The sequence below is a fragment of the Dendropsophus ebraccatus genome, chromosome 15 (assembly GCF_027789765.1).
Source record: "Dendropsophus ebraccatus isolate aDenEbr1 chromosome 15, aDenEbr1.pat, whole genome shotgun sequence".
NCBI lineage: Eukaryota > Metazoa > Chordata > Amphibia > Anura > Hylidae > Dendropsophus > Dendropsophus ebraccatus.
Genome location: NC_091468.1, coordinates 59,688,719 through 59,760,807, shown reverse-complemented (window position 1 = coordinate 59,760,807; position 72,089 = coordinate 59,688,719).

The window sequence follows — 72,089 nt, the reverse complement described above, 5'->3', positions numbered from 1 at the left end:
CATAGATTGTTAGATCCTTTTGTCAGAATTCTTACTCTTCAGCCAATCACTGTCCGCGACAGGCCATCGGCCGCTCAGCCACTCGCTGGCTGAGACAGGCAGCGGCCTACAATTGGCTTAGTGGTTGGTGGCGTGTCAGTGCAGAGAAGGCTGAGCTAGAGACACCGGGAAGGCCTCCGAGGACACCTGGGAATGTGGTAAGGTGAGTTTTTACTTTATAATTTTATACTAAACACAAGGGCTGCACAGACATCGCTAATGGTGTCCGTGCAGCCCTTGCTGCTTGATAGTCAGCCCGTCTAATTGCCCAGTAAATGAGCGCTGATCTAGGACCCTTACTCCTCTTCCTCTTGTATATCCACTTATTCCCTATAGATTGTAAGCTCCTATGGTCATGACTCTTACTTCTCGTCTACCTCTTGTATCTACCTTGCATTCCTACCTATATAAAGCCCCAGGATTTAACCTGAGACCACAGACTGGGTGTATGGCCACATAATGAATCCATTCCAGGGGTTAACATACGGAATCTGTTTCCTTCAGGATCGCAGTCTGTGATTGCTGACACGGAACGCTTAGACAGCGTGTGTTTCCGATTTGTAAAGGAGTATTGTTCGGCTCCTGAGTGGTGAATATGACAGAGATCTGGCTGTAGAGCAGATGTTTAGTAATTTAGCCATTATACATGAGTCACACAATGAAGAGCCATGAAACAGATGAGGTGGCCCTTCACAGACAGCGTTAACAGCAGGAGACTTGGTGAGAAGAGGAAATGTGATGACATTATGTGTAATTTACACAGATTATACACCAGGTGCATGCTCACAAGATTTCCTTCATATATTAGGGCAATAAAGACTAAATTTTAGTCAAGGCTAGGTTATATGGTATCCAAATTCCTCCAATCATCCTGCAAAACCATTCTGACCTTGGGCTAGGTGAGCAAGTAGAAAGAAATGGTGGACGTTCCGGCATATTCTGTGACTTATTTGGCCGCCCTTCTCAGCTTCCACTAGTCATTTAGTTCAGTACGGATGGTGAACAAAACCCCTGTTTGCTACTTTATTGCTGAAAAGGCACAGCCTCAATAAATGAGTTAGGTAACCAGGTGCACAGTATAGACGTTCAAAAAAACCACAAGACAGAAAAGAAAAAAGGTTCTTGTTGGCCAAACAATACTGGCACACCAAAAATATCAAATGCAAATCTTTATTGAAAATGCACTTTACAACAATATGAGATGATGAGTTCCACCTCAAAGATAAAAACACTTAAAAACTGAACTCCATGAGACTGTATGGTATAACAATACCAAAGACAGCATCCTCAAACAATAATAGCAATTCTCCCTATGTATAATATGTAGCTAGTCACACAGTCTCCATATTGTGCAGACAAAGCAACACGAACACAACATATAAAAGTGCTAGTGCATGAAGTACTAGTCCTGAAAAGAAATACCAATGATGCACTGTAGATAAAATACCAAAAACCTTTAAAGGAGAATTCGCACAAAACTGAAAAAAGGCAGCCAGACGGGGGTGGGGGAAAAAAAATAAGCAATGTAAATTTACTTATTCTCGTGTCCCATAGCGCTGCTCCAAGGTCCAGCTGACAGTCGTCACTGTCCTGCAGCTCTTCTAGCTGCAACGTCACGTACCCAGCTGAGTGATTGCCTGCTCAGCCAATCAGGGACTGGGAAGCTTGTACCCCCCCACCCCCTTCCTGCCGGTTTTTCAATGCAACAACAAGTAAACCATAGGGGAGATTTATCAGACGTGGTGTAAAGTGAAACTGGCTCAGTTACCCCTAGTAACCAATCAGATTCCACCTTTCATTCCTCACCGACACTTTGGAAAATGAAAGGTGGAATCTGATTGGTTGCTAGGGACAACTGAGCCAGTTTCACTATACACCATGTTTGATAAATCTCCCCTCATGTCCTATAAGGAAAATGGCTGGAAAAAAATACCAAAAAGTGATAGAATGATAGATAGGTAGAGAGTGGGATGCAGTCCAACCGAGCCTAATACATTCTGTTTGCATTCTGGACCTCCTCAGGGGTCATACCCCTGTTCTCCTCACAGGTTGAGTTTTCAGAGCTAAGACACGTACCTATGAGACATTTCTGACTTTTCTTACTAAAACACTGAAAACACTAAACACAACAATGTAACAAAAAGTATCTCAATTCCAATTTTGCCTAAGGCCCCGTTCCCACTGAGCAAAACTAGCGGAACATGTTCATTCTTCAGCGCAGACAGGGCAGGAGCTCGCACCTCCCATAGACTCCCATTATGAGTGGGATGCTAACGGCATTCCGCAGCGGACAATTCCGCCGTGGAATTCCGCTAGTTTTGCTCAGTGGGAACGGGGCCTAATTTTACAATGAAGAATTAGAAATATATAAAGAAACCTTACACTACAGACATCTGAAGCAGCCATCTTCTGCAAATTTGCCCAAATGAGGTGTATGGGGACCATTGGACTTTCTACCAACAGTAAATGTGTCTGGCTGCAGCAGGTGCCTCCCCCCTCTGCAGCAGAACAAAAGGATAGTTAAAGGAATTAACCCATTATGACAAATAGGTATAAACTAATACATTGTGACATTAAAGATATTTATGAAAACCTATTATTTAACCCCTTCATGACCGAGGTCATTGATGCCTGGATCTAATTAATGCAATTTTCCTCCACGCCTTCGAAGAGCCATAGCGTTTTTATTTTGCCACCTACAGGGCTGGTTGGGATGTCATATTTTGCACTATGACCTATAGTTTTTATTGGTATTATAATGGTCCAAAAGAAAATTTTTGATCCCTTTTTATAATTTTTTTTTCTGATATATATATTTAAAAAAAAAATAGCAAACCTGGTGTTTTTTTTTCCGTTTACATGTATTTATTTATTTTACATATTTTAATTTTATAATGGGCAAGGAGGTATTTTAAACTTTTATTGGGGGGGGGGGGTTATACATTTTTTTTAATGCTTAAATTTTACACATGCAATCATTAGATTGCATATACTGATCTACAGTATGCTATGCCATAGCATAGCATAGATCAGTACTATTGGCGATCTGTACATAGTGCTACCTAGTTTTAGTGCTTGGCTCTGCTGAGGAACAATGGAACTGACATTGATATGAGGTTTGTGAGGCTAGCTCTATGATGTGGCATTGTGACTGGCACTATTACGAAGTTACTTTGACTGGCATTGTTTTGGAGGTGTCGGTAGTTCAGTAATAGGAAGGAGGGAGTGGCATTGTAGTAAATGGGGCGCTGTGGCTGGCATTCTTACGGGTTTACTGAGGGCCATTAAGATTAACCCCCAAAAAGTTTGTACTTTATTTTTTTTTACCATATGGTGGAAGTCAGCTGTGATAGTCCAGCTTTGTGTAGTGTCATTAGATTCTCTGTATTAGTATTTTTATTACTTGAAGATTTAAAGGGAAACTATCAAGCAGGTTAGACAAATCTAACCTGCTGATAGCCTCCTAATACACAAGGAAGTTATTTCTCTTACTGTCCTCTGCGCTGTTCCAGGTTGTTAGCAGTATAATCCTCGGTCTGGAGCACCATTGGAGCACTGCCCCGCCCACTCTATTTTATGATCATTAGAAGAAGCATGCCGGCATGTCAATGGGGGCAGGGCAGTGCTCTTAATGGTGCTCCGGATCGAGGATTACACTGCTAACAACACGGGAACAGTGCCGAAGAGGAAGGTAAGAGACATACCTTCCTTCTCAACGTCCTGTGCACAATAGGGGGCTATCAGCAGGTTAGATTCCTCTAACCTGCTGATAGTTCCCCTTTAACACAAATTCTAAAAGATTCACAAACTTTATAGGATCACTGTGAGATGGGATATCCTTGGAACAAGGCAATCTCACATCCTCAACTTCCATGTCTGATAACCTTGACATAAATAAGTAACTTTCAATTGGCCAGCTGCCTGCAGGAAATCCTATTGACCTGCACAGAGTGGCAGGGATGTCTGCAGTGTCTATCCCTGTCTCGGATGTTTACCAGCATCTCCTGTGATGCTTCTTCACACAGGACGAGGAAGCGTTTTCCAAAATTTACATCACTACTTTTACCTTCTTTTGCATGTTTAACTTGAGTTGTTTGGAGGATCTCAGGACTTTCTCTCAGCAGCTTCTGTAAACCTCTGGAGAAATCTGGAGACTATTCCCTTCAGGCACGCATGAGGTTTCTTCACATGCAAAATAATAAGGCTTTACACATAGGTTTCTATTTGAAGTACTTCCCAAGGGAATTCAATTACTTCCTTATTGTTTCCTGATATTGTGCTCAATCACCTCCCCCCGGGTCTATCTGTCAGATATGCACCATGTGCCTTCACTCCATCCACAGCTTGTAATGGGCCTGGACTCCCTTCACTGTGCACACACCAGCAGCACGCATAAGAAGAGCACTAACCGTATAGTCTGGAGCTTATAACAGTGCGGATGCGTTATAAGAGGAGGAGCGGCTGATATCAGGTACACATATGAATGTAAATATACTGCCTGGAAAAATTCTACAATCTCTACAGTGAGAAAGTGGTCACCAAATTCATTTTACTTAGGAGCAAATGCAAAAATAAACCATACAACAAAAACAGTGTTTAATAGCTGACAGGGGCGTAGCTAGGATTCACGGGGCCCCATAGCAAAAATTTTTAAGGCCCCACCCCCATATTTTTCGCTTTATAGGACGCGCCTTTTGATAAGACGCACCCCTGATTTTAGGGGGGAAAATAGAAAAAAAATATTTTGCTTATTGTCACAGTTTGGAGATAGCAGCAGTGTAATTGGTGCCAATCCCCCCATATAGTGCCCCACATAGTAGCCAATGCCCCCATAATATAGTGCTCCCCATATAGTAGCCAATGCCCCCACATAGTGCCCCTACATAGTAGCCAATGCCCCCACATAGTAGCCAATGCCCCCATATAGTAGCCAATACCCCCACATAGTAGCCAATGCCCCCATATAGTGCCCCCCATATAGTAGCCAATGCCCCCATATAGTGCCCCCCATATAGTAGCCAATGCCCCCATATAGTAGCCAATGCCCCCATATAGTAGCCAATACCCCCACATAGTAGCCAATGCCCCCATATAGTGCCCCCCATATAGTAGCCAATGCCCCCATACAGTAGCCAATGCCGCCATATAGTAGCCAATGCCCCCATACAGTGCCCCCATAGAAGACAGTGCCCCCCATAGTAGCCAATGCCCCCATACAGTGCCCCCATAGAAGACAGTGCCCCCATAGTAGCTAATGCCCCCAGACAGTAGCCAATGCCCCATATAGTGCCCCCATAGTAGCCCCCCTGCGACCAGAAAAACAACAAACAGGCTACTCACCTGTCCGCCGGCCCCAGCAGCTCCTCTCCCGACACTCCGGTCTCCCGTCATCCTCATCTGCCGCTGCAGAACACTTCCGGGACACAGGCAGCGTCTCTGTACCCCGCTGCCTGTGCCGGAGGATGACGGGAGACCGGAGTGTCGGGAGAGGAGCTGCTGGGGCCGGCGGACAGGTGAGTAGGACAGTGATCCCCTCCGCCTGCCCAGCCCGCCCCCTCCATCGCCGCTTAGCCGATCAGGAGCCCAGGAAAGTGCTGCTCATTGCACTTTCCCGGGCTTCTGATCGGCTCAGCTGAGCGGCGATAGAAGGGGCGGGCGGGGCGGGCGGGGGATGGCTCAGGGCCGCTCACTATGCATATACATAGTGAGCGGCAATACAGGGGGCGGGGGCATGTTTTAACGCGGGGGCCCGGGCCCCCTGAACCCCCGGGCCCCATAGCGACGGCGTACCCTGCCCCCATGGTAGCTACGCCAGTGATAGCTGAACACCCTGGCTTCATGACACATAAAATAGATAAAAAGTTAATTATTTTATTAGCATTGAGGAAGAAATTCACAAGTTCATCTATACCCCTGACCTGGGACAGATCATAGAGTCCCACGGCTTCAGGTACCACCTCTACGCCAATGACACTCATATCTACCTTTCCGGACCAGTTGTCACCTCTTTGCTATCCAGAATGTCTTTTGGCCACATCTTCCTTCTTCTCCTCCCGCTTTCTAAAGCTCAACATGAACAAAACAGAACTAATCATCTTTCCCCCCATCTCGCTCCTTCCTGCCATCTAATCTGTCAATCACTATCAATGGCTCCACTCTGTCCCCTGTCCCCCAAGTCCGCTGCCTTGGGGTCACCTTTCACTCTGCCCTGTCTTTTAAAAAACACATTCAGGCCCTGACCACCTCCTGCCACCTTCACCTTAAAACATTTCCAGAATCCGATCTTTTCTCACCCCTGACTCAACAAAACTGCTGGTACATGCTCTTATTATCTCCCGCTTGGACTACTGCAACATCCTCATCTCTGGCCTTCCAGCTAAAATCCTTGCTCCCCTCCAGTCTATCTTCTACTCTGCTTCCAGACTGATCCACCTTTCCCCTTACTTTGCCTTTGCCTTTGCCTCTCCCCTCTGCCAATCCCTTTACTGGCTGCCCATTGCCCAACGTGTTCACTTTAAGTTGTTGACTTTGACGTACAAGGCCATCCACAACCTGTCCCCTCCATACATCTCTGACCTGATATGCCGCTACTGTCCCTCACGCAACCTTCGATCCTCCAGTGACCTCCTTTTATGCTCCCCCTTGTTGGTACCTCGCACAGCCACCTCCAAGACATTGCCCGAGCCTCCCCCATACTCTGAAACTCACTACCCTGACACATCCGTCTCTCATCCACCATCAAGTCCTTCAAAAGTAACTTGAAAACCCATCTCTTCAAACTAGGCTACAACCTACAATAATTCTGCATCACACTTGACTGGCTGCACTTTACCTCCTGTTTCTCTCCTAGTACCTTATAGATTGTAAGCCCTCGCAGGCAGGGTCCTCTTCCCCCCTGTACAAGTCTGCCATTTGCCTTCATGTAATGTGTTTTTGATCTTGTAATGTTCCTGTTTGTTACCCCTATTATTGTATAGCGCTCTTGAATTAAGCGTGCTTTATAAAAAATAAATAATAATAATAAAAAAAGTCTACCACAAGTCCAACACAAGTCTGCTACAAGTCCAACACAAGTCTACTAATAAAAGGGAAAACGCCTATAGACCTTACCAATCTATGGACTTAGCTCATTGATAGAAAACATGTAAAACCCAACAAAGAGTATGGCAGAAGATGGTAGTTGTTCGCAGCTGGCTGTGTGTAAACTATGGTGGAAAGTATAAAGTAAATGGAAAGATTATTAAGGGAGAACATACAGATAGAGTAAAAAAGACTTCAGTCTGGAGAGAAAGCTCACAACAATATGAAAGAAAGATGATGTCCCACAAAACATATGAGAAACTAATGGAGGAAAAAGAAATCAGTGACAAAAAGAAATTGCTGAATGTAATGGGATTTTAAATTAAAAAATAACATGTAAACCGAATAGAACAAGGATACAGAAGAATCCTGGAGGGTAAGACCCTGGACGTAGCCACGATAACCAGGATGGAGATCTCCTTTCCTTATATTTCAGGCAACATTTCGAGAACTAGCGTACTCTACTAATTAAGGACAAAGGGGGAGATTTATCAAAGGGTGTAAAATTTAGACTGGTGCAAACTTGCCACAGCAACCAATCACAGCTCCTCTTTTCTTTCACCAGACCTGCAAGCTGAGCTGTAATTGGCTGCTGTGGGCAGTTTGCACCAGTCTAAATTTTACACCCTTTGATAAATCTCCCCCAAAATGTATAATGTTTTATGCTGCATCTAAATAATTTCTACAAGATTTGGATCCTCCGTTTATGGCAATTTACACATAACATCTAAACCACACTACTGATACTTTCACCAGAGATTTCTCAGACATCCCAAGATGGGTTTTACACCTGGCTGCTGAGCACAGGGACCAGACTGTGGGACTGAAGTGTTATAAAATTCTCTTGAACTGAACGCTCTGTTCTCTGTGTAAACTATAATATTCACGTTTAATGCGTCTCACATTTATCACATTAGCAGCAATGGAACATTAAAAACAGACATTGCTACTACTAGAATGAGGTATAAATCTTTTTGTGGAAGTACATTGCATTACTTATTTTAAATTGATGTTTAGTTAACAAAACACAAGTCACATCCAGAGCTGCATTCAAAATTCTGCTGGCTTTCTGTTATCAAAGACCAGAACACTGGGAGACCTCAGATGACACGCCCAATAGTAATGTAATGTAATGACTATATTGCCCAAAAATTTGTTTTTGGTGTTGTTGCTCAGCTTGCATAACACTGGATATGCTATTTGAGCTGGTTATATACATTAGATAGTAGATGGGCATCTACCACATCTCATCCTGGATGTCTGCCAGAAGCCCAGGCACTTGAGCTAGGGTGCCCTATAAATACTTGCTCCCTAAGATCATTTATTGCCAGGGGGCCAGCACGCATCTGTACAGCGAGGACACTGGGAATTCTTCTTGTTTTTACGTTTTTTTTCCTGGCACAGGCCACAGGATATTTTTAGGTGCATTGTGCACTTTCCTGTTTGTTTTATAATAACAATCCTAAAATAATCACAGAAATTGTGTGAAATTTTCAGATATTTTAATGACACATTGGAGTATAAGCTGCGGAATGTGAGTTATATAGAGAATAGCTGCTCCTGAGGGAGATGAAGCCTCAGAATGAGCTTCTTACCTTGGAACCCCTGGAATACACTGTTTCCCGGTCCTATGAACCCTGCCAAGATCTACCCAAGTAACATGACAGCAGACACAGATATACACAGAATGGCCCCTTTTAGTAGAGCCTGCAATCATTTCACAATTGTCCATTCCCTGTATAGAAATCAGACCCGTGAACGTCAAGTGCAGCAAAAAAACAAAACAAAAAAACTGACTATTTTTCTGTTGATCTGTCTCAGGCTGCATTTACACGGAAAGCCTGTAACGGACTTCTCCTCCCGCCCAGACAGCATCTGTGATAAGATGCTGGGAGTGGGGGAACTGTACAGATATGCGCCACGCTGTAATGACAGCGCCGCTTAGCTTATTCATTACAGAGCGGCGCATATCTGTACAGTTCCCCCGCTCACAGCATCTTATCACGGATACTGTCCGTGCGAAACACGGAACGTGTGAAAGCAGCCTCAGTGTGAATCCACATTTGATGGGAAAATCCAGACATCTGCCTATAAAGGATGTCTGGTTATTAGACTTGAGCGAATCTCAAGCATGCTCGGGTCCATCTGAATCCGAGCGTGTGGCATTTGGTTACCAGTGCCTGCAGAAGTTGGAATGCTGCCCTTGGGAGCAGCCTATGGTTGTACCCATGTTTTCCAGGCATAAGGTCGTCTTAGAAGAAGCAATTTTTAACGATAAAGGACTAAAGATAAACAATTGCAAATGATAGTTTCTCGTTAACCTGAAATCGTTCACCATATTACACAGAATGATAGTTGTTTTTTTTTTAATAAAGTTTTATTTGGTTTTCCAAAGAAATAAAAAGGACATTTATGAAGTAATGCACAAAATCTCGTAAACACAGTAGTTACAGGAAAACAGCAATACAAAAACACAACCATGATAATACAGGATTGTTGCGGTCAAGAGTTTCCATCGCTTTCAGCAGATGGAAGGGGGAGATGGAAGTGGCAGGACAAATACGGGTCCAGCCTGCTGCTAAACACTGGTGTATATGCGGCCGTGTGTACAGAAAAGGAGGGCCAGGGTATATCATGTGCAAGTTACTCGTGGCCTCTTGACGAAGGCGGTAACCTTAGGGGCCCTAGGGTGTTAGCAATGTCCGCCTTACAGTACAACTCCGTTAGGCGGAATGGGCGAACTATGTTCGCAATTTCTTGAGTGTCGTAGTGTGCAATAAGGAATGTTCTCCATTTCTGGAAGAATTTCTTAGTGCCTCTCTTCTTATGTCTTTCAGCATCAATACGATCCACCCCAAAGAATTGTTTTAGTTGCGATATAACTAAGGGAAGGTCAGGAGGGGAGGCCAATTGAGAAATAGGCATCTAAGAGCCACTAATAGGATTACACTTACCAGTTGTGGAGGTGCACGCCCCTCATCCACCTCTTCGTGGGGGACGCAGCTGATGGAATAGTACAGTTTGAGGCGTCAAAGCCAGTCTAATTTTCCAATATCTCTGTATATAGGCAAGTACTTCCTGACAAAATTGTGCAGTATAAGTGCAGGACCATACGCCGTGCCATAGGTTGGTAAGAGGGATCTTACATTCAGGGCATGAAGTAATTCTGTCGGGGAAAGCAGGAGATGGGAGAATGTTAAAGCCATATAAGGCCCCATGGGCCAGCTTGAGAATGATAGTTGTTAGTTGCGATTGTTTACTGCATCTTAATTACTGCAAGATAATCGTCCCGTGTAATAGGGACCTTAGTGCTGCATCCAACCTCTTCAGCCACCAGTAATTAAGTGTCGCACGCTCAGATTCGAATGGACCCAGCATGCACAAGATTTGCTCATCTCTACTGGTCACTGGTACTAGACCAACCAGAGGCCAGGATCTCACTGCTAACCTTATGAGGGTTTTCTCATGTAGCAGTGCTAAGAGTATACAGAGAATGGTGGGATCAAAGAAAAACATCCAGCGAAAGGAGATTTTTTGGACAGAAAAAACTCATCACCAAAAGGGGTCAGAGAAGGATGTCAAGAATTGTTCAGATCAGCACAGTTAGAAAACTGCAGCCAAATACAATGGTCCGACTTATGTGCCCTAACCCACAAGTTGCCCCTCCTTAGCACAAATGAGCTATAACAGCAGGAGACCTGCTTCAGCGCTATTGTGTCTAAGAGAATTACAAAGGTGAGACTCCAGGGGCAAAAGAGCAAAGACATTATGTCACTGAGCAGTGGAAAACCAAGGCCTGGTCAGGTGCATCCAGATGTCTGTGGGAAAACATGGCCAGTCAGATGGATTCAGATCCTTGTTGAGAAACATGGCCTTGTTGGATGGATCCAGATCACTGTGGAGAAAAATGGTCGGTCACAGGCTCGGAATGGACCACCGGGGAACCGGGGGTTTCCCTGGTGGGCCCTGGAGCTACAGTGGGCCCCCCCCCCCCAGCAGTCGTGACTGTGCCTGGCAGTCTCCATGAATTAGTATCAGCATCGGAGCTGCCTGGCACGGCACAGCGCAGTGATTTCTTCCAGGGCAGTAAGTAACACGGGGGAGGAAGGCATGGTTATAGCGCATGGGTGCGCGGGGTTGTGGCGCAGTGTAAGCAGAGCCTGGAGGACAGAGCAGAGAACAGCACCTGGAGAGTCCCGGTAACAATCATGAGGAGGGAGGGGAGTTGTGTGACTGGAGATGCTGCTGCTGAACATGATGCAGTGCTGTTGTGGAATTAGAAGTGTCCCAGAAATGGGGGGTGGGGGGTTAGGGGTGCTGTCGGGATGCTGCTGCTGCTGGAGGAATTTGGAGTGGCCAGGTAATGACTCGGGGGTGGGGGGTTGCCTTCGGGATGTTTCTGCTGTGCTGCTGGAAATAAAGCGAGGCCATTTTTTCTGACATTTAAAGTGACTGTGTACCCACAATCCGACCCCCCCCCCCCCCCCAAACCTCTTGTACCTTTGGATAGCTGCTTTTAATCCAAGATCTGTCCTGCGGTCCGTTCGGCAGGTGATGCAGCTTTTGTCCTAAAAAAATACTTTCAAACTTGAAGCCCCGTGCCAAACGGGAGTATCTGTGCCCTAACTTTGCACAACCTCTCTGTCCCTCCTCCCCGCCCTCCTCATCATTAGGAATGCTCCAGGCAAATTGCCTCCTATTACTCACCTGTGTTAGCCCGGCACATGGGCTGGATCGCTAAGGACCTGTGCAATGTTCAGCATGGAGAAAATGTTTCAGTGGCATTCCTAATGATGAAGAGGGTGGGGAGGAGGGACGGAGGGGTGGTGCAAAGTTAGAACACAGATACTCCCGTTTGGCACGGGCTTCAAATTTAAAAGTTTTTTTTTTTAGGACATTAACTGCATCACCTGCCGAACAGACCCCAGGACAGATCTTGGATTAAAAGCAGCTATCCGAAGGTACAAGTGGTTTAGGGCACATACCGACTGTGGCTGCAGCAGGAGCTTTATACCGGGGAAAAATGACTTTTATTCCCCTGGCTCGTGACAGACATGGGCGAAAAAGTAGTCATCTGGGCGGCTCCTCGCCCGTGTCTAGTCACAACGTTCTGCCTGTCAGTGCACTCAGAGAGGATAAATGACAGGCAGAGAGGTCCGTTACTGTCCTATGCTGTGCAGCAGGGAACCATATCAGCACAATTGTGCTGATTGCTTACCTTTAGGCTTGCATACTGTATTATGTGCTAAAAGGTGCGTTCATGTCAGTGAGGCCTACAAATGATCAGGTACTATTTCCATGTACAGTTAATATTGGGTGGGTCCTTTAGGATCAATTTCCCTGGTGGGCCCTAGGTGGTCCAGTCCGACCCTGGTCGGTCTGGTGGATCCATATCTCTGTGGAGAAATATGGCTCGATTAGATGGATTCAGATTTGTATAGAGGAACATGGTTCGGTCAGTTGGCGCTGGATCTCTGTAGAGAACATGGACGGTCAGATGGACCCCACCTCTCAGGTGTGAGCAGTTTCAGCTGGTGGAGGAGGTTTAGTAATGGACGGAAATGTTTTCTGGGTGTTTGGACAGTAGGCTTATCTAAGCATAAGAGGACTGTAATCAGGAAAATACACCATCCACAAAGGTCATATAGTAATGGATTGGCTTTGCGAACATAACAGTGACTTTTCCTTGCTTCCTCAGCCTACACAGTCCACAGATCCATTACATATCTCTGGGATGATGTGAAACAGGCTTGTTCAGAGCATGTCAGAACCACCATCTACTATGCGGTGAGAACTGCAAGAAGCAATCCTGTCCACATAGCCTTGTGCGATTTATGCCACAATGAATTGCTGTGGCTTTGAAGGCCAAAGGAGGACCAATCTGTTATTAGATGTGGTAATATAATAAAGGTGCCAGTCAGTGTATACCTATATCACAAATGTTTTTTAATACATAAGCCCCAACCTAGAGATCCCCCTTTATAAAGACAAGTAGAAACTAGACTAAGGGCCCTATTACACGGAGCGCGATTCGGTCGATTTTCAAAACAATTAGCCGCTGAAACGATCATTGGCTGATCATTTCTATAGACCCAGACCTAAAATCATCTGGCGTCGGGCACACATCGCTACGTGTAATAGCAACGCACGGCCGATGGCTGGTGACTAGAGATGAGCGAACCGGCCGAGGTTCCGGTTTGTATGAACCTGAACCAGGGGCGTAGCTAAGATTCATGGGGCCCCATAGCAAAAAACTGTATGGGGCCCCATGAATCCTGTACGCCCCTCCCCCCTTCCCCCGACAAACACAGACAATGACGCACATATACACACACACAGAGGCACATTAACATATATACAGATACGCCACTGACATACACACATATATACGCTGTAATGTAATTACACTAGTGCTGATGTGTAAACCATGAGTAGACTGTACACAGGGAAATCATCTCAGTGTAATAAGAAATACTCAACCAGAAATAAAAGAAAGTGCAGCAGATATTAGTGGTGGGTTCTTTTATTAGAGCCCAGCATTAATAGAAGCTGCTGCAGAACATCTTTGGGGGCAAACCTGTCAATCACTTGAGACACAACTGACATACACAAACACACACATATACACTAGTGTTACAGACATTGCTGACATACACACACATATAGCCACAGATACATACACATACTGACATATAAATATATACACAGATACACATATACACACACTGACATATACATATACCCACAGATACATATATACACTCACTGACACACATACACAGCACTTACAGCTCCCAGGCTTCCCCCCTCCTCCTCCTGTAGTCCGGGCTGATTTTCACATAGAAGTATTGAGGACCTTTGGGTCATGTGACCCAAAGGTCCTTCATCCCTCTCCTGTGCCGTCTGGCAGGTCCTGCTCCTCTGTTCAGCCCGCTCACCCGGCACTACAGTGAGGGGGCTGAACAGTGCAGTGGCGGGTCCCTGTCTTCATAGTAGTTACGCCACTGACCTGAACTCTCAGCTTCTGAGCCATAGGCCATAGCTATAGCCATAGCCTGTATCCCAGTTTTCCAGGCGGTCCTCAGGCTGTATCCACCCTCTCCACCGAGCAGGCAGACTGCGGGAATCAGAAGCCGAGAGTTCAGGTTAATACCAACCCGAACCTCGGCCGGTTCGCTCATCTCTACTGATGACTGTGGAATAAAATAATAAAGTATCTACTTACCTTACCATGTTCCAGGGTATCCTCAGGCCTTCCTTGGTCTCTACAGCTGCGGCTTTAGCTTCTGTTCCAGTCTCTGCACTGGCAGGCCGCACAGCCAATCACTGGCTGAGACAGAAACGTGGTGAGTGATTGGCTGAGCGGCCTGTCAATGCAGAGATGGGAACAGAAGGCAGAGTTGCAGACACCGGGGAAGGCCTGAGGATACCCGGGAACGAGGTAAGGTAAGTAAATACTTTATTATTTTACACTAGGGGCAAGGGCTGCATGGACATCGCAAACAATGTCCGTGCAGCCCTTGCTGCCTGATAGTTGGCCCATGGAATAGCGCAGTAAACGAGGGCCAATCTAGCAGATCTAGCAGTTTACACTTTATGATCGGGACGTGAAATAGGATCCTTAAAGAGGTTGTTTGGCCAGGATCCCTTTTTTGGCAGTGCCTGGGGGGGAGGGGAGTGAAGACAACTGCATCTACAACTGCATTCCGCTGCTCTGGTCCCCAGTTTCTAGACACTTTTAGCGTTCTGAAATTTGACGTGGCAGGTCTTCCAGTCAGTGTGCCTCCATTATTAATACATGTATGCTGTTATCAATGGTGCCAAAGTGCCCCATGAATATGCTATAAAGTGCGCATGAATAGTGTCAGATTGTCCACAGGATAAGTATCAGAGACAATTAGTATTGTGAGAATGCCTCCAGAAAGGCTGCCCACATAAATGGGGTGAATCAAGAATTCCATATATGACATGCCAGAATTCCAGAATGGCCAGAATTCTCCCATATACAGTGGTGCTTTGGATTATGAGCATAATTTTTTCCGGGACCAGGCTGTTTATCCAAATCTACTCTTAAATCAAAGCAAAGTTTCCCATAAGAAATAACTTAAATTCAGACAATTGGTTCCACGCCCCCCAAATTTTTTTTTTTTATTCTGAATAACATGTAGAACAGATAAAACAAACAATGAGAAACAGCTAAATATGTCATATTATAGGTTACTGTACAGTATAGCAATCAGCATGTGGAGTATAATGTATAGTAAGTGCATAAACCTGAAAAACAGCAGCAGTTTGTACATACAGAATGGAGATGCAGATCCCCATAATTCAGTAGCGTAATACAACAGGCTAGAACAGAGAAGCCGGGCTGCTATCAGAGATCTGTGTGGTCACATGACAGCAATGGGGAAGGGATGTGTGTTCAGCATGGACCAATCAGGAAGTAAAAATCACAGAGTTGTGCAGGAGGACAATGACAGAAACTTTTCTATACAGCAGTGCGAGCGGCTGACCCCTCGCAAAAGTCTGTACTTATTGTACTATTTTGGTGATGAAAGTAGTACTAAAGTACGCCACTAGATGTCGCTGTATTATGTAAGTGTATTTGGAAGCCGCACAGCTGAAGGATGTAAAGGGTTGTTATTTCTTTGTTTGTCACCTGAATCTGTTGACCAGTAGGAGTCTTGTTTTCTTCTTTCCTATCATCTCGCTTCTTGTTTTCTTCTGTTGCACTCTTCACCCACTCACAGCGCACTTTACATGCTGGGAGGAAGTAAGTCACATGGGTGGAGGGGGAGCAAGAACTTTTTCGTGTTGGACATTGTGGAGGAAGGACACAAGCTAGATAGATCTCCACAGTGGTCCTATCTGGGCCCTGGCCCTCTTCCAGGTCCCCGTACCTCAGTTCAGTCTTAGTCAGAAACCCGTATGGGAAGGACGAAAGACAGTACACCGCTAACAACTTTCTTACAAGTCACGCTACACAGCACTATGCACTGTTAAACCCCTCTTAGGAGAGGACAAGCCAGAGACAACCTCAATCCACACCGAGGACAAGGAGAAGTCACAGAGCAGGACAGTATCCACAAAAGCCAAAGAGCTAGGAACTGATCTAGATATAGCAAAGTTGCAGCAAGCCTATGAACTCTTTCTCGCAGCACGGGTGTCAGCAGGGAACCATCAGCATTCCGCTCATCCCAGGTAACAAGGTCTGGGGCCTGTGTCACCCTCTAGGAAGGTTCAGCCGAGTCTAGTGGGCATAAGGTGGTGTGAAGACTAAGTGAAAGTCAATACAAGGGCACAGGTGTTCTTCTTTTTCTTCTAAGTATTCTACCTCATCCTCTACCTTTACCTCATCCCGGCATAGCACAGTACTACATGGGGTGGGACTCTCAAGGCATCCTCCTCTCTGCTACTTTGTTCCTACGTACTACTCAGCACTACTCAGTCAACACATCTGTCTCCTACATTGCACTCCTACTACAGATCAGATTGTTGTATTGTCAAGTATTTATTCGGAACTATTGTCAAGTGTGTTATCCAGTGCCTTATCCACAGAAACCTCATACTCTTGACTCTGTATTACCTACTGCACATTTGCAAATTAGTAAACCAGACTTTATTAGACTAAAGAGACACAGTGATTCCTCGCAAACCACCGACACATCACACACCGCAGCCTTGGGACACTTCCATCACACCTGTGTGCCCTCCAGGCACTGGCGTCATGAGTTAACACCTCAAGGTCCGGCTGTATCTCGGCAAACCACCTCCGGCGTGGAGCCACACCGGACCACCTAGCAAGTGACCGGCCAATCCTCCGACATAGTAACATCATCACCAGGGACTCACACCACAGGTGTAAGTGCAGGCACATTATAGCAGCAGTGTGTATAGCTGAGCGTGAGTGCAGGCACATTATAGCAGCAGTGTGTATAGCTGAGTGTGAGTGCAGGCACATTACAGCAAGAATGGAGAGGATAGGAAACACAAGAGCTGACAGAGACTGCAGGGAGCATGAATGAATGAGCAGGATGTATGTGGGCACAGTTTAGCAGCACACTCTGTCTGGGGAGAGAGAGGAGTTACAGCTATTAAGAGATTACCTCCACCGTCCTGACCCCTACTACAAGCCCCAGCCTGAAGTATATCTGCTATGATTTGGGAGGTGTTGGAGACTTCCTGGGTCAGAGTACAGTGCTGTAGACCCCGCTATGGAGACCATGCCCCTGCCCCACTCGCCCTCCCACCCAGTACAGGGAGCTCTTAAACCAAAGCAATGCTCTTACACCAAGTCACAATTTTGAAAACCTGTGAGCTCTTAAACCAAGTTACTCTTAAACCAAGGTACCACTGTATAGTAATTAGTGATGAGCGAATAGTGAAATATTTGTATATTCGATATTTGTACGAACATCTCCCGAATATTTGAATATTCGATCGAATATTCAATCCCATTAAAGTCTATGGGAACAAGTATTCGATTATAGAAAAACATCTATTCGACCACTTGGAGGTAAAAACCGGAAGCTGGGGGATTTGAACGCTTATCGAATATTTATCGAATATTCTGCAAACTATTCGATAATATTCGATAGATCGAATACCTTACTATTCGTTCGAATATCTGTTCGATCGAACAGTATTTGCTCATCACTAATAGTAATAGATGCTATATTGCAAAATTGTACCTTAATATTAAAACCTGTACAATTCGGGGGGCGTGACCAGCCATGGCCGTGTGAGGAAGCTTCTGCCTGAGCTCCTCCAGACCCAGACCCTAATCTGCCGGCATCGGCCACCTTAACCATGGGGAAAACGGCTAGAAAGAACAGGGGACACTCTTCTACCCGCACTGCATCCCCCCAGGGGGATATTGGGACATATTTCACCCGCCCGGAGCCATTGGGGCCTGCTAAGGGGACGGAGCTGCCAGACACAGAACATGGCCGCCGCCATGCTGACGAGGCGCCAGATCCCCCCACAGCGGCCCGCACCCGGTCATCTGTGGTCGCCACCGAGAGCCAACACCTACCGGTGGTCCCCTCAGGCATCGGCACCTCCTCACAGGATCCGGAGACGACTGCCGCGACCTCCTCCCGGCCGCACACCCGATCCGCCATGTGCTCCGGCGGCCATCTTGCTGTTATCCCGGATGGCGCGCAGCTCCTCCAGAATACGCCGGGAGAGCCACAGCAGCAGGAGAACACCAACCCGAGTGTCCGGCAGGTACCCCCTTCCCCCACAGCGGGTCCGCATTGTGCCCCCCTACTAGTGGCGCTGCCTCCGCAGCGCTCACAAGGCGACCCCCACACCGGGCCTCCTGCGGCCTTGCCTCTAAGTGCCGCCCCAGGCCTCAACCCCCAGGCACCACCGTGGGACTGTGCAGCCGAGAGCGGCCCCTGGTTCGCACCCCCAATCTCTGCTGGGAATCAGCTAGGGGGCCCCCTGCCTCTACTCCCACCTGCACAAGGAGGACTTTCCCCTGCTTCTTCCTCATCCCAATGGTCCTCGGGTTCCTCTTGGGGCAGCTCACCCCCGCATGCCTCGGCTGCTGTAACCCACACAGTTGCTCTCATACATGCCCCGGCTACTGCTGTTTCACCTACTGCACGGGTATTACCCCCTAGAAGGCTACCAGATATACCTCCCTCCCTTGAGGGTACCCCCCCTATCTTTAGGGTCTGCTCCCAACCTACACCCTCCGGAATTCCTGACTTGTCATTCCCACTGACTTCTGGTCGCCCCGCAGTAATGGATGAGGACAGGCCAGTGTCCCTATCGGATCTCAGAGCTCTCACCCAGTCTCTTCCTACTAAAACCGACATTTCCACTCTGGCCAAGCAGTTGCTAGATGAATGTAAACATGAATTTGCGCAATTTCGTGCTGAGCTCACATCGGTTTCATCCAAAGTAGATGTACTGGAAACTGCGCAAGAGACTACCTCCACTACCCTATCTGCTCTTCAATCCACTGTACAATTGCATTCCGACCAGCTATTTGTCCTGCAACAGCACATGGACGATATTGAGAATCGCAACAGGCGTAATAATCTCAGGATCCGTGGACTCCCGGAATCTGTACCTTCTTCTGACCTATTTACTGTACTATCCACCATCTTTAATGACCTCCTGGAGCAGCCGCCCAATACGCACATCGAGATAGACAGAGCACATAGGGCACTGCGGCCCCCTAGCCGTGACGACCAGAGGCCTAGAGACGTTATATGCCGCATTCATTTTTACTCCACTAAAGAGGAAATCCTTCTGAGAGCCCGACGCCGACGTAGCGTCACCTACAGAGGAGTGCATCTGCTTATCTTACAGGACCTTTCCCGGCACACTCTAGCCCAGAGGGCTGCTCTTCGCCCGGTATTGGACATCCTACGTGATCGCAATATCCCCTTTCGCTGGGGGTTCCCCTTTGCCCTCATTGTCCGCTGGAATAACCGGGTTCTTACCCTGCGGGCACCAGAGGACATCCCGGGTTTTCTACAAGACCTAAACATTACTGGCGTCGCCGTACCTGAATGGCCCTCACTGCTGTCCTCCTCCAGGAATGCCAAGAGGCCACTGTCACCTCGATCTTCCACATCTCCATCCGGGGGCCCCCGAGCCTCTAGACGGAACAGCCAACGTCAGACCTCGGCCTCCTCTCCGCACGCTCCTGTCCAGGATGGCCCCCGTGCCCATCTCCCCTGAGTCATGGACAGCATTTAGTGTTTAGTGGTTTATTGCCATCCCCGTTACTGTTAGATCAGTTTACATGTTTACTAGCCGATATATGCCTTGGAATTGTTTGCACTTCACCATCTGGGTCTGTGAGGGAGCCTTGGGTCTTTGCATCTACATGCTTAGCTGTCTCTTCCCCCTAATAGATGGGAAACCCAGCCTGGGCGGTTCCGGGTTTGGTAGTACTCAGTTTAGAGTTATTGAAGCTTACGCTGCAGTTTTGCTCTTACTGCTGTTGTTGTATCTGTGTGTGCCCTTGTCTGTCTATGTCCCCCCTGCCCTAATTTTCTCTATCTCATTTCATGTAGCAGTTCCGGTCACTCCCTGGAAGTTCTCGGCTGCGCCTGCCGGCGCCTTTTGTGAATGGCAAACTTACACATAGCATCCTACAACGCGAGGGGATTGAACACACCCCAGAAAAGATCGCAGGTTCTTCACCATTTCCACCGCCGACAGGTACACATCAGGCCACGCACCCTCCATTCGGGATAGACATTATACACAATGGTTCTTCGCTAACAACCCCGATTCCAGAACTAAAGGTGTGGCCATAGCTGTTCATAAGTCTCTGTCGTGTCAGATCCTGTCATGCACAGTTGATCCAGCAGCACGATACCTAATACTTTCCCTCTCCATTAGTGGCCACGTCTTTACCATAATCAACGCCTATGCCCCGAACCACGATCAAATTGCTTTTCTTATGAACTTGATTGATCTTTCCCTCCCCTTGGTCAGAGGGACAGTGCTCCTCTGCGGGGATCTTAACTTCACCCTAGACCCATCCTTGGATAATTCTACGGGCCGCGCTAGCTTTTCATACGCTGCCATTAAAAAAGCCAAAAGAGCCTTACTCCAATTACAGCTATATGATGTCTGGCGACTATTGCACTCGGCTGACCGGGATTATACCTTCTTTTCTAATCCACATGGGACATACAGCCGCATTGACCATATTCTCCTCCAACATAGTGCATTGCCGTGGCTGGCTGCCGCCTCCATAGGCAATATACTATGGTCTGATCACGCCCCGGTATTCTGCTCCCTCACCCTACCTTTTCTATCTAAGACTACATGGTCATGGCGTCTAAATGAGTCTTTGCTTCTAGATACGGTGTGTTTGGCTGATCTGAAGCAAACTATTACCCATTTTCGCTCAGATCATTCTGCTGACACAACCTCTCCTATCATTCAATGGGAGGCGCTTAAATGTGTGCTCAGGGGAGTACTTATAAAACACGGATCTAGGCTCAAAAAGGCGAAGGCTGCATCCCTGCAAAAAGCTCTTGCAAAGGTTTCCTCTTTGGAACTGGCCCACAAGCGAGCCCTGTCTCTACCTCTACTACGGGACTTACAAATAGCCCGCTCGGAGGTTAAACGTCTCCTTGAGGCATCTTGGGGAAGACTTCTCCAAACATGCCGCAGTAGATTTTATGAATATGGCAATAAATGTGGGCGCATGTTGGCCAGAGCCTTGAGGAATCGGATGGCACAATTACACATTGGCTGTATCAGGAACTCCGCTCACCAACTTAAGCACATTAGCTCAGATATAGCATCCACTTTTCACACATATTATTCTGCCCTGTATCACCTTCCAAACTCCCGGCCCGCGACTCCTGGGCCCTTCTCCTCTCCACCCCTTGCGACGCGTCTCCCCATTGAGACCGTAGAGGATTTGGAGGAGCCGTTTGCTGCACACGAACTAGCTTATGTGATCTCACAATTGCCCGGGGGGAAGAGTCCAGGACCCGACGGCCTGACTGCCCAGTTCTACAAGGCTCTCTCAGAACCTCTTTCTCCTATCCTACTCTCTGCTTTTAATTCTATATCAGACTCTGTTCCCTTCCCACCTCATACTACCAATGCACATGTCACCCTTATCCCTAAACCGGGTAAGGACCACCAGCTTTGTAGTAGCTATCGCCCGATCTCCCTATTAAACGTAGACTTAAAAATGTATTCGAAATTATTGGCCAATAGGTTAAATCCCCACTTGCCCTCTCTTATCCACCCTGACCAAGTGGGCTTTGTGCCAGGGAGAGAAGCCCGTGATAATACCCTCAAAACTCTGGATATTATCCACTATGCGCAATCACGCAATATCCCCCTGATGATCCTCTCACTAGATGCCGAGAAGGCGTTTGACAGGATCTCATGGCTCTCCCTGACACAAACCCTGCAACATATTGGAATAGGCCCCTCCTTCCTCGCTAAAATAATGGCTTTATATAAGAACCCTTTGGCTCAACTGAAAGTGAATGGTACACTTTCGGCCCCCTTTCCCATTTTTAATGGAACCAGACAGGGGTGCCCGTTATCCCCTCTCCTATATGCATTAATCATGGAAAATTTGCTAGCCTCTATTCGTTCCGACCCAGACATCACGGGTATACGTATTGGGAACCAGGAATATAAATGCTCCGCCTTTGCGGATGACCTCCTCGTATACGTCACAAATCCTCATATTGCCCTCCCCGCCCTGATAGCTAGGCTGGAACAATTTGGAGTGTGGTCTAATTTCAAAATCAATTTCTCCAAGTCTGAAGCCCTGAACGTGTCCCTAGACCCCAAAGTGGCAAGCACCATTCAGTCCAATTTCCCTTTTGCTTGGCCTAAATCTGGTATCACTTATCTGGGCATTCGGATCCCCCCCGCCCTCTCCCAATTGTTTGAGGTAAACTTCCTCCCCTTATTGGCACGTTTTATAAAGGATCTTGATGCCTGGAACAAGAAGGAATTTTCTTGGTTTGGGAGAATCAACATCCTGAAAATGACATTACTGCCACGGCTTTTGTATCTACTGCAGACCATCCCCGTGTACATCCCCATTTCATTTTGGAAACGAGTTCAACGTTGCTTCACCTCTTTTGTGTGGTCCGCAGGTCGTCCTAGGGTTAGGCGGGAGACCCTATCTCGCTCTAAGGATGCGGGCGGGGTTGGTCTGCCAGATTGTCATTTATACTATCTGGCCTGTGTCCACGCCCGTATTCTGGACATGGTCCATCATTCCCACTCTAAGCTGTGGGTTCAACTTGCGCAGGTGCAATGCCCTAGACCCCTATCCACCCTCCCTTGGACCTGGTCACCCTCCTTACGGGATGTCACTGCTTTGTCCTACGTCACGCGACATACATTGGCCTCTCTACACCGGGCAGGCAATTCCCGTGCTTTGCTGCGTAGGCTCGGACCACTGACCCCCATAACACATAATCCACAGTTTCCACCGGGCCTTTCTCCCTCTTTCTTAGGGCTTCCGGCGGACCGGGTCCTCCGTTTCTATCAGGTACTCAAACAGGGTTCCCTCTTGCCCTTACCAGTGATCCTGGATACTACCTCACCTACTGCACGACATTCGTTTGAATATGCTCAACTACAACACTTCTACTCTTCCTCTAAACGCACACACTCCCTACACCAGGAACTGACAGACTTTGAGCATCTGTATGTGTCTCCTTCCTGCCCGCCGCACATCATCTCTGTGGTATACCAACAGCTGCTGTCCTCGGGCTCGCAACACCTACCATCGTTCTGTTCTGCATGGGAGTCGGAGTTGGGGAAAAGCTTTACACCACAACAATGGTCTAAGGCTTTTTTTCTTTCGCACAAGGCAGTACTGGCTTGTAAATCGCAAGAAACCAGTTATAAGATTATCTCCCGGTGGTATCGTGTTCCTGCCCTTCTCCACAAGTGGTATCCCTCAGTACCTGCTGTGTGCTGGCGTTGTGAGGAAGTTGAGGGAACTATGACACACATTTGGCATACCTGCTCACGGCTGCGGGGGTACTGGTCATCTATCCTACGCACTATACACGCTGTCACGGGTATCCTTATTCCCAACACTCCGGAAGCGGTGCTGCTGTATATGTTTCCCACTGCCCAATCCCAATTTAAGAAGTCCTTAGCCAGACATCTCCTGCAGGCGGCAAAGACAGTACTTCCCCGACGGTGGAGAACCACGGAACCCCCTACACTAGATGATTGGTACGCTGAAATTGTCCAAATTCATGACATGGAGAATCTTATTGCGGTCACCCCAACAGCTGTAAAGAAGTATACAGCCACCTGGAGCTCATGGTTGCTCTTCCGTTCCTCAGACTCATATAGGGACGCGGATATTTAACGTCGCTCTGGGAAGTGCCTTCCCCCCTCGCTACCCAACCTCACCGCCTTAATAGTAGGCGCAGCCGAGTGATCTTCCTTATCTTCCATATCATATGTTGTTGTGACCACATACTATTTAGATGATGTAGAGTATCCCCCCCCTCCCTCCATTTTGTCTCTTTGTCCTTGTCTTGTTCTGTTATTAGGCTCAATATATGTCTACCTGCTCATGACAGGCCTTTCTTTAAGTTGTTTTTCGTAAGAACATGTACTCTACGAGTGGCTGCGGTCATGAGATCCTGCTGCACACTTAGGGCGTCCATCATTTCTTCTATAATTGCTTATGACAGGTCAGGGCCAATGTAAGTGACCATAGCGCTGGATATGTCCTGCAGGAGTAGATATATTTGGCGAGCAGTCTTGTCACCTAGCAGCTGGGTCCCTTGACCGTATGTTGTACTGTATGGATAACGCCTTGTCATTATTCTCCTTTTTATGTTGTTTTATGTTTTGATGAGGACTCAACGTCCTTTGTTTGTTATTCTCATATAAAAATAAATAAAACTTTAAATATGAAAAAAAAAAAAAAAAACTTGTACAATTCCCCAATAGGAAACCCATACCCCAGTGCCCCTTCCCAGCCATTACATACAATAATTTACAAGGTTTCTCAGTCTATGGGGTTTGTGTTTGTAGTACATTTTCTCAGCACTGTCCTTACGTGACTAAGAAGTGGCTGACCCCCATCCATCCCCCCTCTTAAGCACAATAACAGTATCAACATTTTCAAAGTCACTGCCTTGAATAAATACACAGAAACCTATCATATCTGGAGGTGTTTGGAGTCAGGTAGATATAATGTCTGCAATTCTATAGTAATGGAAAATGAAAGCCTTTACCAAGCTAAACACACAATGACATTGTAATAAACAATGTCACAGAGCTGCAATAGAAAATGTGGTTCTGGGCAATTGGTTACTCAACTTATATAACCATATAAAACTCACATAATACTATCATATAGGGCTAAAACAAAAATGCAACACACATCCCATACACCTCCACAATATAGTGCTATATGCAGTCTACACAATGACCCCATTAGGTGCCCAAATAATATAAAGAATCCAAAGAATACTAGAACACTTAAAGAGCTGACATAATACTGCTATATATAGAATTCATTTATATAGAATATATATTATTCATCAAAGTGATCTGAGGATCGGAAGATATCTTAGTTGTTATTCTTCAGTCCTAGCTATAATGCAGGAGTACTAAAGCCCCTATTACACGGGGCGACATAGAGGAGCAGCACGCGCTGGCAGCGAGCCACAGGGAGCTCCAGCGGGGGCTGCCCGGGTGATCGCTAGATTGTCTGGGCAGCCCATAAAGGATAGCGGTGGTCTACTATTCCATGGAGCGACGGCAGCAGATGACTGCTATCACAGTCGTTTGTCTTTCAACATGTTGAAAGACAAACAACAGCAACAATCAGCAGACATCGTTCATGTCGACTCATCGTTGCCTTTTATCACACGGGACGATTATCGTACGATAATTGTTCCATGTAATAGGGCCTTAAAACATCTGCTTTTCATATCCTACAATGCTATGGTAGGACCTTTAAAATTACACCCAGAACTTTATCTGACAGTTTCTCACACAAACACATTAATCGTTGAAAAACTACATATCCTCAATATCAGCATTTCTTTCCCCTTGTCTTGTGCTGCCCTCACAGAAGACATGACTAAAGATATGTGAAACCCTCAAACCTGGATTCAGTCCAAACTTTGCCAAAAATGAAGTGAACTGGAAACATGTGCAGTTTGTTTCAGCTAAACCTGCTAAAAAGCTGTAAACCATATGGCAGAAGAAGAAAGGATCACCTCAGGGTGGCCCATGATGCCTTGCAAACAGTTCTACCAGCAAATAAGTAAACAGTATGAGCAGTGGGATGTCAGAATCAGTGGTGTAGCCTCAATGGAGGCAGGCCACACAGCTCCTATGGGGCCCGTGGGGCAAGTGGGTGGCTATCACAGAACACCCTTCCCAGACACTTAAAACAGCCCTTTATCAAGTTAAAAGAGACAGTATATGCAGGCCTAAAACTTAGGATTTTTCTCCTAAGTACAATCACTTTCTCAACTGAACTCAGGTTGAGATCAATGGTGAATGAAATTTAATATTTTATAAAAATGATCACAGTCTTCACTTACAGGAGGTAAAAAACAACAAGGAACAAAATTGCATCAGCTCTCATATTTTCTGTTTTAGTAAAACATGTTAAACAGTAGAAAACTGGGCACCTGCAGATGTGAGCCTTAGAGATTTTATTATTTTACATGTATCGTGCGGACTCTTACTTTCTATACTAATCGATGCGCCCTCTGTTACCAACAGTATAAATGGAATGTTGCACAACTAGACTAATGGTAGCAATGTTACCAACACTGTCGCAATCTGCAGCGGTTGCTTATCTGCACTCCATAAACTCCAACGTGAGAAAGTAGGAAAACACAGCTGTGCCGGGCTCTTCTATCAAGTATGATCTAATGTTAATAGGGATCAGATGGAGCGAGAATGTTGTTACTCAATAGTCAGAAAAACGTGCAAGAATGAAACGCGCAGCTTCCATCAGCACTGGGAATAGTCATGTAGCAGGTGGTCCAACCGTGTAGATCAGACCACCTGCTTGGTCCTACAATATGACAGAACTAGCAAATGTTCTACTAGGCTGGATGGGTTAATGGAAATAGTTGTACACAGCCTGCTCATGCCATGAATGAGAGCTGCACTCCATAAAGGGAGTTACTGGAGATAAAACAACCCTTGGCAGGCAGTAAGGTAACATCAAATTTGGATACCAAGGACAGCCAGATCTCCCACAGACCACCCACCACCACCCCTGAAAGCAAGCTGCCGTGTGAGCGCCATGAAAAGCTGCTGTACCCCCCTCCAGACTAAGCCCTACTAATTCTAATAGGGTCACAACTCAAGCTGTTTATTAGGATATATGTTTTGATAATGAGAGTGTGCAGAAAGACAACATAGTCACTTTATATTGTGGAATTCCAGTCTGACTTTCATGGTGGTGCAGCGGTCCAAAGCCAAGAGTGGCCCAGGTACTTATTTATCCTTAAAGGGCATAAATAAGATTTTATTACTGATTCGAGACAGATACTGAAGCATTCTTGTAACTAATATATTTATATTTTCTGATTGTAATTTTTTTTTTTTATTTAATTCTTGCACATTATGATGTTTGCAGCCACTTTAAGCAGTTTTTATTGGCACTTAGTGTTATGCTTTACAGCAAGCCGCACAAACTTAGACCTGTACCACTGATGTGAATGGAAAACATTTAAACATTACTGAGCATGCTCTGGGACCTTTGAAAAGATTATTCTACAGGAGGTTGCGCTGTGAGCTTCATCTATTGTCTCCTCCTTATCATCACAGACACAACAGGAAGTCTAAGCTTAGCTTTAGGCCTAATGGTGAGAATGAAAACTACACAATTTAAGGTTTATATCCCAGGAATATTTTAGAATACGAATAAAAAAAAGTCTTAAAAAATAGGTTAAATATAAAACCTTGCAACAATAGGTCATTATAAGAGGCTGTGGTCGCACCCTCCGTTCCTCCCCCTTCGAGTACTAGTGACCCAGAGGGTCAAGATGCAAATAAAATATTCGCAAAGCAAACATTTGCTAATAGATTTATTTGCATATGGGCCTTCTGCGCCACAAACTGGCCTATGCACCACATCATAAATATCTCCAAAAGGTTGTGTCCTAAGCTTACAATTTATTACTTATCCAACTTATCTCATCTCTTGGGGTCTCATGAATCCAGATACTTAAAGAGAATGCACCATCAGTAACATATTTTTTAATCTGACCTAGGGATAGAACGGCGGTGCCGCGGTCCATTTTTTGAACCGTGGCCCGGTTCCCGTGTACGACGCCGTTCTATCCACGGGTACCGGACCAGGGCTGAAGCACAGGATGTGGGCCGGCCTGCCCCCAGTGGGAGGGAATTCCCTCCCCTCTATGACGTGGCTCCATTAGAATCAATAGAGCCACGTCATACAGGGGCGAGGATTCCGCACACTGGGGGCAGTCCGGCCTCAGCCCCGACCCGCTACCCGTGGATAAACGGCGTCGTACACCGGAACCGGGCCGCGGTTCAAAAAACCGGACCGTGGCTTCGGCTTGCCCGTGGCGGTGCCGTTCTATCCCTAGGTCGGATTAAAGAGGATGTAACTGATGATACATCCTCTTTAAAAACTCCAATTGAAAAGAGCTTCTTTATATACTGTAACCTTTCTTCCCAGAATTCCCAGTGAAGCATGAATGGTAGGTAAGTCTCCATTCATCTTTATGACACTCTCTTCTTAAGGAGAATTAGTATCCCTATGGTCCCACTTCTACCAGAGTAACTTTGCTGGAGATTTCTGAATCAGAATCAGGGCTGTGGAGTCGGTAAGCCGCAGCTCCAACTCAGACTCTGACTCCTGAATTTTATCAGGACCGACTACGACTCCTGCTCCTTCATAAATGGCCGGTCATATACCAGGGGAGTTATTTATCACACTGGTTCAGCAGCTTCTCCCTAATGTCCTACATGATTCTGGGGCAATTTCTGAGGGAATAAGGAAACATATAAAGCAGCTTCTCATGTGTGTGCAGTGGATGCAACCAGTCTCCAGCCTCCATGTCCTGAACAACTCAGAACTAGACTAGATGGAGCAGGTGTTCTTTTCCTGCTGACAGTCTTCTATGTTTCTAACTAAATATTCACTATACCCACAGAAACACTGCTAACAATGCCAGATACCTGTAATATAGAGGTCAGCCATGGTGATATAGAGGGGGTCACACATTGTGATATAGAGGGGTCAGACATAGTGATATAAAGGGGTCAGACATAGTGATATGGAGTGGTCACGCTATAGCGCACACACACACACACACACACACAACCTGCTGCAGCCATACCATACACACAGCCTGCTGCAGCCATAGCACATATACACACAGCCTGCTGTAGCCATAGCATACACACAGCCTGCTGTAGCCATAGCACACACACACACAGCCTGCTGCAGCCATAGCATACACACACAGCCTGCTGCAGTCATAGCGCACATACACACAGCCTACTGCAGCCATAGCAGACACACACACACAAAGCCTGCTGCAGCCATAGCACACATACACACAGCCTACTGCAGCCATAGCACGCACACACACACAGCCTGCTGCAGCAATAGCATACACACACAGCCTGCTGCAGCCATAGAATACACACACATCCTGCTGCAGCCATAGAACACTGAAGAAAAACACCATATTGGGGACAGAGGTTACTGCAACACTACTTATGTCTTCTCCCCCTCTATATTACACAGGATATCTCCATATTACACTGCTGCTCACATACAATCATCCAGCATCCAGGAAGATAACAGCACAGATCTCCCCCCACACAATGGACTCTTCCAGCTCAGAAACAAACTGCCAAATAGTGACCGACAACTTTTCCCCGACCACCCTTATGTAATAGGGCCAGTGTCCTATTAGAATGTTGCTCATAATATATATTGATGAGCAAAATTTATAAAATTCATATCAAAACTCAATTCTAAATTGTTCTAAGATTTTTTTAAAAGCTGGAGTTGGAGTCGATACATTTTGACTCCAGCCAAAACTAGCTCCCACTCCCACTCCACAGCCCTGATCAGTACTCTCCAACTGGTGCCACATTTGTTTTAAAGTCTCTTTTTTCTTGGAATTGATGGGGGCTCAAGTTGATAGTTTTCTTCCATGGCATCCTTTATTTCTGTATTTCAGGAGGTAAAAAACTGAAATGGCGCGAAGAACACTATATTTCAACTTTCACCTAAACTGAAAATGAAGTATGTATATATTGCACAATAGAAGCAAATAATGGGGAGCTGGGGTCTATCTATACAACAGCTGTACTATAGTGGACAGAGCTGCAGAGGTGGTCTGTCTAGAAGCATCTATGAAATATTCCATCCTATTATTTAAAGAGCTGAAATCGATCTCAACCTGGAAGTTATCCAGACGGTCCAGGGCTACTGGAATTAAACAGTAATAACTTCAAGGAGTGTCGATTTCCACATCTGTTTGCGGTCTAGTCATTTTCACCAAGACACAACTGCTTACGTCCTTGTGCATTGAGGCTCAGTGCTTGGCTGTGAAGCGTACTGACGTCGTGCCAGCCCGAGGCAATACTCTGGGAAGAGATTTAGTAACAAGAAGTTTCAAAAATAATTCTAATATCATAGTAATACCTGGCCCTCGGATGGTTTATTAGCAGCTCTTTAACACTATCCACTTAAGAATCTACTGTGTGACTAATCTACTCATACAAAGCCAGCGTGAAGCCTCTGAGAGCCGGTGGAGAATGTAACTGAGCCTGGATTTAATGAGGGATTAACAGAGGAAAAGTTACAATTGCAGTCGGCGGAATCCTCCACTGGGCTCAAAACAAGCATCTAAATTACAAATTCCAAACCTCTCCTGAGATGGGGAGCTTTGACCCCTTGTACATATGAGAAGAAAAGCACACAATGGAAAGCAGTGGGTGTTACGGATTAATATTTTAATAAAACCATAGTGGGAGCCAATCCGATATTGAAACCAGATGGAGCGTTTAACACAAAAAAGTCATTTACATTCGATTCTCTCTCCGACCAATTTGTAACAAATATCTTACAAGGCTGCTAATATAAATTCATGTCACTGTGACCCAGTGAAGATATTTGTTTCATGGCCAAACTGCTACATTTTATTTAATTTATATGAATACATATGACATTTGTGTCATTATTTCTGTTCTCGTTGTCAAGTGTTTACAACTTATATTTCTATAATATATGTGGACAAGGTCCCTGGAAATGTACTAGATAAGAGGTTAACTCCCCCGCAGGTGTAAAACTTTTTCATGGCTTAATACATAGTAAATACCTTCTTTAAGCAATTCGTCGGCCATGTAAATCCACTTGACTCCATGTCTGTATATCACAATTTCAGCACCAGTAACAGGAAGTTCTATCTGGTGGACGGGAGACTCCATCTCCACATTGACCTTTTTCCCACAGGAAAATCATAAGATTGCAGTGTTATATTGCAGAAAATTGATCTTCTAAACTGCATTCTGATTGGCAACCAACTTAGGTATGGAATCTAAGGGATTTCCCAGTTTACATCCTACTACCCCATATAATCCTACTCTGAACACAAAATGGCCCGTCACTTGGCCTACACAATATATCTCCTACAAATAAAGGACAGTAATTTAATTAGTATACAGAACTATTATTGACAAAATAAATAAAATACCTGATTCAAATAATGAAAAGCCAATTCGACACACAGGATAAGTAAAACAGTTATTATTGCACTAAGGACTGGTAAAACTATTGCACAGAAATCTGTAAAAGGTCACAGTTCATTGCACAATCCCCCATATACGTTCTGTTACACAAAGCCACCTGGCCCAAATATAACCAAAATGAGGTGAAGTAACATACTGGTCATAATACCTGTGGTCTGAAGTGTGTGCACATACAAGTAAACAAGGAGATGGCCAGGATCAAGGCCACAAATAAAGCTGAAGTCAGGAAACAGGATTATTTTATAACATATTACAAGTATCAGACAATGGGGGAGATTTATCATTAGCGCTCCTGGTGTATGTAAAAAATCTGTGCTTATTCCCCAATGTAAGCCCCTCCTCCAGCGCCTGATTTATCATGATTTATGCCTGCAAAGAGACATAAATCATGGCAGAAATCTATACCTGCTCGGAAGCAGGTGTAGATTTCTGTGATTGCTGTGCTGCAGGTACACAACCCACCAGATTTACTAAGCGGAGTCTTCATAAATTCCCCCCAAGGAATTTGTATCCAAGGATTTAAGCACAAGCAAGGTGAAAAAACTGATTTAGAGGTCAAGTACCAGGAATGTACTATTGGTAGCATAAGAAAGACAAGAAGATGACTGGACGTGAGATCAGGACGTCAAGAACAAAAGCATTATCAGAAGCACAAGAGGAGTGATGGATAGTTATGTGGAGTTCGAGGAGGAGCAGAAAGTTGCCTTGCCTGGCAAAGACATCGTCAACTTACCATGGTTAAGTGTCAAGATACGATGCTGGAGTGAGGAAACACTGTCACGATAGTAAGACAAAGCATAAAAGTCCAGAAATGTATGTTTGCATGTACTGAAAGGGAAGCTTGGGAAGCTGTTGGAAGAGTGCATGTGGCTCTGCAAGGATGTGAAATTTAAACCATACAGTGCTATGAACAAGGGCTGAGTCAAAGGAACCTATATATCCCTCAATGGGCATATAGACTTTTTTCACTATGCCCAGGTTGCAGGTCATGGAATGGTCGATAACTAGCAGCAGGTACACAGCTGAGGATGTCAGGCAGGTGAATGGTGATGAATATATGTTTATTGACAAGGATGTCAGAAAGCCAGTGAGAGATAGGCAGGAGTACCAAGAAGAAGCCAAACACAACAGAGCTGAGGTTAAAATAAATGAGGCTAACACGGTAGGTACTAGGCCTAAGTCTGAAGGGGCAGAAGTCAGAAATCCTTGACCAGAAGTTACGGTGAAGTTTGGTGGGGCAATTTATCTGTAAGTCGCCTGCTGTGACATTATCAGGCCACATGGATGTTCATTGCTACTAGACTCATCTGAACATGAAAAGCAGAAGACTGCTGGTGTCAAGCAGGAGGGGAGCTTTTGACCAAATAAACATGAGCTGAGCAGATACTCAATACTACAATTCCCAGAATGCATTACTTCTCTCTGCTCTTCATCACAGCTCTGCCACTCTGTTCACTCTCCTACCTTTCATTTCAGTTCCCTGTAGAACATTTCAGTACGCAGCAGATTATTTCTCTGTAATTAGTAAATCTGATCTGCAGCACCAGCTGTATTTGTTTTCTGGTAGCTCCTCTGACTGAGGCATCACAACGCAGAATGCTATAAACACACCTCTTCCCTCCCTAAGTGTCTGAATTGTATATCTGTGTACATGGCAGGGTGATGAGGATGTAGGCTGTAGGGCCAAGTCAAAGGTGAAGACATCACTCAGGGGGTAGGGTTCACAGACAAGATCCTGACAAGGGAGGAGCCAAAAAATTTGGGGACAATACCATACTGACAATGTGAGGACTTAACTTCCTGCTAAGGGTAAATCAGGCATAAAAATAAAGAAAGAAATAAAATGTTGAAACCAGAAGCGATCTGTGACATTGCTATATTAATAAATTATATGTCTTTGGGTAAAATTTCCATTTAAATACAGTTTTTTAAAACCAGAATATCCCTTTAAAACTTACTCAATGAAAAATGTGAAAATAAGGGGATACAAGCAATAAAGCAATGGTTGGTCACAACACTGAAAAAAGAAAGTTAAAGGAATTTTTCACCTAACAAGTGAGAAAAGAGACACAATTTTGTCTTTAAAGCAATGCTATGTGGGTAAAAGTTCATTTTCTACATCTTCTCCTACTGTCCCCCATCAGATAATGTCAGGGCAGATAAGGACCAGGTATAGTAAATATTAAAGCAAATGTACCATCAGTACCATGAAGCTGTGTCATAGGGGGGCGGGGATTTCCTCCCACTGGGGGCTGGCTGGCCCACCTCCAGTGTTTCACCCCCACCTGCTGCCTGTTAGGCGTGAAACGGGACATGGTTAAAAAAAAGGAACCGCAGCACCGGCACAGCTCCATTCATATGCAAAAATTAAAGCAAATGTACTGATGGTACATTCGCTTTAAGCCTTTTGTATTCTGGGAGCAAGGCCACTGACAGATTGGGAGAGATAACAGACAGATAAAAAAATGTTAGGCTGAAAGCTATCTTTTGTGTATGGCTGTTTTTAGTACTACAAGGACACCTTGGGTTCTCTAGAGTATGAAATGTTCTTTACAGGGTCTCCCTGCTTTTGCTAATGGAGAGAAGCCCCAACTGTAGAAACCTCCTCCACTCTATATCAGCTATATACCCTACAACAGGCTGTCTATAACTGGACAATCCCTATAATCCAAGGTGTTATGTAACCAGTGTTTGGTTTATTGAAAGTGTTACATAACACATAAACATACCACAGTGTCAATATTGACAGCAGGGTCTTAGAAGGTGGTCATCGATGTGGAAAGGGTGACGTGAGAGTGCTTCCCTGTGGTCCATCCAAAGGATGATGAAACAGGAAAGAAGCTAGAACAACAGATTGTTGTGTACACTCCAAGTCCAAACTTTCCCAGCCCTCAATGTGATGTTAGCGGGCCAGTTTGGGATTGTGTTCGACAGAACATTCATTTCCTTTGCTAAGCACGAGATTATTTGCAACTGATCCCACTGCTGACGTTCACTTTCAACACTTACTGGCTATTGCATTCTTATTATGGTCTAGAGCACAGGTGTCAAACTGCGGCCCTCCAGCTGTTGCACAACTACAATTCCAAAGCTTAGGCTGTCCAGACATGATGGGAATTATTGTTTTGCAACAGCTGGAGGGCCACAAGTTTGACACCCCTGAGGGACACTGAGGTACAATATAGTGCCCACCTACAATGAGAATGGAGCTGACACTGCAGAAAAAACAAACAGTATTTAGTAATCTTTAAAATGTTGAGAGGTTTAAAAACAATGTATAACCTTTTACACATTTTTTTTTAATTCCTTTTATTTTTTTCAAGCATAATACATATTAAAAAACAGAGTATGATCCAAAATACATACAAAGCAAAAGAAAAAAAAAAAGTCACAAAAAATTCTTTATCATTTAGATCAACTTCAGCAAAAAGCAGACCTAATAACAACTGACCAAATTGCCATATGGTTGCTTTGATATCCTCAAGCCCCCACCCAATCCCCCACCCACCCAAGCACCCACTCAATCGCCCACCCGGCGGAGGAAGATAGAAAAAAAAAACAGGAATCAAATTAAAGAAATCTAAAGGGCCGTGCATTTCTTACTTCACCTCTCACAATGTCCCCCTGTTCTCCGACTTAACCCAGATCTTAGAAAAACGTAATAACTTTGTTAGATTGTCTTCTAGCTATAGATCTTTCACACGTGTAGACTCTCTCTACCAATGCTTCCCATTCTTGAAAGGAAGGCGACGAGACACCCATCCAGTAACGGGATATAAGCACTTTAGCCAAGGCAGTCAGTTTGTTAATTCCTTCCACTGAATAATTAGGATGAGCCCCCATCAATATTGTGAATGTCTTGTCCTCCACCATCAAACCCAGAGTGTTAACCATGTACCCTATTATTTTTCTCCAAAAAGCCTGGACAGATGGGCACCCCCAAATTAGATGAAAAAAAATCAGCTTGCTCAACCTTACACATATAATTTGTCATTGACACTGCAAACAACTTCTGTCAATTGGATTGTATGCATCTTATTGCATCATTTACCAAATATGGCTTTTTAACCCCAAAAAAGAGCTCTAAAGTCTTGGCCACTAGGTGTCTCACTTCTCTGTAAATTGTTGTTTACTGCCTGTTGTTAGGGCAAATCCACCACTAGTAACAGACAGCAAGATGGAATACAGGAATCAGGGGCAAGGCTTAAAGCTCTACCCACAATCTGCCTCCTCAAACAGCTTGTACCTTCAGATAGCTGCTATTAATCCAAGATCTGTCCTGGGGTCCGTTTGGCAGGTGATGCAGTTACTGTCCTAAAAATACTACTTTTAAACTTGCAGCCCTGTGTCAAATTGGCTTGGCCTAGAGTGTCTATGCCCTAGGCTTGCACCGCCTCTCCGTCCCTCCTCCCCGCCCTCTTCACCATTAGTAATGCCCGTGGGCAGTACTTCTCCTAATCCTCACTTGTCTGAACACTGCACAGGTGCCTTAACGATCCAACACATGTGCAGTGTTCAGACAGGTGATGAAAGGAGAAAACCTGCCTGGAGCATTCCTAATGATGAGGAGGGATGGAGAGGCAGTGCAAGCCTAATGCACAGACACGCTAGACACTCTGAAGGTACAAGCGGTGTGTGTGTGTGTGTGTGTGTGTGCGGGGGGGGGGGGGGGGTTGTGGAAAAATGATAAATGCCACACCCCCTCAAAACGCCTCCTCTCCGCCTCACTGGCACAGGAGGCGCATTTCGGCCCAATGCAAATAAAATATTTGCAAATAGACCATTTGCAAATATTTTTATGCAGATTGGGCCCATCTGCGCCTAAAAAAGGCATTTTAGCGTTTTAATAAATTTCACCCATGGTGTCTCTGTGGCTGTGCTGCCATATCTTATGGAGCAGATTACATTATCATCCCCTTAGAATCTAAGGAATCTGTTTAGGCCTCCAAGACTACTGAATCATATGAATAGTCATAAATGAATCAGGAGTCTCTTCCTTGTGAGGTTCAATATGGTCTATATCAGAGTGCCGCATGTGACACCTCTTATTAGAGAAGTGGATTTTCTATGCCACAACCAGTTTGCACAGGCTACACTGGAGTGCAAACTCTAAGGATTTTCCCTATTCTTTACTCTTGATAGGAACGTATTATTTCTTTTACTGCATTTTTGTACATTATTATGGGGAAGCCATCTTGCCAGAGTATTTGCTTTACAGCAGGCTCCATGGACAAAGGCACCAATAGACAGGAGCGTCCTATTGCATGGGAAAGGTGCCTGTTAAATATAAGGACTGGACTGTGATCCAGTATGTGAATCCCCTAGCTAAGGGGCTTGGTCGCAATTGCACCTGTTGCAACCCCTTTGTACTATATAGTGAGCTGTAGTTACAAAACATTGGACCAGCCCTTTAACCTCCTTATGACCATCTATATGATGCGATTGGCTGAGCACAGTTATGCTCAGCCAATCGCGACTGAGCACAGTTATGACGCGGCAGAGGGGGGCCGGCATGAGTACTAGGGCAGTATATTATAGCAGTAGTCTGCTGATCGCTGGAAAAGTCACCTTGTGGCACTAGTAAAAGATTTTTAAAAAATAATAAAAAAAAAAATAAAATGAAATAAGCAAAGCCACCCCCCCCCCAAAAAAAAAATCTGCATCACAGTAAATCATACTGACCCAAAGAATAAAGCTGTTGAGTCAATCAATAAGATATATGAACCCGCAAATTCAATTATAAAGTAGCCATGCAGGTACTAAGGATCTTATGTCTCCTTTATCAGAAGATGGAGCCATGGAGAATTCCTCTCATCTCCTGTTTCTCTGGGGCTTTTCCAGCTCCTAAGTGGAAGCTGAAGCTTTATACTGGGAGTTTGTATATTGTTTCCAGATGTGACATCGTGAACTTTTGTTTTCATCATGAAGTCATCACCACAATCAGCTTCCCATGGAAATCTCATATTCTCAAATGAAATTATATCCAAACAATGGTGACTTAACGACATATCCATGTACATAACACCTCCAAGCGGGATGAAAGTCTTGTATCTGTTAGTTCTGACAAGGCATGTGACCAAGTAAAGAGTGCAGGTAAAGAACATACAGGTGGGCAAAGAGAGAAACATTTCGGCAAGTTTTTTTGGCACAATATAATTAGCACAGGTGAAAGGTGACAAAAAAAACATATGAAAATGCATCTAAAAATAAACAAATTTGTAAACACTTTTTAGATTGAATTTAGATTTGCAGAGCAAAATTAAAATAAGTCTCCCTTTGTAACTGGACACATTCCAAATGACGCCATGCTGCTGGTAATACAGCATTCGTAACACATATATAGAAACACGGCCTTAGCCATAGTCATAGATCTGCTCTAAGGGTGTGTTCACACTGTGGAATAGGCGAGGAATTGAAGAGGAAATTTTTCTGAGGAAAATTTCCCCTTCTTGCATTTGCGCAGAATTCGTGCGCAATTCAAGCGGAAAGTGGAATTCAAAGCGGAAATTTTATGGGATTTCTCAAGCTAAATCTGCCCAAAGAATTGACATGTTAAATCTTTGGGCATAAAGCACATCTGCGGCAGAAGATTCCGTGTGTAAATTCTACTGTGTCAACAACAGAGCGGAAATCCTATTTAACACAATGGGACATTGCTCTGTACATATTTTACAGGCAGAATTTTAAGCGGAATACACGTAAAATTAAGCACGGATTCAGCGTAAAATTCCTTGCCTATTTCTCAGTGTGATCATACCCAAATAGAGGCGAGCTAAAAAGCAAATCAGCAAAACAACCAGCAGGTAAGCATCACCTAAAACAGGGGTGTCAAACTCAAATAGACAGTGGGCCAAAATTAAAAACTTGGGCAAAGTCGCGGGCCAACCATGATATTCATTGAAGCACAAAAGCAGCATATCTGGAACTTTCAGAGAGAGTGCAGCGTTCCTGGCACTGTCTAAACGTTATGTGTCACCAAGCACTTTGCACTACAATAAATTATATGGTAAATACCCACAATAATGTCCCACATAGTAGCCCCCACAATGGTGCTGCATACAGAAGTCAGCCCCCCTCAATTGTTTTCCATATAGTGCCACACATAGTAGCTATCACCCCACAATAGTGCCCCATATAGTAGCCATCACCCCACAATAGTGCCCCATATAGTAGCCATCACCCCAAAATAATGCCCCCATATAGTAGCCATCACCCCAAAATAGTGCCCCCATATAGTAGCCATCACCCCAAAATAGTGCCCCCATATAGTAGCAATCACCCCACAATAGTGCCCCATATAGTAGCCATCACCCTACAATAGTGCCCCATATAGTAGCCATCACCCCACAATAGTGCCCCATATAATAGCCAGCCCCTACAATAGTGCCCCATATAATAGCCATCACCCCACAATAGTGCCCAACATTGTAGCCAACCCTCACAATAGTGCCCAATATTGTAGCCAGCCCCCATCATACTAGTGCCCCGGCCCTAAATAGTGCCCCATATAGTAGCGATCCCCCCACAATAGTGCCCCATATAGTAGCCATCACCCCACAATAGTGCCCCTTATAGAAGCCAGCCTGTGCCCTGAACGCCACTGATACCTCTGCTGTTGGGGACAGGGGGACAGTTGGTCCTCTTGCCAGTGAAGGGCCATGGTGATGGCATGCTGCAGCAGCTCCTAGCGTGGTCTCTGGTGCCCGGTGTGCACAACAGCCAGACACTGCCAGAGACAGTAAGGGAACAAAATATAAGACAGTGCTCCATATCATTATTCAGACAGGGCTGAAGTGGTGAAAGTAAGAACTCTCACCTGAGTAGGTTGTGCTGATGTAAGGCACAACTCTTACTGATAGCATGTGAATGAACCGCAGCCACTCCCGACTAATCCCCCAGGGATTAAAGGGGTTATCCAGCGCTACAAAAACATGGCCACTTTTCCCCCTACTGTTGTCTCCAGTTCAGGTGCAGTTTGCAACTAAGCTCCATTTACTTTAATAGAACTGAGTTTCAAAACCGCACCCAAACTGGAGACAACAGTAGGGGGAAAGTGGCCATGTTTTTGTAGCGCTGGATAACCCCTTTAAAGACAGTCAGTATACTCATCCATATCACTATTACCCCTTGGACCTGCGCCTGTTTTACCCGCCTTGGAGTGGAGAAGGATGCTGACTGAGAGACAGTAAGGGTCCTCGCGCGGTACTGCAGTGGTTTATCTCCTGCACGGAGCTTTTTGATTCACGTGCCTCGAGGGGAGGAGACTGCTTTGCCTGCGGCCTAAAAGTTAAGGGAACCTGGGGGTAGGGTGGCTTCCGGGTGCTGTTCAGGGGTGACAGGTTCCCGGCGCACATTTCATCAGATTATAATATGGGCAGTCCAGAAGACCGCCCATATTATAATCTGTTGTAAGGTCCTATCGGCAGGCCAGCTCTAGGGAATCAATCGATTTCCTAGGCGGGCCAAAAATAATGGCCAGATTTGGCCCGCAGGCCAGAGTTTGACATGTCTGACCTAAAACAAGGAAGGGGAATCTGCGGCCCTCCAGCTGTTGCAAAACTGCAATTCCCATCATGCCTGGACAGAATTGGAGTTTTGCCATAGCTGGAGGACTGCAGGTTCCCTATCCCTGACCAATGTATGGGTTGCACTACCCCAGATTTGCATGAAGAGTTCATAGTTCCTGAGTGCACATCTACCGTAAAATGTACGATATATGTGGCGGTTAAAGAGACTCTTTCAATAAGTTACTGCCCTGAGGGCAGCATAATCTTGTGACAAAAATATGAAACAGAACAATATATTACATTACATTCTGTAAGTCCACGAATAACTTCATAAGTAGCAAGGACACCATTCTCGATATTCATGAGGACCCACCCACTCCACCCAACGTCCCCTGATTGACAGCTCTCTGTGTTTACCGTGTATAGGCAAATAGTTGCCAATGTCAATCCTTGGCGAATGGGCAGAGGGAGCGTCATGGCGTGTTACTTGCTCTCCTGCAGGAAAAGACTGCATAGAACAATGTAAGCGATACATCATGCTGTATAGTGTCTGTCTCTACAATATGCTGCCCCCACATAGGACAGCAAAAGCCTTTGTGACCGATTCTCTTTAACTAGGAAATGCATGTTGTGAATTACATTTATTACGGTTTTTACACCTTTCAGTTGTCTGTGGAGATGAAAAATGCATAGGAATTGCAAAAGCAATTTTGCTGAGCAGAGTTGTATTCTTGTATAGCGCACACCGCTGTGATAGATGTGGCACAATTTCTGCCTGGTTGGGCTTATCCTGAATTATTGATTTTTCCTTCAAATCCATTCATGGGTCCTATTAGACACATTTCAGTAGAAACGCCATATAAACTTCTAACAAAAAAAAAGCCCAAAATTATGTTCTGATTAATATAAATGGGCACGATCGCAAGAACAAACTTTTGACATATAAACATTACAGAATAGGTAAAAATTGGTCACTACATACAATAGAACTATTATAAGTACAGAGGGGACGCTGCCATGGCTGAAATACAGAAGTAAACACAAAAAAAGAGTTTTAAGAGTAACTTGATTTAAGAGCATTTTGGTTTAAGAGCTCACAGTTTTTCAAAATTGTGACTTGGTTTCAGAGCATTGCTTTGGTGTAAGAGCTTCCTGTACTGGGTGAGAGGGCGAGTTGGAGAGGGGCATGGTCTGCATAGCGGGGTCTACAGCACTGTACCCTGACCCAGGAAGTCTCCCTCACCTTCCAAATCATAGCAAATCCACTTCAGGCTGGGGCTTACATCAGGGGACAGGACTGTGGAGGTAATCTCTTCATAGCTGTAACCCCTCTCTCCCGGACAGAGAGTGCTGCATGTATGTGCCCTCATATGTCCTGCTCTTTCCTTCATGCTCCCTGCAGTCTCTGTAAGCCTTTGCGTTTCCCATCCTCTCCATTACTGTACAGTAACTTATATCACATATTCTGCTGTTTCTGAATGTTTGTTTTATTAGTTTTACATGTTATTCAGAATAATAAATATTTATTTTTGGGGTGTTGGAACCAATTGTCTGCATATCAGTGATTTCTTATGGGAAAATTTGCTTTGGTTTAAGAGTGGATTTGGATTACAAGCAAGGTCCCAGAACCAATTATGCTCAGAATCCAAGGCACCACTGTAATAGATATTTTTAAATTGCAATACTTCTACCACTTGATTAAATAAATTTGTAGCTAGCCCAGGAGAGGTATATCTATAGTGCAGAGTCTGTCACTCTAAGGCAGGGATGGGGAACCTTCGGCCCTCCAGCTGTTGCAAAACTACAATTCCCATTATGCCTGGGCAGCCAGAACAAAGCCTTGGCTGTCCAGGCATGATGGGATTTGTAGTTTTGCAATAGCTGGAGGGCCGAAGGTTCCCTGTCCCTGCTTTAAGGTCACCTCACTGTAGTACACACTATGTGTTCGCATGGTATGTTAAGACCCTCATATTTTCTATAGCAGTGTTGCTAAATAAATATATATATATATATATATATATATATATATATATATATATATATATATATATATACACACACAGTATATCTTAGAATTTAGTGATGTTAACCTTTTTTATGGCCTAGAAATATGTCAAGAGTTTTGATCGGTCAAGGTCTGGGTGTTTAGACCACCCAACAATTTTTAGATAGGACTGGGAGAAGTACTCAGCTAAGAGCTTCCTGGTGCACTGCCTTTTCCATCTTGCTGCAATAAACGGGTATTAATGTAAGTCTGTAGAGACTGACAGCAGTGAGACAAATAATGCTGTGAGTTAGGGTGTGAAGGACTTAGCAGAGCGCTTCTCCCAGCTCTATCTTACCATCAGTGGAAATCTGGTCAACCAGGCTCTGACTGATCAAAACTTTTGAAATGTTTCTAGGACATAGGATATCCTAGAACTCTAGGATAAACCCATCTCTGGCATGCAAAGAGTTGCCCACAGTGCCAGATTAAGGCACAGATAGTTTTATCATGTAACATTATGGCTGTGTGAATGGAAGCTTTGGACAATAGGATAATAGAGACTGATACAAAATATGCAATAAGATGAATGAACACCGAACATAGGACTTATGATGTCTTGGCGTTCCATGCTTTCATCTTTTTGTGTGACTTGTGAATTGAAGCCATCAGCTGAGCGTGTTTATCCAGCTGACTGATGATGGCGGCAGGAGAATCCTCGTATGAATGCTTCACTTGTTCCCACTTCCTACAGTATAACAATGTGTATCTGCAACCGTCGCTGTGCTGACATGTTGTGATCACCCATGAGAAAAAGAAAAAAAAAAAAGAAAAAAAAAAAAAAAAAAAAACTTTCTTAATCCGCAGTTCAGAGCCAAACATGACTGTTTTGGCGGCGAGAGTTATCCCTTTATTAGCGTGATAAAGATTTTACAAGGCTGCTGGGCCGCGTTATGTAAGAGCTGTGAAAACCTCCACTAAGAAGTTGCTCATCCAGAGCAACCAGGCGCAGCATCGCTAAACTCATAAAGTGGCAGAGGGATTAAAGGGGATTGCCATTTTCTACATAATCATCATATAATGCAAAGCTTGTCAACTGTATAATATACTTTGAGGGGGATTAGTTTACACTGGATTTTGTAGGCCAGCCTTACAGGGTTTTTCCACCAACACATATCACCTCGAGAATCCAAAGCATGGGGATCAGACCATTGGGACCCCACGATCCTGGTAATAGGAGTCCAATGCTACTCTAGTTAATAAAGTGACAGTGCTGCCACTCCAATTATGGGCCTTATAAAGATAGCAGGGAAAAGAACTAGCCACATCTGTATATAGTAAAACAATGATATCCATACCATAAAAAGTGATCTTTTATCATCTAAAGATTTTTGCTAAGTGGGCGGGGCTTCACGTCAACAGCACCGCTTAGCCCCGCCCACAGCGCTACCGTTGGCCCCGACCCTCCATGACATCGTTGCTGCATAAGCCCCGCCCCTCCACACCCATTGGTATGGGCTGACCTAGAGGAGGTGGAATCTAGACCTTTAGGCCAGCCTGTTCCAATAATCGGCGAGGGGGCAGGGCCTATGTGCCTGTGATGTCATGGAGGGGTGGGGCCAATAGCAGTGCTATGGGCGGGGTTAAGTGACACTGTTCCTGTGAAGCCCAGCCCACTTTGCTCAATCTGCACTTGATAAAAGATCACTTTTTATATGAACAAGCACCATGATGTATGATATAAAATAAGTAGAGATGAGCGAACCTTTTGGAGTTTTGGTCTGAAAGCAGTTTGCTCGATCGTGATGCCTGCGATCCCAGGTGCATAGTTGCGATCCCGGGAATATGTGGCCAGGATATTCCAGGGAATGGATCCATTCCCTGGAATATCCTGGCCACATATTCCCAGGATCGCAACTATGCACCCGGGATCGCAGGCATCACGATCGAGCGCAGATGCTGTCTTACCAAAAGTCCGATGGTTCCCGCATCTCTAAAAATAAGCTATGAAAACTGCTAAATTTACCCATTACACCTGTGTAGAGAAGTCAGAATGCAAAAAGGGGGTGACAGTGTCACTTTAAGTTTGTGAATTACACATGTGGCAGTTGGACATGCACATTGCCTCTCCACTGAACTCTCTAGGGGGGGAATTCCTCATTGTTTGTGTATCTGAAGTGATAAATTTGATGCAGGTACACATGATGTATCAAAATGCTGCACGTTTCTCACATATTACTTAGAATAATAAAAGTTTCAAACTGTGGGCCAGGTGCATGTGCATGAGAGTGCACAAAAACTTGAGAGTTTTAAATTGCTGCATTTGATAAATCAGTGACCTCACCCTCACTCAATATTGGCGTTTTGACTGACGTCTTCTAGGAGAGCCAGATGATGGCAGTGATTATATAGATTTTCTTTATTAAAGTTATATACCTTTGTAATATACCTATTATAGAAAATCTGTGGTACTCGGCCAGTAGTTGAGCTAACCATGACACCATATATATATATATATATATATATATATATATATATATATTGTGGGAGATTAGCTCTGTAGAGCCGGGTACACAGCAGGATTGGCAGTCAGACAGTGACACAAACTTTTATAAAACAGAGATGCCCCTGTTTGTTTATTGAATCCAAAAGAAATTCAGCCTTACATACAGGCACAAAGTAACATAAATCCTGCTCGTCTGAGCTCTAACTAACACAGCAAATCCTAGCTATACAGGTGACTTGCTACTAGTCACCCAACATAAAACAATATCAGTTGGTACAATACCAGTGTGGCTCCAAGTCCAAGCAGAAGCTTTAGCAGCCCTGACCCTCTCCACAGCCAGGAGAGACCTCCATGCACAGCCACAGCTCTATACACTCTGTGCCTCCACTTATGAGACCTGTGATCAGTGGCCTCCAGCACCTGGGCTGACTTGGCCAGATAGAAAAACCTGGACTGGCCAGAAAGGGAATGACAGGCCCCACTACCAACCTGCCTGTCATTCCATAAAAATCCAGGCCCTTTTACAGCAACTAAAACAGTCCCATAGCAAGTAGTTTGCTATGGGTTTTAACTTTCCTGGATTCCTCCATATCTCACCCAGCTTTCCCTGGATGAGGTATGGACTTTCTGGAACCTAGTATTCACATATGACAGGTACCTCGGGGAGATATAGCGATTCCCAACCACAATCCCTGTCACTGTCTCACATACCCTCCCCCTCTGTTCGAACCTGTGGGGGCGAACACTTTTGGCCATCAAACAGTGTGTTCGGGACAGCGCATCTGCGTTACCTTGAAGTTTTCCTGACCTATGCTCTACTGAGAACTTAAAATTCTGTAATGTCAGGAACCACCTTGTAACTCGTGCATTTCGTTCCTTGGCCTGACTCATCCAGGTAAGAGGGGCGTGATCTGTAACTAACTTAAAATGTCGGCCTAACAAGTAATACCTGAGCGATTCTAAGGCCCATTTTATTGCCAAGCATTCACGTTCTACAATGCTATAATTTTTCTCAGGTGGTGTTAAGTTTCCTGCTCAGGTACGTTACAGGGTGTTCTTCACCACCTACCTCCTGTGAAAGAACGGCACCTAAACCCACATCAGACGCATCCGTCTGAAGTACAAAGGTCTTTGCAAAATCTGGGGTGATCAACACTGGTTCACTACACAGAACTGACTAACTTTTGAAATGCCCCCTTGGCTTCTGCACTCCACTTGACCATAACAGACTTGTTGCCCTTAGTAAGATCGGTCAGGGGAGCTGCTATGGTAGCAAAGTTCGGTATGAACCTGCGATAATACCCCACTATACCCAAAAAGGCTCTCACTTGTTTCTTGGTTAAGGGTTTGGACCAATTTTGGATAGCTTCCACCTTGTTTACTTGGGGTTTAATCACACCTCTTCCTATTACATACCCCAGGTAGCGGGCTTCTTCCAGACCTAAAGCACACTTTTTAGGGTTGGCCGTTAAACCTGCCGCCCTGAGGGAATCTACCACTGTTTGCACTTTTGCCAAGTGACTTTCCCAGTAATCACTGAAAACAATGATATCATCCAGGTATGTGGAGGCATACCTGCGATGGGGTTTAAGGATTATGTCCATTAACCTTTGGAATGTGGCGGGGGCTCCATGTAAGCCAAAGTGTAAACAGACATACTGAAAGAGACCATCTGGGGTGACAAATGCAGTTTTCTCTTTAGCAGTGTCAGTGAGGGGTACCTGCCAATATCCTTTAGTAGGGTCCAGGGTAGAAAAAAACCTAGCATGGCCAAGCCGCTCAATTAATCAACCTGTCAGTAACTTACCTGACCGCGCTCCAGCGTCGTCTGGTCCGGCTGGAGCGCAGCGCCGCCCTCCTCGGCCGAGCCGGGTGACGTCACGGAGACCCGACGGCGTCCCTAGTAACCAGGGAAGCTGCGGGTCTCGCGTTAGTGTACGTCGCCCGGCCAAGCAGCTGAGTGCTGTTGAGCTCAGGCTGAGTGACGGATCTCTCTGCCACTCAGCCTGCAGCGCACCAGCTGCTATGTGTCTGGATTCAGGAGGCCGGACCAATCAGTCTTTGGTCCGGGCTCCTGATCCAGTATAAAGTGTTTTCAGTGTCAGCCTCTAATCGCTGGCTATTAGTTGTTTCTGATCCCAGCTCCCCAGTCCCTTGTATTCTGTCCTATCCTTTTCCATTTTGTCTTGCCTGGATTCTGACCTTTTTGCCTGTCCCCTGACTCTCCGCTCGGTTCTGATTTTGTACTGCGTTGCTCGTTTGGTTCCTGACTCGGCTAGTTGACTCTCCGCATTTTGTTTGTCTGTCTGTCTGCGTTTTATGTTCTGCACGTATACAGCATAGGGATTGTCTTCGTGGTTGTCCGCGACCGCCTAGGGTCGACTGAGGCAAGTAGGCAGGTGACAGTGGGTGGGGTCAGATTTAGGGCCCACTGTCGAGTGTCTTGTCTTCACCTGCCGATCGTGACAGAATAGCCAGCCAGTACAGTTTCGTGACGTGCACCAGGATTTCTATTATGGATCCTATGAAAGCACTGTTGGAGCAAATGCAGAACCTAAACTCAATGGTACAGAGCCTTGCTGAACGGGTTCAGGAGCAGGAGGCTGCTCCCCGACAAGTTACTATGACCACCCCTTCCCCCCCTGAACCACCGGTACAACTCCGCTCCTCGTCAGGGGACGAGTCCCAAAGAGTGGGGATTATCATGTCACTGTTGCAGGGGCCACCACAGGAGTGGGCATTTTCTCTTCCTCCCAACGCCATAGAGTTAACCTCGGTTGATTATTTCTTTTCAGCTTTGGGATTATTGTATGACGACCCTGACAGGACTGCTGTAGCCGAGCGACAATTGACATCTTTAAAACAAGGTAAAAGGCCAGTTGAGGACTATTGCGCAGAGTTCCGCCAGTGGTGTATCCCATCCGGTTGGAACGACTCTGCTCTGCGCTATCAGTTTCGGGTGGGCCTATCTGAGCAGCTAAAGGACTGGTTGGTAGCTTATCCTCCCCCTGAAACGTTAGAAGAGACCATGACGTTAGCCATCAGGGTGGATCGTCGTACGCGGGACAGACGTAGGGAGAAAGGAATCGTTGAACTCTGTAAAACCCCTACCTCTTTTCTGTCTCCTTCTAAACCTCCTCCTTCCCAGTTACCACCTCCGGAGGAACCCATGCAGATCGGGGCTACCGATGCGAAAACTAGACGGGCCCATCGTATGCAACATAATCTGTGTCTGTACTGTGGCAAAGCTGGACACCGTGTTTGGGAATGTACTTCCAAGCCTGGATCATCGCCGGAAAACTCCAGCGCCTGAGTGACTATCGAGGGGGTCACTCAGGCGCACAGGTACCACTCGATAAGAATAAATTAATGGTCCCCATCTCACTGTGTTTGGGTGAGAAGTGTATTTCGGGAATGGCCCATGTTGATTCAGGGGCATCCGCTAATTTTATTAATTCCGGGTTTTGGTCCAGTCTGGAGGTATGTCCACTTCAGCTTAAATGCCCGCTGAGTATTACTGGGGCGGACTTTACACCACTGGCTCAAGGTAGAGTGAAATATATCACTCCTCCTCTAGAAGTAAAAGTGGGGTCGATCCATTCGGAGTGTCTTGATTTTCTGGTTATGGACAATTTGTCTTCCAATGTTATTTTAGGTTTGCCCTGGTTGACCCAGCATAACCCTGTTTTTGATTGGGCAAGCAGAGAACTCGTCCAATGGGGGCCCGGGTGTGCTGCTCACTGTCTTTCTTTAAATTTAACAGGATGTTCTTCATTAGAAGGGGAGATCCCCGAGTTTCTGTCTGATTTTCGTGATGTTTTTGATGAAAAATCGGTGGATGAACTACCCCCTCATCGTCCATACGATTGTGCTATCGATTTGGTTCCTGAATCTAAATACCCGAAAGGGCGTATCTTTAATTTGTCTAGACCAGAAGGGGAAGCTATGCGGGATTATATTAAGGAAAGCTTACATAAGGGTCACATCCGTCCCTCCTGTTCTCCCCTTGGGGCCGGATTTTTCTTCGTAGGCAAAAAAGATGGTGGATTACGTCCCTGCATTGATTATCGGGAGCTAAATAAAATCACCATTAAGAATCAACACCCGCTCCCTTTGATTCCAGATTTGTTTGATCAGATTGTGGGGGCCCGGTGGTTTTCTAAGATCGACCTCCGGGGGGCCTATAATTTGATTCGAATAAGGGAGGGTGACGAGTGGAAAACTGCATTCAATACTCCCGAGGGACACTTTGAATACCTAGTCATGCCCTTTGGGTTGTGTAATGCGCCTGCAGTTTTCCAACGCTTCGTCAATGATGTGTTTCGTGAGTACCTGGGTCGTTTTGTAGTGGTGTACTTGGACGATATCTTGGTTTTTTCTCCAGATTGGTCTTCACATGTCAATCATGTTCGCAGAGTTATGGAACTGTTAAGACACAATCAGTTATTTGCGAAGTTGTCGAAGTGCCAGTTTGGTGTTCAGGAGGTCTCTTTTCTGGGATATAAAATCACCCCTAGTTCTTTTGGTATGGATCCCCTTAAGGTGGCAGCCATTGAAAAGTGGGAACGCCCCAGGAATCTTAAGCTCTTCAAAGATTTCTGGGTTTTGCCAACTACTACAGAAAATTTATTAAAGGATTCTCAGTAATTGCTAAACCCTTAACTGATCTCACCAGAAGGGGTTCCGATATGGATAACTGGACTCCTGAAGCCATTCTGGCCTTCGACAAACTCAAGACATGTTTTTCTGTCGCTCCGGTGTTGATTCAACCTAACTTTGAATTACCTTTTATTGTCGAGGTAGATGCATCAGAGGTGGGTGTAGGGGCTGTCCTCTCACAAGGTCCCGTAACACTCACTAACCTCCGACCCGTTGCCTACTTCTCTAGAAAGTTCTCCAAGACCGAATGCAACTATGACATTGGCAATAGAGAGCTCCTTGCCATTAAGTGGGCATTTGATGAGTGGAGACATTTTTTAGAGGGGGCTAAACACAAAATTAAGGTTCTTACCGATCATAAAAACCTCGTTTATTTAGATAAAGCCAAGCGCCTTACTCCACGGCAAGCCAGATGGGCATTGTTTTTTGCACGGTTTGATTTTGAAATCACCTTCAGACCAGGTTCCAAGAATGTAAAGGCAGATGCTTTATCTCGTAGTTTCAGTGTTAACCCCTTGCCGCAAAATGACGTTTGGGGAACGTCATGTAAAGTAGGTACTTAATGCAACATGACGTTCCCCAAACGTCATGTTGTTCCTGCCTCCCCCCGCAGCCCGTAAGTGAGATCGGGCAGCGGGAGGAGGCAGGATCACACCACATCCCCCTGCTGCCTCTGCCCGGAGGGGAGCCGCGCTCCCCCCGGGCAGTTAACCCCATAAACGCCGCGGTCGATGCGACCGCAGCGTCTATGGGGGAGATGTGGTGTTCGCCGCTGATCGGGCGGCGGGAGGAGGCTGCAGGACGTTGCCTCCTCCCGCCGCCACTGTCACAGTGTCCCCTGGCCCCCCTTCCACTGCCGCCGGTACCGGAGATCGCCGATATCAACATTATACCGGCAATCTCCGGTACCGGCGCCGCCGACAGCTTTCATCTCCCCCCACCGTGAATCCACGGTGGGGGGAGATGAAAATGTAATAATCAGACCCCAGATCAGCCCCCCTAGTGCCCCGATCACTAACCCGCTCCCTCCCCGGGCGGCCATCAGATCCAAGATGGCCGCCCCCATCCCTGCGAATAAACGATGTTTATTCGCAGGGATGGAAATGAAAGAATGATCAAAGCCCCATGCTCTCCGCCACCGGAGGTAGCGGAGAGCATGGGGCAGTGATCGGGGACCCCCCTGTGGGGTCCCGGAACAGGCGATCGGCGGTATATACTATATACCGCCGATCGCCTGTTCCCAGTGCTGCCGGCACTTTTTATCCCCTGTCACCATAAATCATTGGTGACAGGGGATAAAAAGTGTCACCGTGCCCCCCCCCAAGTCGCCCCCCACCCCCCCAGTCACCCCCGTCCCCCAGTCACCCGCCCTTCCCATTATACGTTACCTGATCCTGGAGCTCCTTCCTCTTCGGTGTCCTGGCTGCTTCTGATGTGCGCATGTGCGCCAGAAGCATCCAGCTCTGAAAATTTAAAGTGACAGAGACCAATTTGGTCTCTGTCACTAAACTATGATTACTGTGATAGAAAATATCACAGTAATCATAGTAATATAGTGAAAATGAATATGTAAAGTACAAAAAGTGACAAACACACAAAAAAAAAAACACACACACTTTTTATTATAGTAATAATTGCAGTTTACTCCCAAATTACCCCTAACCCCCCCAGATTACCCGTAACCACCGCACGTTGCCCATAACCGCCCCAGGTTGGCCGAAATCACGCCAGATTGCACGTAACCACCACACATTGCCTGTAACAACCGCACATTGCCCGTAACCACCGCACGTTGCCCGTAACAACCGCACATTGCCCGTAACCACCGCACGTTGCCCGTAACCACCGCACGTTGCCCATAACCGCCCCAGGTTGGCCGAAATCACGCCAGATTGCACGGAACCACCACACATTGCCCGTAACCACCGCACATTGCCCGTAACCACCGCACGTTGCCCGTAACCACCGCACGTTGCCCGTAACCACCGCACGTTGCCTGTAATCATGCCAGATTGCCCGTAACAACCACACGTTGCCCCTAACCACCGCACGTTGCCCCTAACCACTCCAGGTTGCATGTAATCACAACAGATTACCCGTAACCACCCCAGGTTGCCCGTAATCACGCCAGATTACACTTAACCACCGCACATTGCCCGTAACAACCGCACATTGCCCGTAACCACCGCACGTTGCCCGTAACCACCGCACGTTGCCCATAACCGCCCCAGGTTGGCCGAAATCACGCCAGATTGCACGTAACCACCACACATTGCCCGTAACCACCGCACGTTGCCCGTAATCATGCCAGATTGCCCGTAACAACCACACGTTGCCTCTAACCACCCCAGGTTGCATGTAATCACAACAGATTACCCGTAACCACCCCAGGTTGCCCATAATCACGCCAGATTACACTTAACCACCGCACGTTGCCCGTAACCACTGCACGTTGCCGGTAACCACCGCACATTGCCCGTAACCACCGCACATTGCCCGTAATCACGCCAGATTGCACGTAACCACCGCACATTGCCCCTAACCGCCCCAGGTTGCCTGTAATCACACCAGATTACCCGTAACCACTGCACGTTGCCCCTAATCGCCCCAGGTTGCCCGTAATCACGCCAGATTACACGTAACCACCGCACGTTGCCACTGACGGCCGCACGTTGCCACTGACGGCCGCATGTTGCCACTGACGGCCGCACGTTGCCTCTAACCACCCCAAATTGCCAAAGACCCCCTCCAGATTGCCGTAACCAACCCAAATTACATATAAGCACTTCAGTTTATCCGTAACCAACCCAGATTGTCCGTAACCACCCCACGTTGGCCGTAACCACAGCAGGTTACCTGTAACCACCCCAGATTGTCTGTAACCACCGCAGATTACCCGTAACCACCTCCAGATTACCCGTAACCACCCCACATTACCTGTAATCGAATTTTTTTATTGTATTTTAGTAACTGCGCTATTCTAATAACTGTTTCTAGCTGCAGTTTTGCTCCAGCAAATTGGCGCTCCTTCCCTTCTGAGCCCGGCTGTGTGCCCATACAGTGGTTTATGCCCACATATGGGGTACTGTTCTACTCAGGAGAACCTGCGTTACAGATTTTGGGGTACGTTTTCTTTCCTGTTCCTCGTGAAATTTAGAAATTTCCAACTAAAGGAACATATTACTGGAAAAATTCGAGTTTTTCATTTTTACTGTCTACTTTTGAATACTTTCCTCTAATACCTGTGGGGTCAAAATGGTCACCACACCCCAAGATGAATTCTTTGAGGGGTTTACTTTCCAAAATGGGATGACTTATGGCGAGATTTTAATACGCTGGCACTACAGGTGCACTAAAAAATGCACCTGGCGCTCAGAAACTTCTTCAGCAAAATCTGCACTGAAAATGCTAATTGGCGCTCCCTTCCTTCTGAGCCCTGATGTGTGCCCATGGAGTGGTTTATACCCACATATGGGGTACCGTTCTACTCACGAGAACCTGCGTTATAAATTTTTGGGTACATTTTCTCTCCTGTTCCTCGTGAAATTGAGAAATTTCAAACTAAACAAACATATTATTGGAAAAATTTGAGTTTTTCTTTTTTACTCTCTACTTTTAAATACTTTCCTCTAATACCTGTGGGGTCAAAATGGTCACCACACCCCAAGATGAATTCTTTGAGGGGTGTACTTTCCTAAATGGGGTGACTTTTGGGGGGGATCTATTCTGCTGACACTACAGGGGCGCTGCAAACGCACCTGGCGCTCAGAAACTTCTTCGGAAAAATCTGCACTGAAAATGCTAATTGGCGCTCCTTCCCTTCTGAGCCCAGCTGGGTGCCCATACAGTGGTTTATGCCCACATATGGGGTACCATTCTACTCAGGAGAACCTGCGTTACAGATTTTGGCATGCAGCTTCTCCCCTGTTCCTCGTGAAATTGAGAAATTTCCAACTAAACGAACATATTATTGGAAAAATTCTAGTTTTTCAATTTTACTGTCTTATTTTGAATACTTTCCTCTAATACCTGTGGGGTCAAAATGGTCACCACACCCAAAGATGAATTCCTTGAGGGGTGTACTTTCCAAAATGGGGTGACTTATGGGGGGTTTCTCGTCTGCGGACACTACAGGGGAGCTGCAAACGCACCTGGCGCTCAGAAACTTCTTCAGAAAAATCTGCATTGAAAAAGCTAATAGGCGCTCCTTCCCTTCTGAGCCCGGCTGTGTGGCCATACAGTGGTTTACGCCCACATATGGGGTACCGTTGTATTCAGGAGAACCTGCGTTACAAATTTTGGGGTACTTTTTTTCTCTTGTTCCTCGTGAAATTGAGAAATTTCAAACTAAACAAACATATTATTGGAAAATTTCGTGTTTTTCATTTTTACTGTCTAATTCTGAATACTTTCCTCTAATACCTGTGGGGTCAAAGTGCTCATCCTACCCAAAGATGAATTCTTTGAGGGGTGTAGTTTCGAAAATGGGGTGACTTTTGGGGGGATTCTATTCTGCGGACACTACAGGGGCTCTGCAAACGCACCTGGCGCTCAGAAACTTCTTCAGCAAAATCTGCATTAAAAAAGCCAATTGTCGCTCCCTTCCTTCTGAGCCCTGCTGTGTGCCCATACAGTGGTTTACGCCCACATATGGGGTACCGTTGTATTCAGGAAAACCTGCGTTACAAATTTTGGCATGCTTTTTTTCTCATGTTCCTTTTGAAAATGAGAAACTTTAATCTAAACGTTTATATTATTTGAAAATTTAAATTTTCAATTTTTTTACGGCCTAATTGTGAATACTTTCCTCCAGCCCCTGTAGGGTTAAAATGCTCATTATACCCCTAGATTAATTCTTTAAGGTGTCTAGTTTCCAAAATGGGGTCACTTATGGGGGTTTCCAGTATACAAGCCTTCTAAATCCATTTAAAAAAAGAACTGGTCCCTAAAAAAAATCAGTTTTGGAAATTTTCACAAAATGTGATAATTTGCTAATAAATTTCTAAGCCCAGTAACACCCTAAAAAAGTAAAATATGTTTCCAAAATTATGCCAGAATAAAGAGGACATATTGGTAATGTGATTTAGCAACTAATTTATGTGCTATGACTTGCTTTTTTAGAAGCAGAGAATTTCAGAAGTTCATAAAATGCAAAATTTTCAAATTTTTCATGATATTTTGATGTTTTTCACAAAAAATACACAAAGTAGTGACCAAATTTTGCTACTAATATAAAGTGCCATATGTGACGAAAAAACAATCTCAGAATCGCTAGCATACGTTACAGCATCACTGAGCTATAAGCGCATAAAGTGAGACAGGTCAGATTTTGAAAAATGAGCCTGGTCATTAAGGCCAAAACAGGCTTTAGAGGCAAGGGGTTAAAGAGGTCCCTGTAAGAGAATCCGAAACCATCTTATCTCCTGGGGTGGTGGTGGCAATTCTGCAGCCCGATCTGGCTGCTCAGGTGGTTCAGTCTCAGTCCATGGCGCCTAGAAACACCCCGGAAAATAAACTATTTGTTCCCCCTAATCTTCGGTTGAAAGTGTTGGAAGAAACACATTGTTCAGTACTGGCAGGTCATCCAGGTATTGCTGGTACCAAATATCTACTGTCTCGTCATTATTGGTGGCCATCCTGGGCTACGGATACTAAACTGTTTGTAGAAGCTTGTGAGATTTGCGCCAGGTTCAAGGTTCCTCGCAGGTTACCGGAGGGACTTCTTCAACCCCTGCCTCTGCCTGCTAGACCTTGGACCCACATCTCCATGGATTTTATAACTGATTTACCACCCTCTAAGGGTAAAACGGTGATTTGGGTGGTTGTTGACAGGTTCTCGAAGATGTGTCATTTAATTCCTCTCAACAAACTTCCCAATGCTCGTACTTTGGCCTCTCTTTTTATTAGTCATGTCTTACGGTTGCATGGGGTACCAGAGAATATCGTGTCTGACCGGGGAGTACAGTTTATATCTAGATTCTGGAAAGAGTTTTGTGGTCGCCTAGGTATATCTTTGTCATTTTCTTCAGCCTTTCATCCACAATCCAATGGACAAACGGAGAGGGTGAATCAGTCACTGGAGCAATTCTTAAGGTGTTTCGTTGCAGGCTCACAGGAGAAATGGAGAGAATACTTACCATTGGCTGAATTTGCCCTGAACAATCGTGAAAGTCAGTCTCTCAAAATGTCGCCGTTCTTTTGTAATTTTGGGTTTAATCCTCGTTGTTCTTCTGTACATGCGTCCGAATCCACTAATCCATCCGCCGAAAGAATTTACAGAAAACTGTGCACAGTTTGGGCCCAGGCTCTGCAGAACCTGGTTAAAGCTCAAGAGAATTGTAAAAAACAATCTAATAAAAGACGCATATCTGGCCCTGAGTACAGGGTAGGTGACAAGGTGTGGCTCTCCACTAGAAATTTGAAATTAAAGACACCATCTGGTAAATTGTCTCCAAAATACATTGGTCCTTATCCTATAGTAGAAATCATAAATCCAGTTTCATTTAAGCTGCTGTTGCCTAGGAGTCTTAGAATTCACGATGTTTTTCATAAATCTCTATTGAAAAAATTTGTTAATCCAGTGATTCCGTCTGCTCCTCCCGCTCCGTTGGTCATTCAAGGTGAACTGGAATATGAGGTGGAGAGAATTCTGGATTCTCGTCGGGTTCAGAGTTCTTTGCAATATTTAGTTCATTGGAAAGGATTTGGACCAGAGGAGCGCACTTGGGTAGCTAGTAGAGATTTGCATGCATCACGTCTAGTTAGACAGTTTCATCTGCAAAATCCATCTAAGCCTGGTCCCTTAGGTAGAGGTCCGGAGGCCCCTCCTGAAGGGGGGGGGTAATGTCAGTAACTTACCTGACCGCGCTCCAGCGTCGTCTGGTCCGGCTGGAGCGCAGCGCCGCCCTCCTCGGCCGAGCCGGGTGACGTCACGGAGACCCGACGGCGTCCCTAGTAACCAGGGAAGCCGCGGGTCTCGCGTTAGTGTACGTCGCCCGGCCAAGCAGCTGAGTGCTGTTGAGCTCAGGCTGAGTGACGGATCTCTCTGCCACTCAGCCTGCAGCGCACCAGCTGCTATGTGTCTGGATTCAGGAGGCCGGACCAATCAGTCTTTGGTCCGGGCTCCTGATCCAGTATAAAGTGTTTTCAGTGTCAGCCTCTAATCGCTGGCTATTAGTTGTTTCTGATCCCAGCTCCCCAGTCCCTTGTATTCTGTCCTATCCTTTTCCATTTTGTCTTGCCTGGATTCTGACCTTTTTGCCTGTCCCCTGACTCTCCGCTCGGTTCTGATTTTGTACTGCGTTGCTCGTTTGGTTCCTGACTCGGCTAGTTGACTCTCCGCATTTTGTTTGTCTGTCTGTCTGCGTTTTATGTTCTGCACGTATACAGCATAGGGATTGTCTTCGTGGTTGTCCGCGACCGCCTAGGGTCGACTGAGGCAAGTAGGCAGGTGACAGTGGGTGGGGTCAGATTTAGGGCCCACTGTCGAGTGTCTTGTCTTCACCTGCCGATCGTGACACAACCCTTGGCATTGGGTATGCGTCAAATTTTGACACCTCATTCAGTTTTCGAAAGTCATTACAAAACCGAAGTGTCCCATCTGGTTTTGGAATGAGGACTATGGGACTTGACCAGGGCCGTTTTAATACATTGGTGGGCCCAGTGCACAGCCCTCAAGAGTGGGCCCCCCCTTCCCTTTCGGCACATTGTATAATGTACTGAATTTGCCCCCACACTGTATCAAGAGCCCCAATACATACAGTAGTTACCTTATAACACTATTTCCACCATACAGTGATTACATATTACATAAAAACTGCACTAAACAAAACAGAAAGATATCACCAATGATACCATTACATAATACCGCCACATCATGACCCCTAACACTACAACCCTATAACAGAGTGCAGTTACATCCAGTGACTCACCGGGGGCGTCTTCTCTGATCAGAGTCTGTCACCTTTTCTTTTTCTCTCCATCCAGCCTGGGCCACCTTGAAGTCTTCTCCTGGCTGTGAATCTTCTCTCCAGAATCTGCCAGACAAATATTTTAGGCTCCAACACATACAGTAGTTAGGTCCCTTGTACCCCTATACAGTAGTTACACCCCTCTGTACCCCTACATAGTTACACCCCTCTGTGCCTCCATAGTTTTAAGGTGTCCCTGTAGTATATAGCCCCTCATGTGCTCCTCCAGTTATATACAGCCCTCCTGTGCGCTCCCCCATTAGTATATAGCCCCCCTGTCCACTCTCCCTAGTAGTATATAGCCCCCCCTGTGCTCTCCCACAATAGTATATAGCCCCCCTGTGCTCTCCCACAATAGTATATAGCCCCCCTGTGCTCTCCCCCAATAGTATATAGCCCCCCTGTGCTCTCCAATAGTATATAGACCCCTATGCTCTCCCACAATAGTATATAGCCCCCCTGTGCTCTCACCCAATAGTATATAGCTCCCCTGTGCTCCCCCCAATAGTATATAGCCCCCTGTGCTCTCCCCAATAGTATATAGCCCCCCTGTGCTCTCCATAATATATAGCCCCCCTGTGCTCTCCCCCATAGTATATAGACCCCTGTGCTCTCCCACAATAGTATATAGCCCCCCTGTGCTCTCCCACAATAGTATATAGCCCCCCTGTGCTCTCCACCAATAGTATATAGCCCCCCTGTGCTCTCCAATAGTATATAGACCCATATGCTCTCCCATAATAGTATATAGCCCCCCTGTGCTCTCCCCCAATAGTATATAGCCCCCCTGTGCTCCCCCCAATAGTATATAGCCCCCTGTGCTCTCCCCAATAGTATATAGCCCCCTGTGCTCTCCCCAATAGTATATAGCCCCCCTGTGCTCTCCCCAATAGTATATAGCCCCCCTGTGCTCTCCCCCATAGTATATAGACCCCTGTGCTCCTCAATAGTATATAGCTCCCATGTGCTCCCCAATAGTATATAGCTCCCATGTGCTCCCCAATAGTATATAGCCCCCTGTGCTCCCCAATAGTATATAGCTCCCCTGTGCTCCCCCATAGTATATAGCCCCTGTGCTCCCCCATAGTATATAGCCCCCTGTGCTCCCCAGTAGTATATAGCCCCCTGTGCTCCCCAGTAGTATATAGCTCCCCTGTGCTCCCCCATAGTATATAGCTTCCCTGTGCTCCCCATAGTATATAGACCCCTGTGCTCCCCAGTAGTATATAGTCCCCTGTGCTCCCCAGTAGTATATAGTCCCCTGTGCTCCCCCATAGTATATAGCTCCCCTGTGCTCCCCCATAGTATATAGCTCCTCTGTGCTCCCCCATAGTATATAGACCCCTGTGCTCCCCAATAGTATATAGCCCCCTGTGCTCCCCCATAGTATATAGCCCCCCTGTGCTCCCCCATAGTATATAGCTCCCCTGTGCTCCCCCATAGTATATAGCTCCCCCATAGTATATAGCTCCCCTGTGCTCCCCCATAGTATATAGCTCCCCCATAGTATATAGCTCCCCTGTGCTCCCCCATAGTATATAGCTCCCCTGTGCTCCCCCATAGTATATAGCTCCCCTGTGCTCCCCCATAGTATATAGCTCCCCCATAGTATATAGCTCCCCTGTGCTCCCCCATAGTATATAGCTCCCCCATAGTATATAGCTCCCCTGTGCTCCCCCATAGTATATAGCTCCCCTGTGCTCCCCCATAGTATATAGCTCCCCTGTGCTCCCCCATAGTATATAGCCCCCTGTGCTCCCCCATTGTATATAGCTCCCTGTGCTCCCCAGTAGTATATAGCCCCCTGTGCTCCCCAGTAGTATATAGCCCCCTGTGCTCCCCCATAGTATATAGCCCCTGTGCTCCCCCATAGTATATAGCCCCCTGTGCTCCCCAGTAGTATATAGCCCCCTGTGCTCCCCAGTAGTATATAGCCCCCTGTGCTCCCCATAGTATATAGAACCCTGTGCTCCCCCATAGTATATAGCCCCTGTGCTCCCCCATAGTATATAGCCCCCTGTGCTCCCCAGTAGTATATAGCTCCCCTGTGCTCCCCCATAGTATATAGCTCCCCTGTGCTCCCCCATAGTATATAGCTCCCCTGTGCCCCCCATAGTATATAGCCCCCTGTCCTCCCCCATAGTATATAGCCCCCTGTGCCCCCCCCATAGTATATAGCCCCCTGTGCCCCCCATAGTATATAGCCCCCTGTGCCCCCCCATAGTATATAGCCCCCTGTGCTCCCCCATAGTATATAGCCCCCTGTGCTCCCCCATAGTATATAGCCCCCTGTGCCCCCCCCCCATAGTATATAGCCCCCTGTGCCCCCCCATAGTATATAGCCCCCTGTGCTCCCCCATAGTATATGTGCTCCCCCTCCCATATAACATTGAAAAAAAACAAACACTGTTACTCACCTGGGTCCACGCGTTCCTCTTCTCTTCTCTCTTGTGGCCGCACTTCCTGCAGTCACAAGAGGCTGCACTCCCCTTACCCTCGCGCCGACGCTCCAGTGACGTCGGGCGCTAGAGGGAGAGTGCGGCCTCTTGTGACCGCAGGAAGTGCGGCCACAAGAGTGACTGACAGGGAGGGAGCCAATGGCTCTCTCTCTGTCAGTGTCGCTGCTGCTGCAGCGCTGAAGCGCCGCAGCAGCAGCGGGCGGGGGCAGCGGCGGACGGGGGGGCCCTGCAGGGGGCGCCATGGAGGGGTAAGTAGATTACCCATCCATGGCACTCCCCCCTGACAGGCTGGTGGCCGCAGCCCTGTGCGACCGCATTGGTCGCACATAGCAACGGCCGGCCTGCTCGGGGGGCCCCTTTAACCAGTGGGCCCGGTGCACGTGCACCATGTGCCCTCTGGTTAAAGCGGCCCTGGACTTGACCACTCACTTTTTGACTCCTCAATAACCCCGAGATCCAACATGTTTCTGACCTCTTCCGATATGGCCTGCCTACGAGCTTCTGGTACCCTGTATGGCTTCAGATGAACCCGTACCTGTGGTTTGGTGACAATGTCATGTTTTATCACAGAAGTGTGCCCAGGCAAATCTGAGAACACATCTGTGTTTCTAAGGACAAACTCCTTTGTCTCCTGTTTTTGGGCTCTGCATAATGTATCTGATATCCGCACCTCTGGGACCTTTTTACAAGGGGGGCTTACAACTGAAACATCCTTACTAGTGGGGGCTCCTGCCGACAGAGACTCTGTCCTTCCATGGTTTAAGTAAATTTACATGGTACAGCTGTTCTGGCTTTCGTCTACCTGGCTGGTGCACCTTGTAATTTACAGGTCCCACTCTCTCGATCACCTCATACGGCCCTTGCCACTTAGCTAGAAACGTACTCTCCACAGTTGGTACTAGCACCAACACTCGATCACCTGGGCTAAAGGTTCTAATTTTAGAGGACCTATTGTAGACACGGCTTTGTGCCTCTTGCGATTGCTGTAAGTGGTCCTTGACTATGGGCATGACAGCAGCAATCCTATCTTGCATAAGGGAAATATGCTCTATTATACTTCTATAAGGAGTGCGCTCCTGCTCCCAGGTTTCCTTAGCAATGTCAAGGAGTCCACGTGGGTGTCTGCCATACACCAACTCGAATGGGGAAAAACCTGTGGAGGATTGGGGAACCCCACGGATGGAAAACATTAAATAAGGCAAAAGACAATCCCAATCCTTCCCATCTTTACTAACCACCCTTTTCAACATGCTTTTTAATGTCTTATTGAACCTTTCAACCAAACTGTCCGTTTGTGGGTAATACACAGATGTTCGCAGGTGTTTAATTTTCAATAGCTTACACATTTCTTTCGTGACCTTTGACATGAAGGGTGTCCCCTGATCGGTAAGGATCTCTTTTGGAATACCTGTGCGAGAGAACATGTGGAAAAGCTCTTTAGCAATTAATTTAGCGGAGGTGTTTCTCATAGGCACAGCCTCTGGATAGCGTGTAGCATAGTCTAACACCACTAAGATATATTTATGTCCTCTTGCGGACTTTACTACTGGGCCAACCAAATCCATGACTATCCTTTCAAAAGGCACCTCTATAATGGGTAGTGGTACTAAAGGACTCCAAAAATGTGACACAGGAGCAGCAAGAACAGGTCGTGCAAATAAGGAGATACGTCTGGAGGTGTTGCATTCCATGGGCTCAGTCGTCAGGGGACAATTAGCAGCTATATGCCCCAGTTCATGGCACCGCCAACACTGTATACGGCCCTGGTCTCGACCTTGAGACCATGGTCGTTGACCAAATGTCCCACTGTTCCTGGGCCCAACCGTTAGGTCCCCCTCTGAGCCACCTCCCCTTGAGACCTTTTGCACCCCTTTAGTAACAGGAACAGTCTTACCAGTTAGCTTCAATGGCTTGTTGTCCCTGGAGCTGGCATGTCTTGGCGACACCTGTAGTAGCTCCTCGGTGGCGCTATACCTCTCCACAAGATTCACAAGCTGGTCAGCATCTGTAGGCCCAGCTTGTCCAACCCAGCGCTGGATCCTTGGAGGAAGGAAACGGATGAACTTGTCCAGGACCACTCTCTCCACAATTTGACCAGGGGTAGTTTCCTCAGGCTGTAGCCACTTCTTAACAAGATGGATCAGGTTATGCATCTGTGACCATGGTGGTGAGCTTTCAGAAAAAGTCCAGTTGTGCACCCGGCCTGCTCGCACATGCATATTGACCCCAAGTCTGGCAAGGATCTCACCTTTGAGCTTCTGATAGTCTCTTGCTCACTCAAGTCATAGTACGCCTTCTGGAATTCTCCAGTCAGAAATGGTGCAACAACATCCACCCACTGGTCAGCCGGTAACTTCTCACGCTCTGCAACTCTTTCAAAGACCATGAGATAGGCTTCCACATCATCTGTGGGTGTCATCTTTTGGAGTGATACCTGTACAGTGGCCCTTGCAGATGGCTGCGGACCCTGAGTCTCTTGCAGTACAGAGCTGTTTCCTGCAGTTCGCTGAGCTGAGATTGCCTCGGCCATTTTCTCCACCACTAGCCTGTGAGCTTCATTTTGCTGCTGAAGCATGGCCCGGGTTTCTTGCTGTTGCTCCAGCATGGCCTGGGTAAACGCTTGCTGCTGCTTCTCAGCTTGCATCATGACTTGTTTCATTAAGTCCTCCATTGCAGCAGTCTCCTTTTTCAGCTCTCCTGCAGCTTTTATCCAAGACATAAACAGGTATCTCTGTACAAAGTCCTTTCAGTGTGTATGTCTCTTTAAGACTGCGTTTTTACACCCGCACCGAGCACCATATGTGGGAGATTAGCTCTGTAGAGCCGGGCAGACAGCAGGATTGGCAGTCAGAGACAGTGACACAAACTTTTATAAAACAGAGATGCCCCTGTTTGTTTATTGAAACCAAAAGAAATTCAGCCTTAGATACAGGCACAAAGTAACATAAATCCTGCTCGTCTGAGCTCTAACTAACACAGCAAATCCTAGCTATACAGGTGACTTGCTACTAGTCACCCAACATAAAACAATATCAGTTGGTACAATACCAGTGTGGCTCCAAGTCCAAGCAGAAGCTTTAGCAGCCCTGACTCTCTCCACAGCCAGGAGAGACCTCCATGCACAGCCACAGCTCTATACACTCTGTGCCTCCACTTATGAGACCTGTGATCAGTGGCCTCCAGCACCTGGGCTAACTTGGCCAGATAGAAAAACCTGGACTGGCCAGAAAGGGAATGACAGGCCCCACTACCAACCTGCCTGTCATTCCATAAAAATCCAGGCCCTTTTACAGCAACTAAAACAGTCCTATAGCAAGTAGTTTGCTATGGGTTTTAACTTTCCTGGATTCCTCCATATCTCACCCAGCTTTCCCTGGATGAGGTATGGACTTTCTGGAACCTAGTATTCACATATGACAGGTACCTCAGGGAGATATAGCGATTCCCAACCACAATCGCTGTCACTGTCTCACAATATATATATATATATAATTTATATATATATATATATATATATATATATAAACAGTTTGTACGATTCTCTAATGGTCGGTGACCTGCCAGGCTGTAATGGGTCCCTTGGGCTCCTGTCACGGTAGTCCTGAGTGGCAAATGACCCACCTAGACTATCGCCACCCACAGAACGGGAAAAATGACCCAAGGTGTGTAGCGGATGTGTACAGGTGCTGGTGCAAGGAAGACCAAGTCCCAGTAGAATAAATAAAACAGCTTTACTAAACAATCTCTTGGAAATACAGAACACTTTGGTAGTAAAGAGCTTATCTGGATACAGGCTTTAGTGTTTCACTGGATCTGTGCTGAGAGATACTTGTAAATGCTAAATAGAATAGAGGTAGTTGTAGTGGTGCTTGGATAGTTTAAAATTGAGCAAAGAAGAGGACAGGAGTTTGTCAAGGGAGTCCCAACCCAAGGTAATACTGTGCTCTTGTGGAACTTTACAGAGAAGAATACTTAAAAGATACTTGAGTGTGAGAAGTTAACTTGTGCCTGTGTTTAGACTGTGTTGTCCGACCACCTTCTGCCCTACAGTGTCGAGGTACTCGTCCTACTAGGGTGACACAAGCCCCAGTCGTGGTTACCTGAGTGAAGCTAAGTGTCTGAAATTTTCCAGTTTCACCTGCACTGCGACATAGAATATGTAGACCCTCTTTACGGTAGCTTTGTTCTATCCGGGTAAGTTTCTCTGTTTTTCAGGATACTGCCCTGCACTTTGTAGAGATGTTCTCGACGTGGGCAGCTTTTATCCCCAACTTGTCCTCCTTGTTGTATCTAGCACTGTATAGTGGAAGTAGATAGACTAAAGAAGCAGAGTGTCTCTAGTTGCTCCATACACGTGTGTCTCCAACACAACTGGACTGTCCTGGACAGGGGTCCTGGCATAGCTAGGCCCTGGCTTAGCTACAGCAGGAATGCCTACTTTGTGTATCTTCCTCCCATGAGAACTTGAGGGAAACTGATGCTACACTTCCTCCCACCAAGTGACTACCTCCTACAGGGGTGTGTAAGGAGCCTGTGAGTGGTGGAAAGGAATGTGTGCAAAGACAAAGAGAAATAGTGATAGGCATAGGAGAAAGGAGTATCTCCATCTGTCAATAAAATATATAATACAGAAGGGGCAGTAACCCTTGGTTCACTATAGCTGTCCAATATATAAGAGTTCACATAGAAAACACTGGCATCTAGTGGTGAAATTAATAAGTACCTTCATCACCACTCAACTTTGAGTAAAAGGGCTTTTGCGACAGGTGTGACATAGGAAATATCCATGGTGGGATACCACAAATGCAAATATACACTCACCGGCCACTTTATTAGGTACACCTGTCCAACTGCACGTTACCACTTAATTTCTAATCAGCCAATCACATGGCGGCAACTCAGTGCATTTAGGCATGTAGACATGGTCAAGACAATCTCCTGCAGTTCAAACCGAGCATCAGTATGGGGAAGAAAGGTGATTTGAGTGCCTTTGAACGTGGCATGGTTGTTGGTGCCAGAAGGGCTGGTCTGAGTATTTCAGAAACTGCTGATCTACTGGGATTTTCACGCACAACCATCTCTAGGGTTTACAGAGAATGGTCCGAAAAAGAAAAAAAACATCCAGTGAGCGGCAGTTCTGTGGGCGGAAATGCCTTGTTGATGCCAGAGGTCAGAGGAGAATGGGCAGACTGGTTCGAGCTGATAGAAAGGCAACAGTGACTCAAATAGCCAACCGTTACAACCAAGGTAGGCAGAAGAGCATCTCTGAACGCACAGTACGGCCAACTTTGAGGCAGATGGGCTACAGCAGGCAGAAGACCACACCGGGTGCCACTCCTTTCAGCTAAGAACAGGAAACTGAGGCTACAATTTGCACAAGCTCATCGAAATTGGACAGTAGAAGATTGGAAAAACGTTGCCTGTTCTGATGAGTCTCTATTTCGGCTGCGACATTCGGATGGTAGGGTCAGAATTTGGCGTCAACAACATGAAAGCATGGATCCATCCTGCCTTGTATCAACGGTTCAGGCTGGTGGTGGTGTCATGGTGTGGGGAATATTTTCTTGGCACTCTTTGGGCCCCTTGCTACCAATTGAGCATCGTTGCAACACCACAGCCTACCTGAGTATTGTTGCTGACCATGTCCATCCCTTTATGACCACAATGTACCCAACATCTGATGGCTACTTTCAGCAGGATAATGCGCCATGTCATCAAGCTAGAATCATCTCAGACTGGTTTCTTGAACATGACAATGAGTTCACTGTACTCAAATGGCCTCCACAGTCACCAGATCTCAATCCAATAGAGCATCTTTGGGATGTGGTGGAAGGGGAGATTGGCATCATGGATGTGCAGCCGACAAATCTGCGGCAACTGTGTGATGCCATCATGTCAATATGGACCAAAATCTCTGAGGAATGCTTCCAGCACCTTGTTGTATCTATGCCACAAAGAATTGAGGCAGTTCTGAAGGCAAAAGGGGGTCCAACCCGTTACTAGCATGGTGTACCTAATAAAGTGGCCGGTGAGTGTATATCTAGATTTCATATTAACATTAAGTGACCCAGTAAGTGATAACAGGGCTCCTCTACTGCCACCAATGGTCACTGCTTAGACACTGCTATTGTTGAGCAGAAATGTTGTGCACCAGTTAAAAAAAAAAAAAACTCCACTTACAGTAGTTTTTGAAATGCAGCTGCATTTGAAATGGAACTGCAGCGCTGCACAAGCCCTGATCCCAGCACAATTATGCATCTACACTGCTGTGGCATGCAGATACTGAGCCTTCCCTGATGTATATATAATGCTTGTTCACATTAGAATACACATTTGAGAAAGCTGTCTGTGTCACTAGTGCAGCAGCTACAAGACCATGTAGCAGAAGGAGCAAGGATACCTGTCAAACAGTGCTACTGGGTACAGCACTTGCAACACTACTGACACAGAAAGCTTCCCCAAGTGTAATGTTTATTCTAATGCTAACATGCATCATAGAGACATCAACGGAGGTTTAGTAACTGTACCAGGAATAGGCCTTATGGCCCTATTACATGAATGATTACCGTCTGTGTTTTAATCACTTAGAGTAGTAAAAGACAACGATCAGCCGACATGCACAATGTTGGCTGATCATTGTATTTCAATGTCTTTCAACACGTTAAAAAAGACAAACGACCACGATAACAACGATCTGCTGCGCTATCTTCTATGCGCAGCCCCCCACAGCTTCTCTTGCCCCCGCTCTTACCCGCTCACTGTTGGTGCACGTAATATTGCCAGCAGCAGGCAGGGGTATGAGGAGCAAGCGAGTGCCGACGCTCGCTTGCTGTGAAGATCAGGCCGTGTAATAGGGGCTTTAAAGTGTAGCTTCAATGCTTACATAAGAAATGACATGATCGTGTAGCACTGTGCTCAATATATTTCTGTAATGCCCATCTAGTTTGAATTAGGTGCTGGAATAGAGTCCCGAGCACCGCTCTGCTCACTCTCACATACAATGGAACATTACTGAACTTCCTTTCTTATGAATGTGTGAAGGTCACATGGAAGGAGGTCACATGATGAAAGTCAGGCTCCATCTTCATAGCTCCCGTCTCCAGTGAGAGATCCAGATTCAAAATAGATGTGCACTACAGAAATGATGTACACAGTGCTACACAACAGTCATTTCTCATCACAGCACTAGATGTACACTTTAAGCAGCCCTGCAGTTCCCAAAATAACCACAGGGTGGAAGCAGAGGGACCATCATGCCCCTCACTGCTAATCAATGTAAAAAAAAAAAAAAAAAATATATATATATATATATATATATATATATATATATATATATATATTGGTTTAAGAGCATTGCTTTGGTTAAAGAGCTCCCTAAACGGGGTGGGAGGGGGAGGGGCATGGCCTGCACAGGGTGGTCTACAGCTCTGTACTCTGACCCAGGAAGTCTCACTCTCCTTCCAAATCATAGCAGATACACTTCAGGCTGGGGCTTGCATCAGAAGACAGGACTGTGGAGGTAATCTCTCCATAGCTGTAACCCTTCTCTCCCCGGACAGAGAGTGCTGCATGTATGTGCCCACATATGTCCTGCTCATTTCTTCATGCTCCCTGCAGTCTCTGTCCGCCCTTGTGTTTTCCATCCTCTCCATTACTGTACAGTAACTTATAATATTACAGATTCAGCTGTTTCTCAATGTTCGTTTCATTTGTTTTACATGTTATTCAGAATAATAAATCATTATTTTTGGGGTGTGGAACCAATTGACTGCATATCAGTAATTTCTTATGGGAAAATTTGCTTTGATTTAAGAGTGGATTTGGATTACAAGCACAGTCCCGGAACGAATTATGCTCGTAATCCAAGGCACCACTGTATATATATTTTGTAAGGTTACATTACACAGTTATATAACTAGTAAATAAATGTAAAGCATAAAATAATTCTTATTCTTCATAATACACCTTTAAGGCAAACTGCAACGGCGTAAGATGCCCCAACATACAATCCTAAATCTGATGTCTGTGACTGCCTGTGTGCCACACACTGCAGTTTACACCAGTAATAAGCTGTTGTAGGTTACTGCTATAGTTTACACCTATTTATGTGTCCGACGGCAGGAAACTATGCTCTCATAAGCTTTGCTCACGTGTAAATATTACAGAAAGGTACAAATTTGAGCTTTGTGCCAAAATGTGTGCCTTTTGCATGCTTGTTTAGACATAGTAAATCCCTTTATGTCTGTCATTTCAACCACCGCTTACAAGATCTCTGCTTTCTGTCAAAGAACATTCTTATTTATATGAAGAAGGTGAGAACCTGTGCAGATCTAATCCTTCTCACTGCTGACTCTGACCTCTGAATACCGGCTTTCACACAGCTCCCACTGTGTAATCCTTTGTACTCTGCTCTCTGCTGGCGAATAAACTCCCTCCTCCCCCCTCCACAGTTTACACAGAGCTGACTGATGTAAAAAAGTCGAGATTTCCTGATAATGAGCAGTGAATGAGAGAGAGGAGGGGGGGGGGGACCTGGGGAAAGGCTTTTTGAATGCAGATAATGGCATATTTGCCTAATAAACCCAATTACAAAGTTTCTTAAAATTGACTGTACTATTAATTTTTGCAAAACAAAAACCCCCCCACAACAGTTACACTATTTTGAAGCAATGATTTCATTTTTATGCAGATTAACGTTTAGACAAAGAGATAAATCGGTCGAAAGATCGTTTTTACGATCACTTTAATATTGCTTAAGGCCATCTCAAACACTAAGGTGAATCTTTGAAAGACTGTTTAGACGAAGCGATCTGCGAATTAACAGGGAGCGACCAGCAATGATTCGAGAACATGTTAAAAGACCACGGTGAACGATTTCTCGCTTGTTGCTTGATCGTTAGCTGTGTACACAAGCAGATAATCGCTCAAATGTGATCGCTATCTCGCAGATTTCAACAATTGTGGTGACGCGGTGGTAGTACACGGCCAGTGATGGTGGTTGTCGTGACGCCAGTGCTAGTCCAGCACACTGGAATGATGTTGGAACCTGCTTTATATATGGCCGGTCTCTGTACTATTCCTAAAATGGTCGGTAACCTGCCGGGTTGTGATGGGTCCCTTGGGCTCTCGCCACGGTAGTCCTGAGTGGCAATTGACCTATCCAGACTATCAATACTGCCACCCAAAGAAGGGGGGAAAAATGACCCAAGGTATGTGGCAGATGTGTATAGGTGCTGGTGCAGATGAAAAGATGACTGAGTCCCAGCGACAAAAATAAAACAGCTTTACTGTGCAGTCTGTGAATCATATAAAACACTTTGGCAGCAAATAAATAATCTTTATACAGACTTTTGAGTGCTTAACTTAGTTTGTGCTGCGGAGATACTTAATACAGTAGAGGTAGTTGTAGCGGTGCTTGTAGAGTTTAGAGTAGAGTGGAGCAGTGAGGAGAGGAATTTGTCAAGGGAGTCCCAACTCAATGTAGTACTTGAAACTTTAGAGAAATACTTGAAACTTGAGAGTGAGAAAAATACTTGTACCCGTGTTTAGACTAATGTCTGACCACCTTCTGCCCTACAGTGCTGAGCTACTCATCCTACTAGGGTGATACAAGCCACAACCGTGGTTACCTGGGTGAAGGTAAGTGTCTGAGGGTGTCGCGGTTTCACCTACACTGCAATATAGAATACGTAGACCTTCTGGTATCTTTGTTCTATCAAGGCTAGTTCCCCTAAGTATCAGGATACTGCCCTGCACATTGTAGAGTGGTTCTCGGCGTGGGCTGGGTTTATCCCAGACTTTCTCCCGAATGTCTAGCACTGCATAGTAGATATACAAGATAGACTAAAAGAACTGAGTGTCTCTGGCTGCTTTATACACGAGTGTCTCACCACCTCACTAACTAGACCACACTGAACTGACAACACTTAGTCCCGGACAAAGGGTCCTGGCAGAGCCAGGCCCAGGCTTGGCTACAGCAGGGACATCTGCTCTGTGTGTCCTCTTCCAACGAGAATCTAAGCAGAACTGATGCTACACTTCCTCCCATGAAGTGACTACTTCCTACAAGACGCGTAAGAGCCTCTGTGAGTGGTGGAAAGGAATGTGTGCAAAGAGAAAGAAGGAGGGTGATAGGTTTAGAAGAAAAGAAGCACCACCATTGGACAATAAAAGTACATAATACATAGCAGTAACCAGTACAGTACAATACAGTAACCCTTTGTTAGCTTTAGCTGTGCAATCCATAACAGACAATGGCATCTAGTGGTGAAATTTATAAACTACCTTCATCACCACTTAGCTTTGAGTAAGAGGCTTTTGCGACAGCTGTGGAACACAAAACACCCGTGGTGAGACACCACATAATCACTCCGTCTAAATGGACCATAACAATCCTTCACCTCTGAGAAGGTTAGGTCTGTATGGGAGGAAAACCAGAATGTCCCTGATCACGGTCAGTAAGGAGAAACTTATAAAGTATATTAGAAGGCTGCAGAACTTTCCATGACATAAACTTTATTTACAGTAGACTGGAAAAGTTTTTCACTCGGAGCACTGCCTCTTCCTCTGCTACTTTTGTACTTTAGTCCATTTTAAAAATATCAACCAATGTGCACTGAACGAGAAAGAAAATGCCCCGGGTGAATGGAAACTTGTATTTTTCCATTGTTTATTTGGACAGCTCACAAAATAATGCTAATAAAAAATGAAATTTATAAATAAACTCGGTGTAGCCTTCCTGTGTGAATTCAGATCACATGGAGAGCTCATACACAGGTTGTAGACCAGGCCTGCACTAAATGGGTTAATGATGAAAGGTCTTGCAGCCGTCTCCCCTTCCGTAGGTTCCACACAAAAGACACAATAATGGAGATTAAGTATTGAGACTGCTTAATCCTCAATGGAAATTGCCCAACGCAAACATTTGCTGAGAGAGTATTGATGTGAAATCCCTTCCAGCAGAGGGCTAATCGCTGTGTTTTCTCAGAGAAGCCCCCGCTCCACTGGATGGAGTGCACTGCTTCTGGGAACTGGGGGCCCCTGGCAGCCGAGAGACAACAAAACATACTGGAAATCTTATTGGGGAGGGTACAGGATCATTATAGGCACAAAGAACACGATTGTAGCGGATTTGTAAGAATTACTCAGCCAATAATGGAGCAAAGCTGGCAGATGACAATGGAGCAACATAACAATCACGTATAATGTATACAGGATACAGGGTTTTGTAGTGCAAAATGCCTAAGATTTACCTAGTTTTTCTACCTTCTTCCTGTGCTTAGGGTACGTGCAGACTAAGGAGGACTTGCGGCGGTTACCGCCGCTCACTCCAGTTTTACTCTCTGCGTATGCCATAGATGCCATAGTATGGTCAGGCAGATTCCACCATACGCCCGAAGAATGAACACAGGCGGTAAAGCGGGAGCACGCGGCGCTGAGCGGTGGAAACTGTCGCAAGTCCTCCGCAAGTTTTCCTCAGTGTGCACATACCCTCAAAGTGGTTAACTGGTGCTACAAAAACATGGCCATTTTTTTGCAGAGATAGCAGCACTCTTGTCTCCAGTTTGAGTGGGATTTTGTAACTCAGTTCCACTGAAGTGAATGGAGCTTAAAGGGGTTATCCAGTGCTACAAAAACATGGCCACTTTCTTTCAGAGACAACACGACTCTTGTCTCCAGTTCAGGTGCGGTTTGCAATTAAACGCCATTCACTTCAATGGAACTGAGCAGCAAAACCCCGCCCAAGCTGGAGACAAGAGTGGGGCTGTCTCTGGATGAAAGTGGACATGTTTTTTTTTTTAATTAATCCCTTTTAATACTGCCATCCTGTTGGAAACATTACGCTTGCCCTGGGGTTACCAAGGTCACATCCACAAGCCTATTCTGCATGAACTTCCTGTCACACATTTTTAAGAAAAGCGGTCACATGACTGTATGGCTTCATAAAGCTCACATTATAATCAATTGTATGCATGCAGGGGGGACTCTGAGAGATGATAGCATTCATTGCACGACAGACACCACTGGTGCCCAATGACTTATAACGCGGTATGTTGTGCTCCGTCATGGTGTCTATCTTTAGGATAGGAATAATAGAGCTGTATCCTGTGTTATTTTTTCTTTTGTGACAAGAGCCTAAAGGCATGTGTGTATTCCTTGTGCCCCTGTGTAGTCCAGGGGCCAAATCCATGTATTAGATTTAAAGGGTTTTTCAAGGATTGTTTTATTGATGGCCTATCTCATTAACATCCCTCCCTGTGGAATGATCCCTTCAAAGTTCACACAGTATGCTCAGTATTATTTCCTATTCATGTAACTGAAACCGATCTTGACCATTGTTGTCTATGTCCATGGGGCTCAGGCAAGATAGCTGCCACCATAATAATGTTCAAAAAAAATAAAAACATTATAATGTAAAAACAGATAAGAAAAAAAAGTGCACGTGTTTCAGGGTCTGGCTCCAAAGAATAAAAAATTATATATATATGTGATACATTCCCTTTAAAGGGGTAATCCAGTGCTACAAAAACATGGCCACTTTCTTCCAGAGACAGACCCACTCTTGTCTCCAGATTGGGCGGGGTTTTGCTGCTCAGTTCTATTGAAGTGAATGGAGCT